This window comes from Scomber japonicus, chromosome 9 (genome assembly GCF_027409825.1).
Source record: "Scomber japonicus isolate fScoJap1 chromosome 9, fScoJap1.pri, whole genome shotgun sequence".
Taxonomy (NCBI): domain Eukaryota; kingdom Metazoa; phylum Chordata; class Actinopteri; order Scombriformes; family Scombridae; genus Scomber; species Scomber japonicus.
Window position 1 is genome coordinate 11389129 of NC_070586.1, and position 72089 is coordinate 11461217.

Here is a 72089-nt window from a genome sequence, read left to right on the forward strand (position 1 = left end):
TCTTTGCAGCTGCACTGTTTTTAATGAGATTTTTTTTTAAACATTTTTAAAAGAACCACATTACAGGGCCTTCCACTGTCATACCATTGCCAGAAATATCACAAAATATAACGCACAAAGCCATGCATCAAAAAGTAGTCAATTTCCTGCACGGCTAGTTGTTCATTTCCTGCACGTCTGAAGAGCTGTGGACAAAATACCTCACAGAGGATGTTCAGCCTGCTCCAAGTGATGGGCAAAAATGTTTTCTTCTCTCAATGAGTTAAAAAATATAATCATGTAGGGGTGATGTAGAGTTTAAAATCTTTTTTCTTTTTATTCTCTTGCAGCGTCATTGTTTTTTAGCAACAAACAAATCAATTTTTTGGACAGCGTGAGTTTCATTTTAAGGTGAAATTGCCATTTGGATACCTAAGGTTTGATTGAATAGTGAACACCCGTGGGACAGCTGCCATACTCTTTAATGACAAACAAAACAAAGGAGGGAGAATTCAGTGATCAGTTTGGCAGGCAACAGATTGTATTATTAAACCGTGTCAGTTGCTCATGAGTGTTTTGGTATGTGTGCTGAATAACGATCCAGTTTCAGTAGATTGTCACCAGTTTGATCTTTATATGGTGGATCTGTGGCTGCTTAAACATCTTAAAGCAAGATTCTGATTTCCTGCCTGCTGTGGGACGGTTCACTGCCCTTTAACATCTCTACTGGAATATATACAGTATGACCACTCTGTTATTTAGACAATCCTAATTTTATGATGTTCCTGTTGAAGTTTTTGCCACCAAAGATTAATTTTTTTTTTTTTTTTTTTTTAAGTATATTTTTAGGGCTTTTTGCCTTCATTGTACAGGTTAGTAGAGAGAGACAGGAAATGGGAGGCAGAGAGGGGGGCAATGATATTCGAACCAGGGTTGCCTGCAGTGAGGACTGTAGCCTCAACACATGGGGCGGGTGCTCTACCAACTGAGCTACACACCGCCACAAAGATTCATTTATTTAATCAGAAATGTACTCTCATATCTTCTATTAAACTTTATAAAATAGAGTGTCTGTGCATGGCAGTGTCCTTCGCCATCCTTCTTTAATGTAACTGTGCATGTTTGTGTCTGCTTTCCATACAGTGTCATAACATCGAGGTTTGTCTGAGGTTGTGTCATAAACAAAACATATGTAAGAAACATGCTGATCTGGAGTATTGCTGATGTGTTTCAAACATGCATTTGAGGAGAATAAAGCTTACAATACTCTTCATATTTGGCTCCAGATGTTCATTATTATTATTAGTATTATTATTATTATTATTCACATCTGAATTCTGGTGTGAAAGGTAGTTCAGAGCTACAGATACAGGCAAAACTCAAATGAGATGAAGCATCTTAAATGCATTTAAATGTCTTTGGTTTTTGAGTAACTGAAAGAAAAGTTAATGAGGATATCACCTTGGGCTCTGGGAAATTATAGAGGACATTTCTCACTATTATCTGACACTTTAAAGACTAAACTATCAATTGACAAACATTAATTAACAATAAAACTAGATGAGGTAGTTGCTGCCCTAATATTGCCTTCTGTCTTTTGCTCTGTGCCAACCTTTCAAGGGCGTGTTGTCGCACTAAAGTTTTCTTCCTCGATCACGTCTCTCTCTCCTCTCTGCTGCTCCTCAGGTTGGTGGTGAAACTCAACTGATTGCGTACATTGGCAACACCTGTCGCACATGTCGCACTCAGCATGAAGATACGAGTAGCCATCAAGGGAGAATAGCTAACGTGTCAATCCTGGGAGCAAATGTGATAGAATTGGTGCTTTTATGGAAAATGAATGTGCTCTAAGATGCTGCTAGTTTGTGTTTTTTTTTGTTTTGTTTTTTACACAAAATAGAAAAGGTGTTCTCTGATACAAATAAGCAACTATATCATATGATTAGGTGTATGTGCGTGTGTCATAATCTGCTGACCATGACACCACTTATGTTACGTGAAATGCTGATTGAGTGAACATCATTGAACATTGAGTGAACATCATGTATGTTATAATCTACTGACTAATCATTGTCCTGATTGTACACACATTATGACGTGACTATTGTGTTTACATTGTTCTGATGGTAGAACAAGGTCATCCTTTCACAAGATAATGTATTGTATATAATCTGACTATTTCCTCTGCTCTGGGCTCGCTGTGCCATCTCACGCTTGAGACAGCAAGGAGTCCGTCTGCAGACGACTGAATAAACTAGAGAAAGACAAGGAACGACTTTGTGTTTCTTGATAATAAATATTGCCAGAACAGGTGACATGACATTTTTATAGCTCCAGTTAAATAGCAAAATTTCAAGTTACAGTTTAGCTCCGTTTGGAAATAGTCCCAGACAGTACCCCCCCCCCCAAAAAAAAACAACTAACCAGATAGTCACTCTTGTCTTGTAAAAAAGAAAAGACATTTTATAACATAAAATAAACTACAATACACTTCTGATATACTGCATTGGTTTTGTCTAGTTATCCTAATAACTTGGCAAGTGTAGTCCTTTTTCTCAGTTTTGGTGATTGAGCTGTGAATTATTAATACAACCTTGATGCGGATGTATATAAATGACTAGTGTGAAATCAAGTCTTTTCATGTCAGATCTAAATAACAATCACATGTTGCTTGAAAGGGCATGCAAATCAAGCGTCTGACCACTCAAATCACATCACAAGTGTTTTTGTATACCTCCATCACTCCCCTGCAACATGGACTTGATGGCACACTATGTAACAAGGACAGGAGCGAACAAGTGTGGAAAGGAGTCAGCAGGAGTTTAAAGGTTTTATGATTCTTATCATGAATACGCTGTTAAATTTTGCACTGTAAAATCTGATATAAAAATAGTCATGAAAATAATTTGGTTCCAGACTTCTGAATTGAAACCTTTTTTTTTTCTTCAGTGATGCAGTCAGGTCTGATGTTGTGCTTATTAATGGCTGTTTTGTCAGCTGGAAACATGACATGTATCAGAGCATTCTGGGTCAGTTTAAGACTGTGAATGTCATCTTTCTGTGGAAACTCTTAAATCAACATATTTCCTCAGTCAACTTAAAAGACTTGGAGAGACCAATGCAGGAGATTACATGTGGAGTATAAATTACATATGCAGGACAATATCTTACTCTCTACTAGTGGCCAGTGTGGTCAACTTTCTGGATTGATTGATGATTGATTTTAAGACCCTCAAGTGACTTAAAAACATTAAACAACAGTTGCCAAGTTACCAATATTTCAGTATTTCATATCATCAGTGATTGTACTGTTGCAGAAAAAACCTCCAGCTTGGCCAGTAGAGACCTAGAGTTCTTCTCAACATGTAATTTCAATTAAAAACAAGAAAAACTTCAGGAGTCAAAGAGAAACTGAGTCATGCAGAGTTCAAAGTGATATTAGATTTACTGTGCATCAAAGAGTGTGATACAAAGCAAACCCAGACTGCCCATGGAACAGACACTGAATTGCATCACATGCATCCTCTCATTATATACCTGTCTGAGCTTCATCAAAGGTGGAGTTCTTTCCTTTGTCCCTCCTTTCTTTCACATGTTCGGGGATTTTACACAGTTATTTCCTGGCGCTTGTCCATGTGTCTATTTCCCATACAGCTGAAGCAGATTTCATTAATTCATTTAATTCACAATATATTGTTTCTATTCTGTAAACAGGTATCCTTCTCTTTATTACAGATTGACTCACTTGTAAAATACTGTATTGTAATATTTGATGACGTCTTGCACTCTGATATAGAAAGTCAAACACAAGTCACACAAAATGTTTTCAACAGTGCGCTTATGTGGTTGTGGTTCTCTGGACTGACTGTAATCAGTAGGTGGAACAAAGCAGCAGCACCTTCAGTCGACCAATTATCAGCCAGACAAACATCAATGAGCTGTTAATCTGCATACCTAATGACCGATCACTAATCCACAAAGTTTGATCGGCGAAGTCCTTCTCCTTTGTTTTTATTATGAAAGAAAATTTATGTTTGACTTTGTTGTTTCAAAGTAGAGAGAGTTTACAAGAGTGAGTTTATTCCAGTGTATCATCTCTTTATTCATGATACTTGTCAATGTCACTTAAAATCACTTTTTTTTATATATCTATATTAAAGGTAGATTTAAAAAGCATATTAAAGTAATAGCTGCTTGAAAAAAAACGTATCAAAAAGCCAAAAGTCCAAAGAAATTAATTAGAGCTAGATTCTCCTTCAAATTCTTTACTTTTGAGTTTTTGTTTTAATCTTGTATGTAATTGCATTATGATTACGCAATTTCAAAACAGCTAGTTACTTCCCACTGGTAATAGTTGTCAACCCTGCGAGGAAGCTACTATAGCACATTAACTGACTTCAGAGCATAAACTGCTCCCCAAAAGATAAATGTTTTGTAGATATTTATGACAAAGTGATATGTCTTATGAATAAACTGTGTGATTCTTGTGCCACTGTCTTGGCAACAGAGCTAATTAGCGTGCTAAGTAGCTATTTTTTCCCACTTTTAAATAACAAAAAAACGCACAAGAGAGCTTTGTGACTGACTGAAATGCTAGCATACTCCTTGCTGACTAGTGTGTTAGCAAGACTGCTCCCCGTAAGATAAATGCTTTGTAGATATTTATGACAAAGTGCTATGTCTAATGAATAAACTGTGTTTGCACTTGTTAGCAACAGAGCTAACAAGCGTGCTAAGTAGCTATTTTTTTACTTTTAACTTACAAAAAAAGGCACAAGAGAGCTTTGTGACTGACAAATGCTAGCATGCTCCTTGCTGACTAGTGTGTTAGCAAGACTGCTCCCCAAAAGATAAATGCTTTATGACAAAGTGATATGTCTTATGAATAAACTGTGTTTGCACTTGTTAGCAACAGAGCTAACAAGCGTGCTAAGTAGCTATTTTTTTCCACTTTTAACTAACAAAAAAGGCACAAGAGAGCTTTGTGACTGACTGAAATGCTAGCATTCTTCTTGCTGACTACTGTGTTAGCAAGAGGGCTTACCAATTAGCCCTTCTAAGCAGTCACTACATCACCAGGCTTAACAAAAGGATACATTTGACTGTTACTTTATGTTGTGACCAGGCAGTAAAATTCAGATGAGAAATAGCAGGGTGCTCACTAAGTCAGGAATCACAGTGACAGAAAACATATTAATTTACAAGGTTCCAGCAGACCACATGGATAACGGTAGGTAATATTTACAGATTTAGTGACTCAACTGTCCTCCTCCACAGCTTGATGACAGCAGCAGTGCAGATCATCTCAAACGCTGCCCAAGATCTAAAATAAAAATAGTTGGTGACAAAATGAATAAACTGTGCACAGCTTCAGAGGGGAAACAGGTCTCCTATTTCTAATCGTTGGCAATAGCTTTTCACACAAAGTAAGTGGTCTGTTGTGAGTGTAAAACAGCAACTCACTCACTTTACCACATTAGAGCTCCATTTACACCTGCTGCAGCTCCTCACCTGCTATCAGGCTCCCCGAGTTTCCCTGTGACATGACACAGCCATTAGAGGTGTGAGAGGTGAGGGTGAGGAAAATGTCTGACAAAAACATTTAAGTGACAGCTACATATTGAATTTATTGTATTTTATTAACTTATTTGTTTAACGTTAGCTCCATAAAATGCAGAGAGTGAAAGAAAGTTGATGTAAAAAGAAACCACACCCACAGTCTTATTGGCTACAGCAAAGAAAACTCCATATATATTCACACATATGGTATATTTTTTTATTTTAATATATATTTTCTTATGTGTTCCCTTGATAATAAAGAGTCAGGAGCTAAAACAGACAATTTCAGATAGATAGGTTTTTTTAAACTGTAAATCATGAAAATATATTCCAATAGAGCCCCAGAGAATGAATATAGACCTGATAACACCCTTTTAATAAAGAATTGTTTATAATTGTTGTTGCTGCCATTTGCTCCCCAGTGAGATTAAAAACCTCTTTAGTTCATAAAGAAACAAAGGACGTCCCACTCATCCTGTAATGAGAAAACAAATCAAAGCCAACTGATACTGATATGGTTGACATGTCAGGAAGCATGCAAACATGCATTGGGCTGCGACTGCTGATAAAAGTTTGAAACGGGGTAGTGGGGGGAACTTCAAAAATAGAAATGTGACGTGTTTGCCCCTGAAGGTAAAGTGATTATGCCTTTGCATGGATGCTGCTTCTTAATTTAGTAAAAAGAGAGACAGAGAGAGAAGAAAAACAGAGTTTTATCCCATCTGAATCTTTCCACCTGTTTGGGAATGACACGCTCTAAACTTAACTTGAAACCACACCACTCAGCAGTTATAACAGGATTTATGCTCTGTGGTTTCACATTGTCATTTTATAAGACTTTATCAGAGACTACTTTTAGGTTCCTGCAAAGCCAGCATCCATGTCATTTATGCCAGGTGAAAGCTACTCTAAGTAGTTTTGAAGATTGAAGGTTTGACGAAGAGTGAAAACTTGAAAAAACGACTGCAGCCAATACACATTTGGAGGGCAGTAAAATGGAGGTGGTCTAGCATCAAACAAAAAGAGCCCACACAGAGAATAAGTGCTGTGAAATAAAATGCCACTGAAATGAAAGCAAACAATTTTCATGTAACAATGCAAGAAGCAATTCTTAACTAATATTTTGTCGTTCTATGGTTTTCAATTTTGATGGAGGCCATGATATCGGTGTTGGTTCAATGTTAACGTGTTTTCTGGTGCATTAAAACCTACAGAAAAAAACTGAAAACAAAAGTTGATACATTTTCTTTTCATGCACATCAGTGTCTAGTCTTTGTGGACTAGGCAAGGGACCAAAATATTTAAATAAAATATAGAAAATACGATTCAGGTTAGAAATCACTTCTGCCAAAGACAAGAACCAGTCGGACAAAGAAGACCTTGCCAAAGGATTAAACTTTGCCATCATACCACATCATTTTACCAATAGTTGACTTCATCACAGCAACAAAAATCAGTCAAAAGAGAAAACTAAATTGTATACATCTAGCACACATTTGCAGCATATCAGCAGCTTCAGGAGAAATCTCTTTAGACAGAGGTAAAGCTACATAAAATCTTGTGACCAGGCAGAGGTAGATTTACTTCTATGGATTGTACCCTAAGAATTCTGGGTTGCAATATTGACATTCCTCTCAAAGTTTTTTAAAGTCCAAATAAGACCAGAGCCACATTTGGGTGCATCCAAAAACATACACAGTACACAGCATCATCTCCTGGTCTATGGTCTCCTTTGTGCAAAGAAACACTTGTTCTGGAAAAAGAAAGATGTGCTGACTTTAAAATCCTGGATAACAACACTGTCTGATACCCTTCACCTGGAGAGAATCCGATACATCCTTAATGACAGACTGGAGGAATTCGAAAGGATCTGGAGACCTATCTCCTATCTCCATTATGGGAGGGACGGACAGTTAAGATGCACTGCACAAGCAGTCATGTTTATCACTCCTAGGTGTCACTGTTCATGGATGGGAAGGCTGGGTGGTTGGGTGTATATTACAGCAGACAAGTTACGTGATCTGTGTGCTCCATGGTGTCCTATTAATGGTTGGTTTTTTTGTTTGTTTTTTGGGTTGCTTTGTAGTTTTGCCATTTTTATTCCCTTGTGTTGTTTGTCTTTTGTCATTAAATATATGAAATGAGGCATGATATTCTCTCCACAGATGTGTGTGTTACTGCTGCATATATGCTTCAAAAAAAAAAATGAAAGCATAAAATGGAGCTCTGCTTTAGTGGAAGATATTTGTTATAATACAGTAACCATTTTTTTCAGAAAAAAACTGAATAATGCTAGCCTTGTCATTTAAAGGATATGGCTGGTACATTTCTCATCCTGCTTACAAGTATTGTGTGTGTATCCAATTACAGTACATTGTGTTCCTCTCTGCTGTAGACCTTTATTGTTGTCCATAAAAAATTAAAAACACATGAATGACTCACACTGTTGCAATGAGGGACATCTTCCTTTATTACACAGAGTTTGGGCATGGTAGGTTGGATAGAAACAATTTCAAAAATAATAAAAATGATCATGTTTTTAGTCTCCAGAGAGTAGTTCAGTGTAAGGCAGACACCATTGCGTATGCACAGGAACCCGGTTCTGTTTACAGAGCGTCACTAGCTTGTTGTGCTACATATCACAACCTCTTGACTTTGAACTTCATTATACATTTTCAAAGAACGTCAGTGCAAAGCCAAGAGGTTGTGACGTGTAGTGCAACAAACTAGTGCAGTGGTGTCTGCCGTACACAGAACTACTCTCTGGAGACTGAAAATGCAATAGCTGTTGGAGCCGTTTCCAAGCAAACTACTGTAAACTCTTTGTGGTGAGGGAACATGTCATCCAGTGCAACAGCATGGCTCTCTGATGATCAACAGGCCTTGGATATACACACAATACTTGTGGATCGATTCATTGTTGGTTTGTTTCTGCACATCTGACATTTGTTGTCAATAAGGGAAATATAGAAAATAGCTCACTTCATCCTATAACTGTCACTGGATGAGATGAGAGGGCCACTGCATCATATGTGGAGGACAACATCTATTTTTGCCTTGCCTCTGCATTGTAGAGCAGCTGAGAAGAGGCAGAGCGGTGTGTCAAGCAGGACAGGAGAAGAAATGCAGTGCGGTGCAAGCAGTATGCCACGGGATAAATGATGAGCCCTGCTGATCCCAGTCAGTGATCAGTTCATCCTGCTGCATGAGCAAATCAATGATCCTTTCAGAGGCCAGCTCAAGTAATGAAGCTTCAGGTGGATACTTTACTGGCTAAATCCTGTCCTAGTTTCCCACTTTAAGAGAAATCCTCTGTAAGCCCGTCTGTGTTTTATAATTGACAGCATCTAAAGCAGCATTAGCCGTAGCGAGCTGAGATTCTGGAAATTGTTTTGTTGTGTACAATATGTTCCTCTGTTTTTTGTACCATGCCTCCCCCTCTACGGTCTACAATGAGTGATGCCCAAACCTCTGATGTAAACTATAAATTACTATGTATTTACACTTATATTGCTTGTATATGCTTATGTAACATTTCTGAATCATAGTGTTGTATTAGTTTATTGTATTGCTAAGTTTCCAATTAATAGAAATAGTACTCAAAGCTGCTTCATGCACTTAAACAACAATGAGCTTTTATTGTAAATAGTCTGTAGGTGTATATTGTTACATGCATTTCCTACCTGATGAAACCTCTTGAAAAACTTTTTTCTTGTTTGCAAGGTTTTTATCTTATTCTCTGATATTGGTGAATTACATAATGTAGCCTATTATCACCACAAACAGATGATATATGGAATGTGTGAACCCAAAGTCGCACAGCTGTTCTCATTCGTCTCATGTGACTTGGATACATGAGGCAGGTTGATGTGCAGATGTAAAATTTTAGATTCTTCTTTCCTTCATTCTTTCTCTCTTCTTTAAGAAACATGATTTTCTTGCTTTCTCCATTTGATATGTTTCTTGTGTTTTTCTTGTTTCTAGTTCTCTTCTTCTTTTTCTTTCATGGTAGGTTACACCTTTACACATTTACATTAGACTTACAGAATAACAGTACATATCTCTACAATGCCACTTATGATCAAAAAACCTCCACAAGGTCATTTTAACTGATATCTTTAATTGGCTGATGTTTCAGACTGAAAACAGCCCTGTGTCAAACAAATAAGGTGCTGCACTGGTAATGGGGGTGCTGTTTCAGGTACCAACGAAATGATGAAATAGAATCCATGAATTTTACTTGGGTAATATATTAGATGCCAAAAAAACTCCACAGCAGTTCATGTATATTATGAGAAAAGATGTTACTGCCTTGGAAAGTTGTCATGGTGGCACTAATTTTATCTTCCAAAAAATAGAAATACCACATTCATATTGCAGTGTGAAGTACCACCTCTGTCTTTTGTAAGCGCCCGCTGTGGTGACTTGGTTAACAAGACAGTATGTGCATTTCATGAGGGTTGGATCCATGCTCATTACCATGCAATAATAACTACATGTGTTAATTTACTCCAAACTCATTATGAATACAAATCATCTGATGGATAACCTGAGGACAACGATGGTAATGGCAGAGGAATTAGCTCAAAGCAATGGCTGGCAATGAAATTATTATGGGGGAACGTATCTGCAGTGTACAGCAGAGCACTGTGTCATCATTACTGCAAGATGTTAAACAGATTTGTAATACAAGTAGGTTCAAATGTATGCAAACTCTGTGTGTGGAAGGATGGTGGAATGAGTCATTGTCAGCATATGTTTTATAATAAGCCGACTGTTTCATTTATTTATGAAAGTCTAACCTGTTAATAAAACGAATACAACAGAAAAGGAAGACATAGACAAACACCTTATTCTTCATGCACTGCTCCTATCTTGTGATGAGTTAAAAAAAAAAAAAAAACGTAATTGAAGAGAAGATAGAGTGACTGAGGGCAGGATCCTTTTATGCACATAGATCTCTTAAAAGAAAATGAGATGCTGTAGCTATTGATGAGTACTGATTTGCACCTCAAACACGTTTCAAGGCTTTCGCACAACATCTGGTGCTGTGAAGTTGAACTGCTGTTCTGTAGAGGAGTTGGAGAAATGGAAGTAGCCGGGCACTTATGAAAGCAGGGTGAAAAATACAAAGTAGAAATGCCTTACACAAGAGCCTCCTGAGACCAAACCCTTGTCACTGTCCAAGGTGGTGCAATTACTTTGAGAGGTTCAGCTTGAGAGAAGAGAATCTTTCCTCCGCCTGGAGTTGAGGTGCTCAGCGAGATGCACAGCGCGTACTTTACAAAACTATTGTTTATAAGGTCACAAAGTAGGTTGGACACTTTTTCAAGGCAGATAAGCCACCAACTCCAAGCTCAGTTCAGCTGCTTTTCCTGACTTGATTCAATATGAGATAAGCTTATAAAATATAGCATCCAAAATATCTACACAGTGAAAAACAACCTTAGTTTGATTGGGTAACACTGCATTTTGATAATATCTGAAGAATTTTACGTAATTGTCTGTAGACATTTAATCCTTTAACTGTTCTTAAAGCTGAGATAGATTTTTTTTTATCCAATAGACTGGAAATCATACAACTTATATTGACTTTTATTTCATTACTTCACATTTTGGAGTATCTTCATCTATATAATTCACGAGAAGCCATTCTGCATATGGAGTACTTCTGACTTGAATACTTGAGCAAGTTTTTACTTTCACTTAAGTAAAAGTTAAAATGCGGATTTTTCCTTTTTTTCCCATTGTAGTACTTAACGGTACCACACTTCCCAGAAATCATACATATGTAACAAATCATGTTCAGTCAGGTCTTTCCTGTTTCATATGAGATATTGAATTTGAGTTTGAACAAATTAGCTGAGCTGACGTATTGGCCAATATTAGCTCCTTGTAGCCTTGGCATGAATTGAAGTATATATACATGGTAAGGATATCAAGGTTTTATAGTTTATGACTACAGTTTTTTGTTTAGTGGTTTTGCAATAAATGCTTTAAAACACATAAAAATACACATCAGATTGACCATGACCCAGACTCTTTACAACCTGAGCCTGGGAACACATGAAAAAAAAAAGACTGACATTACTCTTATCATCTCTTTACACTACCAACGTTCACTACCAATGATTTTGAAAGAACATTCTAACTTGTTGTTTGCTTTAAGTTTAGTGTTCAAGGATCTTTGGTGTTATATTTGCATTCCTTATCAAAGACAGCTGTTTAATTCTCATACAGCAGTTCAGTGACCTGTTTTACGTGGATATAAAGACGGAACTGAATGAGTGGTGTCAGACTGCATCTTGCTGTCTCAAGAGGTGATATTTCACAATGAGGCGTGCTGCAGCTTTTCTGGTGTTGCTGCTCTGTCTGTACTGTACGAGGGCTCATGGTGAGAGTGGAGGGGTGACAGGGAATGATATCACTGAGACGGAGGTTCAGTCTGACATCTGGGCTGAGCTGAAGGAGCTGAGAGACATGGCCATCAAACACAGTGTGGAGCTGTGGAAGCTGGATCAGGAGAATACAGGTTCATTAACATAGTGATCAACAAATTCATGTAATGTTCACATGAACATTACTTTTAGGAGTAATTTACTGCTTTTATTCCAGCCATACAGGCCAGACTGACAGCCAGTGAAAGCAACAATGCAGGTAGATACTTATATTTTATCAAAGATGTAATTAATTTTGTTTCTGATTACTTTCCTGTCAAACTCATATAAGATAAATATAACCATTTTTTGAAGAAGTTTACTGATATTAATATCTAAGATTCAAAATAAAGCTTTTAGTGATAAACTTTACATGTGTTGACAGTGTTGGAGTGGAAAATGAACACCAGTCAAAAAGAAGTGGAGGAACTCAAGAGAGAGAACACAGGTAAGATACAACAATAAATGAGGTCAGCCTCCATAGTGATCATATTAACAATTTGAAACCTGCTGACCATAAAAATACTTCACTATAATATTAATGTTAAATGTGTTGACAGTGTTGGAGACCAGAATGAACACCAGTAAAAACGAGGTGGAGGAGCTGAAGAGACAGAATGAAGGTAAACTGATTATATCATTATTAAAAACAGCAGTAAACTGCAAAATACACAGCTGCTAGTTTATTATTAGGTACACATACAGATATTTCAAGTTCCAGTTATGTAGATTATCTCCTTTAAAATAAAAATGTTGAATGTGTTCACAGTTTTGAAGGCCAGAATGAAAACCAGTGAAAATGTGATGGAGGAGCTCAAGAGAGAGAACACAGGTAAACTACAACAATCAATAAAATGTAAAAACTGCCTGTTGATCAATTATTAATCTGATTATTAATTTTGCCTTCTATTGCAGATCTTCAATCCAGAGTAACAGCGAGTGAAGATAAGAGCACAGGTCAGCCTCCATAGTGATCATGTTAAAAATTTGAAACCTGCTGACCATAAACATACTTCACAATAATATTAATGTTAAATGTGTTGACAGTGTTGGAGACCAGAATGAACACCATTGAAAACGAGGTGGAGGAGCTCAAGATAGAGAATGAAGGTAAACTGCTTATATCATTATTAAGAACAGTAGTAAGCAGCAAAATTCACAGCTGCTAGTTTATTAGGTACATATACAAATATTTCAAGTTCCAGTTATGTAGATTATCTCCTTAAAACTAAAAATGTTAAATGTGTTCATAGTTTTTAAAGCCAGATTGAACACCAGTGAAAATGTGATGGAGGAGCTCAAGAAGGAGAACACAGGTAAACTACAATAATCAATAAAATGTAAAAACTGCTGCCTGCTGATCAATTATTAATCTGATTATTAACTTTGCCTTCTATTTCAGATCTTCAATCCAGAGTAACAGCGAGTGAAGATAAGAGCACAGGTCAGCCTCCATAGTGATCATGTTAACAATTTGAAACCTGCTGACCATAAACATACTTCACTATAATATTAATGTTAAATGTGTTGACAGTGTTGGAGGCCAGAATGAACACCAGTGAAAATGTGATGGAGGAGTTCAAGATAGAGAATGAAGGTAAACTGATTATATCATTATTAAAAACAGCAGTAAGCTGCAAAATACACAGCTGCTAGTTTATTAGGTACACATACAGATATTTCAAGTTCCAGTTATGTAGATTATCTCCTTAAAAATAAAAATGTGAAATGTGTTCACAGTTTTGACGGCCAGATTGAACACCAGCGAAAATGTGATGGAGGAGCTCAAGAAGGAGAACACAGGTAAACTACAATAATAAATTAGATGCAAAACCTTTTCTTTTTTATTGTATTCTAGCAATGAGAATACATTTCTTTGATGTTAAGGTGTGGTTCAGGATGAAGAGTTGCCTTTTTTAATTCCCAAAACGAAGAGAAGTCAAAAGATGTTTATTTAGCAGAGTCAAGTTCAATATGATATATTTAATCTGACTGTTCATCAATTATTAATCTTATTACTAATTTTTCCTTCTATTGCAGATCTTCAGTCCAGAGTAACAGCGAGTGAAGATAAGAGCACAGGTCAGCCTCCATAGTGATCATGTTAACAATTTGAAACCTGCTGACCATAAACATACTTCACAATAATATTAATGTTAAATGTGTTGACAGTGTTGGAGACCAGAATGAACACCAGTGAAAACGAGGTGGAGGAGCTGAAGAGACAGAATGCAGGTAAACTGCTTATATCATTATTAAAGAGTAACTTCATCCAGTAATCAGCCTGCTTGTACTGCCGTCTCACAGAAGCTCCATGCTCCTTTCAAAAAGTCCAAATGCAACAGGATCAGAGTAACATCAGTTTCTATGAATACTATTCACCAAAAGAGACACAATACAATTTGTTAATCAACTGTATATAAGTGGAGCTATTTTTTTCCTCTATGTGAATCTTCTCACATTCACACAGACCAACCAAAGGTGGCGTTCTCACTTGGTCTCACTAATGATGGACAAGTTGGACCCTTCAATACTGACACCAGACTCGAGTTTAGTAGAGTCAACACCAACGTTGGTCAGGCCTACAGTCCAACTACAGGTACTCATCTCTTTCTGCTACACACACAAATTAACTATTATAATGTAATGAACTCATTATAATTTGTTTGTTAGATGTTTTTAATATGTATTAATTGTTACAGCTTTCACTGCATCTTTTTTCTCCACTATGGCTCCAGCTGCACACAATTGGCTCTTTTGAGATTTCACCAGTTTTACCTTTAACAGTGCATCATAACACTTTTAATGTAGTTTCTCTCTGTCCTCTCAGAGGGCTTGAGCCAGGGCGTTGGTACTTTGCCAACATTGAGTCATGTGTGATTTTGTGTTATGTAATTACATTTCATTTGGTTACTGATAAGGTTCTTATGATGAAGTGAGTTTCTTGTTTATGCAGTTTAGTGAAACTTTTTCAAAACCTTTTCACAGACATTTACAGATTGTTTACAAAACACAAGAGAATGAAATGTTCTGCAAAGACTTTGACAGGATTTTGGTCTGTTTTAAGGTGATCACTTATATCTCTCTGTTATATCACTTTCTATAAACATTATGGGATCCAAACTGACTCACTGAATGTGTAACTGAGAGCTCTCAACTTTTACAGACTATACAGTCGCTGGGTAATGTGATGTTAACAAAGCAAGAGCACTGAACAACAATTCCTTCAGATTAGACAAACCCACCTACAGCAGCCTGACCAAAGTATTGAGAAGCAACAGCTTACTGAACTTAGAGAAGAGGTAGTTCAACAGCAGGAAAAAGCCTCACTGATTTTCTCCTCTGATGCAGGTCTCTTCACAGCCCCAGTCAGAGGAGCCTACTACTTCTCATTCTCTGCACTGGATAACCGGAATAACGTAGAGAGTGATATTCAACTCTATCACAATGACAAGCTGGTGTTGTGGAATAATAATTACAATGATGAAACTGGCTTTACCAGACTTTCTAATTCACTGGTTCTTCAGCTGGAAAAGGGGGATGTGGTCTACATGGTTTTACCTGCCCACAGTAGTGTATTTGATAATACAGGTAATCATTCTATCTTAAATGGATTTCTGCTTTTTCCACTGTGAGACTAAAACATGAGAATTTCTTTACCCCTAAATTTTTGGCATAGCCTACAAACAAGTCATACAGTATTCATATGTAAATGAAATGATGCACATTGTTGCTGTGTTGGCTTTGCTCTGTAACAAACTACATGTGAAATAAAAGAATGACTATGAGGTTAAAGTGCTGACTCTGACTTTAATTTGGGGATGTTTAAACCTGTCTGGGAAAACCAACACATACACGCCAAAAGATCAGATGATGAAATCCCATTTATCAACTCATTAGTTCAAATGATGATCTGATGATGATTCAGCATTAAAGGATAGGTTCATTTTTCATGTCTGTTTTAATTAACTAATTTTGGCAGCTGACTTTTGTTTTAGTCAAGTCAATTCAAAGTCTTTATTGTCATTATATTGTGAACAATACAACAAAATTAAGAATGACTTGAAAGATTGTGAACCTGTCCTTAATAATGTTATTTTGTAAGAATGTGAATCATTCTAACTTGTTGTTTGCTTTAAGTTTAGTGTTCAAGGATCTTTGGTGTTATTTTTGCATTCCTTATCAAAGACAGCTGTTTAATTCTCATACAGCAGTTCAGTGACCTGTTTTACGTGGATATAAAGACGGAACTGAAGGAGTGGTGTCAGACTGCATCTTGCTGTCTAAAGAGGTGATATTTCACAATGAGGCGTGCTGCAGCTTTTCTGGTGTTGCTGCTCTGTCTGTACTGGACGATGGCTCAGGGTGAGAGTGGAGGGGTGACAGGGAATGATATCACTCAGACGGAGCTTGAGTCTGAGATCCAGGGTGTCAAAGCAACCAGTGACCAGACCAACATCACCCCTGACATCTGGGCTGAGCTGAAGGAGCTGAGAGACATGGCCATCAAACACAGTGTGGAGCTGAGCAACAGCAAGAGCAAGATGGAGAAGCTGGAGCAGGAGAATACAGGTTCATTCACATAGTGATCAACAAATTCATGCAATGTTCACATAGACATTACTTTTAGGAGTAATTTACTTCTTTTATTCCAGCCATGCAGGCCAGACTGACAGCCAGTGAAAACGAGATGGTGAAACTCAAGATAGAGAATGCAGGTAAACTGCTTATATCATTATTAAGAACAGCAGTAAGCTGCAAAATACACAGCTGCTAGTTTATTAGTTACACATACAGTAATTCAAGTTCCAGACATGTAGATTTTTCTTCTTTAAAATGAAAATGTTGAATGTGTTCACAGTTTTGAAAACCAGTGAAGATGTGATGGATCATACAGTGATCAACATATTCATGTAATGTTCACATAAACATTACTTTTAGGAGTAATTTACTGCTTTTATTCCAGCCATACAGGCCAGACTGACAGTCAGTGAAAGCAACAATGCAGGTAAATATTTATACTTTATAAAACACCATATAATTAATTTATATTTCTGATTTTTTTAACTGTTAACCTCAAGAATTAAATATAACCATTTCTTTAAGATGTTTACTGAGATTAATATCTAAGATTTAAAATAAAGCTTTTAGTGAAAAACTTTACATGTATTCACAGTGTTGGAGTCCAAAATGAATGACAGTGAAAACGAGATGGTGAAGCTCAAGATACAGGATGAAGGTAAACTGCTTATATCATTATTAAGAACAGCAGTAAGCTGCAAAATACACAGCTGCTAGTTTATTAGGTACACATACAGATATTTCAAATTCCAGTTATGTAGATTATCTCCTTTAAAATAAAAATGTTGAATGTGTTCACAGTCTTAAAGGCCAGAATGAAAACCAGTGAAAATGTGATGGAGGAGCTCAAGAAGGAGAACACAGGTAAACTACAATAATCAATAAAATGTAAAAACTGCCTGTTGATCAATTATTAATCTGATTATTAATTTTTCCTTCTATTACAGATCTTCAATCCAGAGTAACAGCGAGTGAAGATAAGAGCACAGGTCAGTCTCCATAGTGATCATGTTAACAATTTGAAACCTGTTGACCATAAACATAGTTCACAATAATATTAATGTTAAATGTGTTGACAGTGTTGGAGACCAGAATGACCGCCAGTGAAAATGAGGTGGAGGAGCTGAAGAGACAGAATGCAGGTAAACTGCTTATATCATTATTAAAGAGTAACTTCATCCAGTAATCAGCCTGCTTGTACTGCCGTCTCACAGAAGCTCCATGCTCCGTTCAAAAAGTCCAAATGCAACAGAATCAGAGTAACATCAGTTTCTATGAATACTATTCACCAAAAGAGACACAATACAATTTGTTCATCAACTGTTTATAAGTGGAGCTATTTTTTTCCTCTATGTGAATCTTCTCACATTCACACAGACCGACCAAAGGTGGCGTTCTCACTTGGTCTCACTGATGATGGACTTATTGGACCCTTCAATACTGACATCACACTTAAGTTCAGTAAAGTCTTCACCAACTTTGGTCAGGCCTACAGTCCAACTACAGGTACTCATCTCTTTCTGCTACACACACAAATTAACTATTATAATGTAATGAACTCATTATAATTTGTTTGTTAGATGTTTTTAATATGTATTAATTGTTACAGCTTTCACTGCATCTTCTGTAATTGCTTTTTTTCTCCACTATGGCTCCAGCTGCACACTTGGTTGTTTGAGGAGGAGAAATTTCTCTTTGAATTGGCTCTTTTGAGATTTCACCAGTTTTACCTTTTACAGTGCATCATAACACTTTTAATGTAATTTCTCTGTCCTCTCAGAGGGCTTGAGCCAGGTCGTTGGTACTTTGCCAACATTGAGTCATGTGTGTAATTTTGTGTTATGTAATTACATTTCATTTGGTGACTGATAAGGTTCTAATGATGAAGTGAGTTTCTCGTTCATGCAGTTTTGTGAAACCTTTTCAAAACCTTTTCACAGACATTTACAGATAGTTTACAAAACACAAGAGAATGAAATGTTCTGCAAAGACTTTGACAGGTTTTTGGTCTGTTTTAAGGTGATCACTTATATCTCTGTGTTATATCACTTTCTATAAACATTATGGGATCCAAACTGACTCACTGAATGTGTAACTGAGAGCTCTCAACTTTTACAGACTATACAGTCGCTGGGTAATGTGATGTTAACAAAGCAAGAGCACTGAACAACAATTCCTTCAGATTAGACAAACCCACCTACAGCAGCCTGACCAAAGTATTGAGAAGCAACAGCTTACTGAACTTAGAGAAGAGGTAGTTCAACAGCAGGAAAAAGCCTCACTGATTTTCTCCTCTGATGCAGGTCTCTTCACAGCCCCAGTCAGAGGAGTCTACTACTTCTCATTCACTACAGTGGATACCCGGACGAACGTATGGGGCGCTGTTACTCTCTATCACAATGACAAGAGATTGTTGTGGAATAATAATGACAATGATGAACATGGCTATACCATACTTTCTAATTCACTGGTTATTCAGCTGGAAAAGGGGGATGTGGTCTACATGGTTTTACCTGTCCACTATAGTGTATACGATGATGTACATGATCGTACTAATTTTAATGGATTTCTGCTTTTTCCACTGTGAGACTAAAACATGAGAATTTCTTTACCCCTACATTTTTGGCATAGTCTACAAACAAGTCATACAGTATTCATATGTAAATGAAAGGATGCACATTGTTGCTGTGTTGGCTTTGCTCTGTAACAAACTACATGTGAAATAAAAGAATGACTATGAGGTTAAAGTGCTGACTCTGACTTTAATTTGGGGATATTTAAACCTGTCTGGGAAAACCAACACATACACGCAAAAAGATCAGATGATGAAATCCCATTTATCAACTCATTAGTTCAAATGATGATCTGATGATGATTCAGTATTAAAAGGATAGGTTCACAATTTTACAATCATTCCTCCAGTTCATGCTGGCTGATAAAATATCTTCTTCAAATGTGCTTTCGATGAAAGTGATGAGGGACCAACATCCACAGTTTGTTCACAGTTATTTTGTGCCAAGGAGCATTTAAAAGTTGATGTGAAGCTTATATGAGGCTTCAGCAGTCTGAGTTAGTCATATAAAGTGGATATCTGCCACTTTTACAGCCTTTTTAGTATCAAATTCACTCTTTGTGTTTCCTTGGGCAGGTTAACTGTTGAGCTTGTTGGAAACATAGTCACAAAAGGAGTAACTTTGTTCATAAAAATACTGTAACACTGAAACAAATCTACTTGGTCTGAATAATTTAGACAGCTGAAGCTTTATATTAGCTTCAGATAAACATTTAAATACATTTTTGCACAGGAGGAGGACTGTGGATTTTAGCCACAATAACTTGTAATGTAAGTGCATTATGAATAAATCCTCTAATGGTCAGTATGAACAGGAGGAATTAACTAATTTTGGCAGCTGACTGTTTTAAAAGTGACTTGAAAGATTATGAACCTGTCCTTTAATGCTGTTATTTTGTAAGAAAGAATCATTCTAACTTGTTGTTTGCTTTAAGTTCAGTGTTCAAGGATCATTGGTGTTATTTTTGCATTCCTTATCAAAGACAGCTGTTTAATTCTCATACAGCAGTTCAGTGACCTGTTTTACGTGGATATAAAGACGGAACTGAAGGAGTGGTGTCAGACTGCATCTTGCTGTCTAAAGAGGTGATATTTCACAATGAGGCGTGCTGCAGCTTTTCTGGTGTTGCTGCTCTGTCTGTACTGGACGAGGGCTCAGGGTGAGAGTGGAGGGGTGACAGGGAATGATATCACTCAGACGGAGGTTCAGTCTGAGATCCTGGGTGTCAAAGCAACCAGTGATCAGACCAACATTACCCCTGACATCTGGGCTGAGCTGAAGGAGCTGAGAGACATGGCCATCAAACACAGTGTGGAGCTGAGCAACAGCAAGAGCAAGATGGAGAAGCTGGAGCAGGAGAATACAGGTTCATTCACATAGTGATCAACAAATTCATGCAATGTTCACATAAACATTACTTTTAGGAGTAATTTACTGCTTTTATTCCAGCCATGCAGGCCAGACTGACAGCTAGTGAAAGCAAGAATGCAGGTAAATATTTATATTTTATTGAATAATATGTAATTAATTTATGTTTGTGATTTTATTTCCTGTTAAACTCAAGAAATAAATATAACCATTCCTTTAAGCTGTTTACTGAGATTAATATCTAAGAGTCAAAATAAAGCTTTTAGTCATGAGCTTTAAATGTGTTCACAGTGTTGGAGACCAGAATGAACGCCAGTGAAAGCGAGGTCAAGGAGCTCCAGAGAGAGAACACAGGTAAACTACAACAATCAATAAAATGTAAAAACTTATATTTTTTATTGTATTCTAGCAATGATGCTGACCATGAACACACTTCACAATAATATTAATGTTAAATGTGTTGACAGTGTTGGAGACCAGAATGGACACCAATGAAAATGAGATGGTGAAGCTCAAGATAGAGAATGCAGGTAAACTGATTATATCATTATTAAAAACAGCAGTAAGCTGCAAAATACACAGCTGCTAGTTTATTAGTTACACATACAGATATTTCAAGTTCCAGTTATGTAGATTATCTCCTTTAAAACAAAAATGTTGAATGTGTTCACAGTTTTGAAGGCCAGAATGAAAACCAGTGAAAATGTGATGGAGGAGCTCAAGAAGGAGAACACAGGTAAACTACAATAATCAATAAAATGTAAAAACTGCTGCTTGCTGAACAATTATTAATCTGATTATTAATTTTGCCTTCTAAATATAAGAGCACAGGTCAGCCTCCATAGTGATCATGTTAACAATTTGAAACCTGTTGACCATAAACATACTTCACAATAATATTAATATTAAATGTGTTGACAGTGTTGGAGACCAGAATGACCGCCAGTGAAAATGAGGTGGAGGAGCTGAAGAGACAGAATGCAGGTAAACTGCTTATATCATTATTAAAGAGTAACTTCATCCAGTAATCAGCCTGCTTGTACTGCCGTCTCACAGAAGCTCCATGCTCCGTTCAAAAAGTCCAAATGCAACAGGATCAGAGTAACATCAGTTTCTATGAATACTATTCACCAAAAGAGCCACAACACAATTTGTTCATCAACTGTTTATAAGTGGAGCTATTTTTTTCCTCTATGTGAATCTTCTCACATTCACACAGACCAACCAAAGGTGGCGTTCTCACTTGGTCTCACTGATGATGGACTTATTGGACCCTTCAATACTGACATCACACTTAAGTTCAGTAAAGTCTTCACCAACTTTGGTCAGGCCTACAGTCCAACTACAGGTACTCATCTCTTTCTGCTACACACACAAATTAACTATTATAATGTAATGAACTCATTATAATTTGTTTGTTAGATGTTTTTAATATGTATTAATTGTTACAGCTTTCATTGCATTTTTTGTAATTGCTTTTTTTCTCCACTATGGCTCCAGCTGCACACTTGGTTGTTTGAGGAGGAGAAATTTCTCTTTGAATTGGCTCTTTTGAGATTCCACCAGTTTTACCTTTAACAGTTCATCATAACACTTTTAATGTAGTTTCTCTGTGTCCTCTCAGAGGGCTTGAGCCAGGTCGTTGGTACTTTGCCAACATTGAGTCATGTATGTGATTTTGTGTTATATAATCACATTTCATTTGGTGACTGATAAGGTTCTCATGATGAAGTGAGTTTCTTGTTAATGCAGTTTAGTGAAACCTTTTCACAGACATTTACAGATAGTTTACAAAACACAAGAGAATGAAATGTTCTGCAAAGACTTTGACAGGATTTTGGTCTGTTTTAAGGTGATCACTTATATCTCTCTGTTATATCACTTTCTATAAACATTATGGGATGCAAACTGACTCACTGAATGTGTAACTGAGAGCTCTCAACTTTTACAGACTATACAGTCGCTGGGTAATGTGATGTTAACAAAGCAAGAGCACTGAACAATTCCTTCAGATTAGACAAACCCACCTACAGCAGTCTGACCAAAGTATTGAGAAGCAACAGCTTACTGAACTTAGAGAAGAGGTAGTTCAACAGCAGGAAAAAGCCTCACTGATTTTCTCCTCTGATGCAGGTCTCTTCACAGCCCCAGTCAGAGGAGCCTACTACTTCTCATTCACTACAGTGGATAACCGGAACAACATATGGAGCGCTGTTACTCTCTATCACAATGACAAGAGAGTGTTGTGGAATGAGAATTACAATGATGAATATGACAATACCATACTTTCTAATTCACTGGTTCTTCAGCTGGAAAAGGGGGATATGGTCTACATGGTTTTACCTGATGGCTATAGTATATACGATAATACATTTGATCTTACTTTCTTTAATGGATTTCTGCTTTTTCCACTGTGAGACTAAAACATGAGAATTTCTTTACCCCTACATTTTTGGCATAGTCTACAAACAAGTCATACAGTATTCATATGTAAATGAAAGGATGCACATTGCTGCTGTGTTGGCTTTGCTCTGTAACAAACTACATGTGAAATAAAAGAATGACTATGAGGTAAAAGTGCTGACTCTGACTTTAATTTGGGGATATTTAAACCTGTCTGGGAAAACCAACACATACACGCAAAAAGATCAGATGATGAAATCCCATTTATCAACTCATTAGTTCAAATGATGATCTGATGATGATTCAGCATTAAAGGATAGGTTCACAATTTTTCAATCATTCCTCCAGTTCATGCTGGCTGATAAAATATCTTCTTCAAATGTGCTTTTGATGAAAGTGATGAGGGACCAACATCCACAGTTTGTTTACACAGTTATTTTGTGCAAATGTACATTTAAAAGTTGATGTGAAGCTTATATGAGTCTTCAGCAGTCTGAGTTAGCCATATAAAGTGGATATCTGCCACTTTTACAGTCTTTTTAGTATCAAATTCACTCTTTGTGTTTCCTTGGGCAGGTTAACTGTTGAGCTTGTTGGAAACATAGTATCAAAAGGAAAGACTTTGTTAATAAAAATACTGTAACACTGAAAGAAATCTACTTGATTTGAATAATTTGGACAGCTGAAGCTTTATATTAGCTTCAGATTTAAATACATTTTTGCACAGGAGGAGGACTGTGGATTTTAGCCACAATAACTTGCAATGTAAGTGCATTATGAAGGAATCCTCTAATGGTCAGTATGAACAGGAGGAATTAACTAATGTTGGCAGCTGACTGTTGTTTTAAAAGTGACTTGAAAGATTATGAACCTGTCCTTTAATGCTGTTATTTTGTAAGAAAGAACATCATTCTAACTTGTTGTTTGCTTTAAGTTTAGTGTTCAAGGATCGTTGGTGTTATTTTTGCATTCCTTATCAAAGACACCTGTTTAATTCTCATACAGCAGTTCAGTGACCTGTTTTACGTGGATATAAAGATGGGAATTGAAGGAGTGGTGTCAGACTGCATTATTATAATTCATGACTACAGTTCTTTGTTGTGTTGGATTTGCAATAAATGCTTTAAAACACAGAAAAATACACATCAGATTGACCATGACCCAGACTCTTTACAAACTGAGTGTGGGAACACATGAAATAAAAGACTGACATTGCTCTTATCATCTCTTTACACTACTAACGTTCACTACCAATGATTTTGAAAGAACGTCATTCTAACTTGTTGTTTGCTTTAAGTTCAGTGTTCAAGGATCGTTGGTGTTATTTTTGCATTCCTTATCAAAGACACCTGTTTAATTCTCATACAGCAGTTCAGTGACCTGTTTTACGTGGATATAAAGACGGAACTGAAGGAGTGGTGTCAGACTGCATCTTGCTGTCTAAAGAGGTGATATTTCACAATGAGGCGTGCTGCAGCTTTTCTGGTGTTGCTGCTCTGTCTGTACTGGACGAGGGCTCAGGGTGAGAGTGGAGGGGTGACAGGGAATGATATCACTCAGACGGAGGTTCAATCTGAGATCCTGGGTGTCAAAGCAACCAGTGATCAGGCCAACATCACCCCTGACATCTGGGCTGAGCTGAAGGAGCTGAGAGACATGGCCATCAAACACAGTGTGGAGCTATGGAAGCTGGAGCAGGAGAATACAGGTTCATTCACATAGTGATCGACAAATTCATGCAATGTTCACATAAACATTACTTTTAGGAGTAATTTACTGCTTTTATTCCAGCCATACAGGCCAGACTGACAGCCAGTGAAAGCAAGAATGCAGGTAGATATTTATATTTTATTGAATAATATATAATTAATTTATGTTTGTGATTTTATTTCCTGTTAAACTCAAGAAATAAATATAACCATCTCTTTAAGATGTTTACTGAGATTAATATCTAAGATTCAAAATAAAGCTTTTAGTCATGAACTTTAAATGTATTCACAGTGTTGGAGGCCAGAATGAACGCCAGTGAAAATGTGGTCAAGGAGCTCCAGAGAGTGAACATAGGTAAATTACAACAATCAATTAAATGTAAAAACTTATATTTTTTACTGTATTCTTTCAATGATGCTGACCATAAACATACTTCACAATAATATTAATGTTAAATGTGTTGACAGTGTTGGAGACCAGAATGAACACCAATGAAAACGAGATGGTGAAGCTCAAGATAGAGAATGCAGGTAAACTGATTATATCATTATTAAGAACAGCAGTAAGCTGCAAAATACACAGCTGCTAGTTTATTAGGTACATATACAGATATTTCAAGTTCCAGATATGTAGATTATCTCCTTTAAAATAAAAATGTTGAATGTGTTCATAGTTTTGAAGGCCAGAATGAACACCAGTGAAAATGTGATGGAGGAGCTCAAGAAGGAGAACACAGGTAAACTACAATAATCAATAAAATGTAAAAACTGCCTGTTGATCAATTATTAATCTGATTATTAATTTTGCCTTCTATTGCAGATCTTCAATCCAGAGTAACAGCATTTGAAGATAAGAGCACAGGTCAGCCTCCATAGTGATCATGTTAACAATTTGAAACCTGCTGACCATAAACATACTTCACTATAATATTAATGTTAAATGTGTTGACAGTGTTGGAGGGCAGAATGAACACCAGTGAAAACGAGGTGGAGGAGCTGAAGAGACAGAATGCAGGTAAACTGCTTATATCATTATTAAAGAGTAACTTCATCCAGTAATCAGCCTGCTTGTACTGCCGTCTCACAGAAGCTCCATGCTCCGTTCAAAAAGTCCAAATGCAACAGGATCAGAGTAACATCAGTTTCTATGAATACTATTCACCAAAAGAGACACAATACAATTTGTTCATCAACTGTTTATAAGTGGAACTATTTTTTTCCTCTATGTGAATCTTCTCACATTCACACAGACCGACCAAAGGTGGCGTTCTCACTTGGTCTCACTGATGATGGACAAGTTGGACCCTTCAATACTGACATCACACTTAAGTTCAGCAAAGTCATCACCAACTTTGGTCAGGCCTACAGTCCAACTACAGGTACTCATCTCTTTCTGCTACACACACAAATTAACTATTATAATGTAATGAACTCATTATAATGTGTTTGTTAGATGTTTTTAATATGTATTAATTGTTACAGCTTTCACTGCATCTTCTGTAATTGCTTTTTTTCTCCACTATGGCTCCAGCTGCACACTTTGAATTGGCTCTTTTGAGATTTCACCAGTTTTACCTTTAACAGTGCATCATAACACTTTTAATGTAGTTTCTCTGTGTCCTCTCAGAGGGCTTGAGCCAGGTCATTGGTACTCTGCCAACATTGAGTCATGTGTGTGATTTTGTGTTATGTAATTACATTTCATTTAGTCACTGATAAGGTTCTCAGGTCTTCAAAACCTTTTCACAGACATTTACAGAGAATGAAACGTTCTGCAAAGACTTTGACAGGATTTTGGTCTGTTTTAAGGTGATCACTTATATCTCTCTGTTATATCACTTTCTATAAACATTATGGGATGCAAACTGACTCACTGAATGTGTAACTGAGAGCTCTCAACTTTTACAGACTATACAGTCGCTGGGTAATGTGATGTTAACAAAGCAAGAGCACTGAACAACAATTCCTTCAGATTAGACAAACCCACCTACAGCAGTCTGACCAAAGTATTGAGAAGCAACAGCTTACTGAACTTAGAGAAGAGGTAGTTCAACAGCAGGAAAAAGCCTCACTGATTTTCTCCTCTGATGCAGGTCTCTTCACAGCCCCAGTCAGAGGAGTCTACTACTTCTCATTCACTACAGCGGATTACCGGACTAACGTAGGGAGTGGTTTTTCTCTCTATCACAATGACAGGATGGTGTTGTGGAATGGTAATTACAATGATGAATATGGCAATAACAGACTTTCTAATTCACTGGTTCTTCAGCTGGAAAAGGGGGATGTGGTCTACATGGTTTTACCTGGCAGCTATAGTGTATTCGATAATACCGATAATCATACTACTTTTAACGGATTTCTGCTTTTTCCACTGTGAGACTAAAACATGAGAATTTCTTTACCCCAAAATTTTTGGCATAGTCTATAAACAAGTCATACAGTATTCATATGTAAATGAAAGGATGCACATTGTTGCTGTGTTGGCTTTGCTCTGTAACAAACTACATGTGAAATAAAAGAATGACTATGAAGTTAAAGTGTTGACTCTGACTTTAATTTGGGGATGTTTAAACCTGTCTGGGAAAACCAACACATACACGCAAAAAGATCAGATGATGAAATCCCATTTATCAACTCATTAGTTCAAATGATGATCTGATGATGATTCAGCATTAAAGGATAGGTTCACAATTTTTCCATGTCTGTTTTAACCCTTAAATAGGAAAAGTGCACCAGGAGACACATTTATATTTACATGTTTATAGCCTACATTAATAAAGGCAACTCATAAAATCCAAAATATATGAAATATGATAAATAATGACTTGTGGAAATGTTTATTTAGGTGCAAATGTGATGCCGAAGTACATAAAAAAGTCAATAAAAAGAATGATCAACATCTTATTTTCTACTCTTGCCTGTTTAAAGGGTTAAAACTGCAGTCAGGTGCTTATATGAAGACTGAAAGAGTTTTTCCTCACTGAAATCATTCCTCCAGTTCATGCTGGCTGATAAAATATCTTCTTCAAATGAGCTTTAGCCAAATGTGCTTTAGTTAGCCATATAAAGTGGATATCTGCCACTTTTACAGTCTTTTGAGTGTCAAATTCCCTCTTTGTGTTTCCTCGGACAGCTTAACTGTTGAGCTTGTTGGAAATATAGTATCAAAAGAAAAGACTTTATTAGTAGAAATACTATAACACTGAAATATATCTACTTGATTTGAATAATTTGGACAGCTGAAGCTTTATATTAGCTTCAGATAAACATTTAAATACATTTTTGCACAGGAGGAGGACTGTGGATTTTAGCCACAATAACTTGCAGTGTAAGTGCATTATGAAGGAATCCTCTAATGGTCAGTATGAACAGGAGGAATGAACTAATTTTGGTAGCTGACTGTTTTAAAAGTGACTTGAATGATTGTGAACCTGTCCTTAATGCTGTTATTCAAAGAAAGAACATCATTCTAACTTGTTGTTTGCTTTAAGTTTAGTGTTCAAGGATCGTTGGTGTTATTTTTGCATTCCTTATCAAAGACACCTGTTTAATTCTCATACAGCAGTTCAGTGACCTGTTTTACGTGGATATAAAGACGGAACTGAAGGAGTGGTGTCAGACTGCATCTTGCTGTCTAAAGAGGTGATATTTCACAATGAGGCGTGCTGCAGCTTTTCTGGTGTTGCTGCTCTGTCTGTACTGGACGAGGGCTCAGGGTGAGAGTGGAGGGGTGACAGGGAATGATATCACTCAGACGGAGGTTCAGTCTGAGATCCTGGGTGTCAAAGCAACCAGTGATCAGACCAACATCACCCCTGACATCTGGGCTGAGCTGAAGGAGCTGAGAGACATGGCCATCAAACACAGTGTGGAGCTGTGGAAGCTGGAGCAGGAGAATACAGGTTCATTCACATAGTGATCAACAAATTCATGCAATGTTCACATAAACATTACTTTTAGGAGTAATTTACTGCTTTTATTCCAGCCATACAGGCCAGACTGACAGCCAGTGAAAGCAAGAATGCAGGTAGGTATTTTTTATTATGATTATAAAACACCATATAATTAATTTATGTTTCTGATTTTTTTAACTGTTAACCTCAAGAGTTAAATATGACCATTTCTTTAAGATGTTTACTGAGATTAATATCTAAGATTCAAAATAAAGCTTTTAGTCATGAGCTTTAAATGTATTCACAGTGTTGGAGTCCAAAATGACCGCCAGTGAAAATGTGGTCAAGGAGCTCCAGAGAGAGAACACAGGTAAACTACAACAATCAATAAAATGTAAAAACTTTTCTTTTTTTACTCTATTCTAGCAATTAGAATACGTTTATTTGATATCAATGTGTGGTTCATGATAAGATGGAGAAGCTGGAGCAGGAGAGTACAGGTTCATTCACATAGTGATCAACCAATTCATGCAATGTTCACATAAACATTACTTTTAGGAGTAATTTACTGCTTTTATTCCAGCCATACAGGCCAGACTGACAGCCAGTGAAAGCAAGAATGCAGGTAGATATTTATATTTTCTGGAATAATATATAATTAATTTATGTTTGTGATGTTATTTTCTGTTAAGGTCAAGAATTAAATATCACCATTCCTTTAAGCTGTTTACTGAGATTAATATCTAAGATTTAAAATAAAGCTTTTAGTCATGAGCTTTAAATGTATTGACAGTGTTGGAGTCCAGAATGAACACCAGTGAAAACGAGGTCAAGGAGCTCCAGAGAGAGAAAACAGGTAAATTACAACAACCAATTAAATGTAAAAACTTATATTTTTTACTGTATTCTAGAAATGATGCTGACCATAAACATACTTCACAATAATATTAATGTTAAATGTGTTGACAGTGTTGGAGACCAGAATGAACACCAACGAAAATGAGATGGTGAAGCTGAAGATAGAGAATGCAGGTAAACTGATTATATCATTATTAAGAACAGCAGTAAGCTGCAAAATACACAGCTGCTAGTTTATTAGGTACATATACAGATATTTCAAGTTGCAGTTATGTAGATTATCTCCTTTAAATTAAAAATGTTGAATGTGTTCATAGTTTTGAAGGCCAGAATGAAAACCAGTGAAAATGTGATGGAGGAGCTCAAGAAGGAGAACACAGGTAAACTACAATAATCAATAAAATGTAAAAACTGCTGCCTGCTGAACAATTATTAATCTGATTATTAATTTTGCCTTCTAAATATAACACCACAGGTCAGCCTCCATAGTGATCATATTAACAATTTGAAACCTGGTGACCATAAACATACTTCACAATAATATTAATGTTAAATGTGTTGACAGTGTTGGAGACCAGACTGAACACCAGTGAAAACGAGGTGGAGGAGCTGAAGAGACAGATTGCAGGTAAACTGCTTATATCATTATTAAAGAGTAAATTCAGTTTCTATAAATACTATTTATTAAAGAGACACAATACAATTTGTTCATCAACTGTTTATAAGTGGAGCTATTTTTTTCCTCTATGTGAATCTTCTCACATTCACACAGACCGACCAAAGGTGGCGTTCTCACTTGGTCTCACTGATGATGGACAAGTTGGACCCTTCAATACTGACATCACACTTAAGTTCAGTAAAGTCATCACCAACTTTGGTCAGGTCTACAGTCCAACTACAGGTACTCATCTATTTCTGCTACACACACAAATTAACTATTATAATGTAATGAACTCATTATAATTTGTTTGTTAGATGTTTTTAATATGTATTAATTGTTACAACTTTCACTGCATCTTTTGTAATTGCTTTTTTCTCCACTATGGCTCCAGCTGCACACTTGGTTGTTTGAGGAGGAGACATTTCTCTTTGAATTGACTCTTTTGAGATTTCACCAGTTTTACCTTTTACAGTGCATCATAACACTTTTAATGTAGTTTCTCTGTGTCCTCTCAGAGGGCTTGAGCCAGGTTGTTGGTACTTTGCCAACATTGAGTCATGTGTGTGATTCTGTGTTATGTAATTACATTTCATTTGGTGACTGATAAGTTTCTAATGATGAAGTGAGTTTCTCATTCATGCAGTTTTGTGAAACCTTTCCACAGACACTTACAGATAGTTTATAAAACACAAGAGAATGAAATGTTCTGCAAAGACTTTGACAGGATTTTGGTCTGTTTTAAGGTGATCACTTATATCTCTCTGTTATATCACTTTCTATAAACATTATGGGATGCAAACTGACTCACTGAATGTGTAACTGAGAGCTCTCAACTTTTACAGACTATACAGTCGCTGGGTAATGTGATGTTAACAAAGCAAGAGCACTGAACAACAATTCCTTCAGATTAGACAAACCCACCTACAGCAGTCTGACCAAAGTATTGAGAAGCAACAGCTTACTGAACTTAGAGAAGAGGTAGTTCAACAGCAGGAAAAAGCCTCACTGATTTTCTCCTCTGATGCAGGTCTCTTCACAGCCCCAGTCAGAGGAGCCTACTACTTCTCATTCAATTCAGTGGATAACCGGACGAACGTATGGAGTGTTGTTACTCTCTATCACAATGACAAGAGATTGTTGTGGATTTCTAATGGCAATGATGAAACTGGCTATAACAGACTTTCTAATTCACTGGTTCTTCAGCTGGAAAAGGGGGATGTGGTCTACATGGTTTTACCTGCCGACAATAGTGTATACGATAGTACCAGTAACCATACAATCTTTAACGGATTTCTGCTTTTTCCACTGTGAGACTAAAACATGAGAATTTCTTTACCCCTAAATTTTTGGCATAGTCTACAAACAAGTCATACAGTATTCATATGTAAATGAAAGGATGCACATTGTTGCTGTGTTGGCTTTGCTCTGTAACAAACTACATGTGAAATAAAAGAATGACTATGAGGTTAAAGTGCTGACTCTGACTTTAATTTGGGGATATTTAAACCTGTCTGGGAAAACTAACACATACACGCAAAAAGATCAGATGATGAAATCCCATTTATCAACTCATTAGTTCAAATGATGATCTGATGATGATTCAGCATTAAAGGATAGGTTCATTTTTCATGCCTGTTTTAACCCTTTAAACAGGCAAGAGTAGAAAATAAGATGTTGATCATTCTTTTATACTTCAGTATCACATTTGCACCTAAATAAACATTTCCATAAGTCATTATTTATCATATTTCATATATTTTGGATTTTATGAGTTGCCTTTATTAATATAGGCTATAAAAATGTAAATATAAATATATCTCCTGGTGCACTTTGCCTGTTTAAGGGTTAAAACAGCAGTCAGGTGTTTATATGAAGATTGAAAGAGTTTTTCCTCACTGAAATCATTCCTCCAGTTCATGCTGGCTGATAAAATATCTTCTTCAAATGTGCCTTCAATGAAAGTGATGAGGGACCAACATCCACAGTTTGTTCACAGTTATTTTGTGCAAATGTGCATTTAAAAGTTGATGTGAAGCTTATATGAGTCTTCAGCAGTCTGAGTTAGCCATATAAAGTGGATATCTGCCACTTTTACAGTCTTTTTAATGTCAAATTCCCTCTTTGTATTTCCTTGGGAAGGTTAACTGTTGAGCTTGTTGGAAACATAGTATCAGTAAAGGAATGACTGTAACACTGAACCAAATCTACTTGATTTGAATAATTTGGACAGCTGAAGCTTTATATTAGCTTCAGATAAACATTTAAATACATTTTTGCACAGGAGGAGGACTGTGGATTTTAGCCACAATAACTTGCAATGTAAGTGCATTATGAAGGAATCCTCTAATGGTCAGTATGAACAGGAGGAATTAACTAATGTTGGCAGCTGACTGTTGTTTTAAAAGTGACTTGAAAGATTGTGAACCTGTCCTTTAATGCTGTTATTCAAAGAAAGAACATCATTCTAACTTGTTGTTTGCTTTAAGTTCAGTGTTCAAGGATCGTTGGTGTTATTTTTGCATTCCTTATCAACGACACCTGTTTAATTCTCATCAGCAGTTCAGTGACCTGTTTTACGTGGATATAAAGACGGAACTGAAGGAGTGGTGTCAGACTGCATCTTGCTGTCTAAAGAGGTGATATTTCACAATGAGGCGTGCTGCAGCTTTTCTGGTGTTGCTGCTCTGTCTGTACTGGACGAGGGCTCAGGGTGAGAGTGGAGGGGTGACAGGGAATGATATCACTGAGACGGAGGTTCAGTCTGAGATCCTGGGTGTCAAAGCAACCAGTGATCAGACCAACATCACCCCTGACATCTGGGCTGAGCTGAAGGAGCTGAGAGACATGGCCATCAAACACAGTGTGGAGCTGAGCAACAGCAAGAGCAAGATGGAGAAGCTGGAGCAGGAGAATACAGGTTCATTCACATAGTGATCAACAAATTCATGTAATGTTCACTATGACATTACTTTTAGGAGTAATTTACTTCTTTTATTCCAGCCATGCAGGCCAGACTGACAGCCAGTGAAAACGAGATGGTGATACTCAAGATAGAGAATGAAGGTAAACTGCTTATATCATTATTAAGAACAGCAGTAAGCTGCAAAATACACAGCTGCTAGTTTATTACGTACACATACAGATATGTTAAGTTCCAGATATGTAGATTTTTCTTCTTTAAAATAAAAATGTTGAATGTGTTCACAGTTTTGAAAACCAGTGAAGATGTGATGGATCATACAGTGATCAACAAATTCATGTAATGTTCACATAAACATTACTTTTAGGAGTAATTTACTGCTTTTATTCCAGCCATACAGGCCAGACTGACAGCCAGTGAAAGCAAGAATGCAGGTAGATATTTATATTTTATAAAACACCATATAATTAATTTATGTTTCAGATTTGTTTAACTGTTAACCTCAAGAATTAAATATAACCATTTATTTAGGATGTTTACTGAGATTAATATCTAAGATGTAAAATAAAGCTTTTAGTGATGAGCTTTAAATGTATTGACAGTGTTGGAGTCCAGAATGAACGCCAGTGAAAGCGAGGTCAAGGAGCTCCAGAGAGAGAACACAGGTAAATTACAACAATCAATTAAATGTAAAAAATTATATTTTTTACTGTATTATAGCAATGATGCTGACCATAAACATATTTCACAATAATATTAATGTTAAATGTGTTGACAGTGTTGGAGGCCAGAATGAACACCAATGAAAACGAGGTGGTGAAGCTCAAGATAGAGAATGCAGGTAAACTGCTTATATCATTATTAAGAACAGCAGTAAGCTTCAAAATACACAGCTGCTAGTTTATTAGGTACACATACAGATATTTCAAGTTCCAGTTATGTAGATTATCTCCTTAAAAATAAAAAATGTTGAATGTGTTCACAGTCTTAAAGGCCAGAATGAAAACCAGTGAAAGTGTGATGGAGGAGCTCAAGGAGGAGAACACAGGTAAACTACAATAATCAATAAAATGTAAAAACTGCCTGCTGAACAATTATTAATCTGATTATTAATTTTTCCTTCTATTGCAGATCTTCAATCCAGAGTAACAGCGAGTGAAGATAAGAGCACAGGTCAGCCTCCATAGTGATCATGTTAACAATGTGAAACCTGTTGACCATAAACATACTTCACAATAATATTAATGTTAAATGTGTTGACAGTGTTGGAGACCAGAATGAACACCAGTGAAAACGAGGTGGAGGAGCTGAAGAGACAGAATGCAGGTAAACTGCTTATATCATTATTAAAGAGTAACTTCAGTTTCTATGAATGCTATTCACCAAAAGAGACACAATACAATTTGTTCATCAACTGTTTATAAGTGGAGCTATTTTTTTCCTCTATGTGAATCTTCTCACATTCACACAGACCGACCAAAGGTGGCGTTCTCACTTGGTCTCACTGATGATGGACAAGTTGGACCCTTCAATACTGACATCACACTTAAGTTCAGTAAAGTCATCACCAACTTTGGTCAGGCCTACAGTCCAACTACAGGTACTCATCTCTTTCTGCTACACACACAAATTAACTATTATAATGTAATGAACTCATTATAATTAGTTTGTTAGATGTTTTTAATATGTATTAATTGTTACAGCTTTCACTGCATCTTTTGTAATTGTTTTTTTTTCTCCACTATGGCTCCAGCTGCACACTTGGTTGTTTGAGGAGGAGAAATTTATCTTTGAATTGGCTCTTTTGAGATTTCACCAGTTTTACCTTTAACAGTGCATCATAACACTTTTAATGTAGTTTCTCTGTGTCCTCTCAGAGGGCTTGAGCCAGGTCGTTGGTACTTTGCCAACATTGAGTCATGTTTGTGATTTTGTGTTATGTAATTACATTTAATTTGGTGACTGATAAGTTTCTAATGATGAAGTGAGTTTCTCGTTTATGAAGTTTTGTGAAACCTTTTCAAAACCTTTTCACAGACATTTACAGATAGTTTACAAAACACAAGAGAATGAAATGTTCTGCAAAGACTTTGACAGGATTTTGGTCTGTTTTAAGGTGATCACTTATATCACTCTGTTATATCACTTTCTATAAACATTATGGGATGCAAACTGACTCACTGAATGTGTAACTGAGAGCTCTCAACTTTTACAGACTATACAGTCGCTGGGTAATGTGATGTTAACAAAGCAAGAGCACTGAACAACAATTCCTTCAGATTAGACAAACCCACCTACAGCAGCCTGACCAAAGTATTGAGAAGCAACAGCTTACTGAACTTAGAGAAGAGGTAGTTCAACAGCAGGAAAAAGCCTCACTGATTTTCTCCTCTGATGCAGGTCTCTTCACAGCCCCAGTCAGAGGAGTCTACTACTTTTCATTCACTACAGCGGATCTCCGGACTAATGTATGGAGTGGTTTTTATCTCTATCACAATGACCAGAGTGTGTTGTGGAATGGTAATGACAATGATGGACATGGCTATACCAGACTTTCTAGTTCACTGGTTCTTCAGCTGGAAAAGGGGGATGTGGTCTACATGGTTTTACCTGCCAACTATAGTATATACGATAGTACCAGTAATCATACTACCTTTAAGGGATTTCTGCTTTTTCCACTGTGAGACTAAAACAGCAGAATTTCTTTACCCGTAAATTTTTGGCATAGTCTACAAACAAGTCATACAGTATTCATATGTATATGAAAGGATGCACATTGTTGCTGTGTTGGCTTTGCTCTGTAACAAACTACATGTGAAATAAAAGAATGACTATGAGGTTAAAGTGCTGACTCTGACTTTAATTTGGGGATGTTTAAACCTGTCTGGGAAATCCAACACATACACGCAAAAAGATCAGATGATGAAATCCCATTTATCAACTCATTAGTTCAAATGATGATCTGATGATGATTCAGCATTAAAGGATAGGTTCACAATTTTTCATGTCTGTTTTTTAGCTTTAATTTTTTAACTTTAAGCCACACTCACTTGCAATGTAAGTGCATTATGAAGGAATCCTCTAATGGTCAGTATGAACAGGAGGAATTAACTAATTTTGGCAGCTGACTGTTGTTTTAGTCAAGTCAAGTCAAAGTGTTTATTGTCATTATATTGTGAACAATACGAAAAAATTAACAGACACTTGAAAGATTGTGAACCTGTCCTTAATGCTGTTATTTTTTAAGAATGAGAATCATTCTAACTTGTTGTTTGCTTTAAGTTCAGTGTTCAAGGATCGTTGGTGTTATTTTTGGATTCCTTATCAAAGACACCTGTTTAATTCTCATACAGCAGTTCAGTGACCTGTTTTACGTGGATATAAAGACAGAACTGAAGGAGTGGTGTCAGACTGCATCTTGCTGTCTAAAGAGGTGATATTTCACAATGAGGCGTGCTGCAGCTTTTCTGGTGTTGCTGCTCTGTCTGTACTGGACGAGGGCTCAGGGTGAGAGTGGAGGGGTGACAGGGAATGATATCACTCAGACGGAGGTTCAGTCTGACATCCTGGGTGTCATAGCAACCAGTGATCAGACCAACATCACCCCTGACATCTGGGCTGAGCTGAAGGAGCTGAGAGACATGGCCATCAAACACAGTGTGGAGCTGAGCAACAGCAAGAGCAAGATGGAGAAGCTGGAGCAGGAGAATACAGGTTCATTCACATAGTGATCAACAAATTCATGTAATGTTCACATAAACATTACTTTTAGGAGTAACTTATTGCTTTTATTCCAGCCATACAGGCCAGACTGACAACCAGTGAAAGCAAGAATGCAGGTAGATATTTATATTTTATAAAATAATATATAATTAATTTAAGATTTTTTTTTCCTTTTTAACTCAAGAATTCAATTAAAATTAAATAAACCCTTAAAATGTATTCACAGTGTTGGAGACCAAAATGACCGCCAGTGAAAATGTGGTCAAGGAGCTCCAGAGAGAGAACACAGGTAAACTACAACAATCAATAAAATGTAAAAAAAAAAATAATCTTTTTTTACTCTATTCTAGCAATTAGAATATGTTTATTTGATATCAAGGTGTGGTTCATGATAAGATGGAGAAGCTGGAGCAGGAGAATACAGGTTCATTCACATAGTGATCAACCAATTCATGCAATGTTCACATAAACATTACTTTTAGGAGTAATTTACTGCTTTTATTCCAGCCATGCAGGCCAGACTGACAGCCAGTGAAAACAAGAATGCAGGTAGATATTTATATTTTAATGAATAATATGTAATTAATTTATGTTTGTGATTTTATTTCCTGTTAAAGTCAAGAAATAAATATAACCATTCCTTTAAGCGGTTTACTGAGATTAATATCTAAGAGTCAAAATAAAGCTTTTAGTCATGAGTTTTGAATGTATTCACAGTGTTGGAGGCCAGAATGAACGCCAGTGAAAATGAGGTCAAGGAGCTCCAGAGAGAGAACACAGGTAAATTACAACAATCAATTAAATGTAAAAACGTATATTTTTTACTGTATTCTAGAAATGATGCTGACCATAAACATACTTCACAATAATATTAATGTTAAATGTGTTGACAGTGTTGGAGGCCAGAATGAACACCAATGAAAACGAGATGGTGAAGCTCAAGATAGAGAATGCAGGTAAACTGATTATATCATTATTAAGAACAGCAGTAAGCTGCAAAATACACAGCTGCTAGTTTATTAGGTACACATACAGATATTTCAAGTTCCAGTTATGTAGATTATCTCCTTTAAAATAAAAATGTTGAATGTGTTCATAGTTTTGAAGGCCAGAATGAAAACCAGTGAAAATGTGATGGAGGAGCTCAAGAAGGAGAACACAGGTAAACTACAATAATCAATAAAATGTAAAAACTGCCTGTTGATCAATTATTAATCTGATTATTCATTTTGGCTTCTATTACAGATCTTCAATCCAGAGTACTACATACTTCACAATAATATTAATGTTAAATGTGTTGACAGTGTTGGAGACCAGAATGAACACCAGTGAAAACGAGGTGGAGGAGCTGAAGAGACAGAATGCAGGTAAACTGCTTATATCATTATTAAAGAGTAACTTCATCCAGTAATCAGCCTGCTTGTACTGCCGTCTCACAGAAGCTCCATGCTCCGTTCAAAAAGTCCAAATGCAACAGGATCAGAGTAACATCAGTTTCTATGAACACTATTCACCAAAAGAGACACAATACAAATTGTTCATCAACTGTTTATAAGTGGAGCTATTTTTTTCCTCTATGTGAATCTTCTCACATTCACACAGACCGACCAAAGGTGGCGTTCTCACTTGGTCTCACTGATGATGGACTTATTGGACCCTTCAATACTGACATCACACTTAAGTTCAGTAAAGTCTTCACCAACCTTGGTCAGGCCTACAGTCCAACTACAGGTACTCATCTCTTTCTGCTGCACACTCAAATTAACTATTATAATGTAATGAACTCATTATAATTTGTTTATTAGATGTTTTTAATATGTATTAATTGTTACAGCTTTCACTGCATCTTTTGTAATTGCTTTTTTCTCCACTATGGCTCCAGCTGCACACTTGGTTGTTTGAGGAGGAGAAATTTCTCTTTGAATTGGCTCTTTTGAGATTTCACCAGTTTTACCTTTAACAGTTCATCATAACACTTTTAATGTAGTTTCTCTGTGTCCTCTCAGAGGGCTTGAGCCAGGTTGTTGGTACTTTGCCAACATTGAGTCATGTGTGATTTTATGTTATGTAATTACATTTCATTTGGTGACTGATAAGGTTCTCATGATGAAGTGAGTTTCTTGTTAATGAAGTTTTGTGAAACCTTTTCAAAACCTTTTCACAGACATTTACAGATAGTTTACAAAGCACAAGAAAATTAAATGTTCTGCTTTGACAGGATTTTGGTCTGTTTTAAGGTGATCACTTATATCTCTCTGTTATATCACTTTCTATAAACATTATGGGATCCAAAATGACTCACTGAATGTGTAACTGAGAGCTCTCAACTTTTACAGACTATACAGTCGCTGGGTAATGTGATGTTAACAAAGCAAGAGCACTGAACAACAATTCCTTCAGATTAGACAAACCCACCTACAGCAGTCTGACCAAAGTATTGAGAAGCAACAGCTTACTGAACTTAGAGAAGAGGTAGTTCAACAGCAGGAAAAAGCCTCACTGATTTTCTCCTCTGATGCAGGTCTCTTCACAGCCCCAGTCAGAGGAGTCTACTACTTCTCATTCACTACACTGGATCTCCGGACTAATGTATGGAGTGTTGTTACTCTCTATCACAATGACAAGAGATTGTTGTGGAATTCTAATGACAATGATGAACATGGCTTTAACAGACTTTCTAATGCACTGGTTCTTCAGCTGGAAAAGGGGGATGTGGTCTACATGGTTTTACCTGCCAGCTATAGTGTATACGATAGTACCAGTAACCATACAATCTTTAACGGCTTTCTGCTTTTTCCACTGTGAGACTAAAACATGAGAATGTCTTTACCCCCAAATTTTTGGCATAGTCTCCAAACAAGTCATACAGTATTCATATGTAAATGAAAGGATGCACATTGTTGCTGTGTTGGCTTTGCTCTGTAACAAACTACATGTGAAATAAAAGAATGACTATGAGGTTAAAGTGCTGACTCTGACTTTAATTTGGGGATATTTAAACCTGTCTGGGAAAACCAACACATACACGCAAAAAGATCAGATGATGAAATCCCATTTATCAACTCATTAGTTCAAATGATGATCTGATGATGATTCAGCATTAAAGGATAGGTTCACAATTTTTCAATCATTCCTCCAGTTCATGCTGGCTGATAAAATATCTTCTTCAAATGTGCTTTTGATGAAAGTGATGAGGGACCAACATCCACAGTTTGTTCACAGTTATTTTGTGCAAAGGTGCATTTAAAAGTTGATGTGGAGCTTATATGAGTCTTCAGCAGTCTGAGTTAGTCATATAAAGTGGATATCTGCCACATTTACAGCCTTTTTAGTATGAAATTCACTCTTTGTGTTTCCTTGGGCAGATTAACTGTTGAGCTTGTTGGAAATATAGTCACAAAAGGAAAGACTTTGTTAATATAAATACTGTAACACTGAAAGAAATCTACTTGATTTGAATAATTTAGACAGCTGAAGCTTTATATTAGCTTCAGATAAACATTTAAATACATTTTTGCACAGGAGGAGGACTGTGGATTTTGACCACAATAACTTGCAGTGTAAGTGCATTATGAAGGAATCCTCTAATGGTCAGTATGAACAGGAGGAATTAACTAATTTGGGCAGCTGACTGTTGTTTTAAAAGTGACTTAAAAGACTGTGAACCTGTGCTTTAATGCTGTTATTCGAAGAAAGAACATCATTCTAACTTGTTGTTTGCTTTAAGTTTAGTGTTCAAGGATCGTTGGTGTTATTTTTGCATTCCTTATCAAAGACACCTGTTTAATTCTCATACAGCAGTTCAGTGACCTGTTTTACGTGGATATAAAGACAGAACTGAAGGAGTGGTGTCAGACTGCATCTTGCTGTCTCAAGAGGTGATATTTCACAATGAGGCGTGCTGCAGCTTTTCTGGTGTTGCTGCTCTGTCTGTACTGGACGAGGGCTCAGGGTGAGAGTGGAGGGGTGACAGGGAATGACATCACTCAGACGGAGGTTCAGTCTGAGATCCTGGGTGTCAAAGCCACCAGTGATCAGACCAACATCACCCCTGACATCTGGGCTGAGCTGAAGGAGCTGAGAGACATGGCCATCAAACACAGTGTGGAGCTGAGCAACAGCAAGAGCAAGATGGAGAAGCTGGAGCAGGAGAATACAGGTTCATTCACATAGTGATCAATAAATTCATGTAATGTTCACATAGACATTACTTTTAGGAGTAATTTACTGCTTTTATTCCAGCCATTTCCATTTTTCCTGTTAAACTCAAGAAATAAATATAACCATTCATTTAAGCTGTTTACTGAGATTAATATCTAAGATTCAAAATAAATCTTTTAGTCATGAGCTTTAAATGTATTCACAGTGTTGGAGACCAAAATGAACGCCAGTGAAAATGAGGTCAAGGAGCTCCAGAGAGTGAACACAGGTAAATTACAACAATCAATTCAATGTAAAAACTTATATTTTTTACTGTATTCTAGAAATGATGCTGACCATAAACATACTTCACTATAATATTAATGTTAAATGTGTTGACAGTGTTGGAGGCCAGAATGGACACCAATGAAAATGAGATGGTGAAGTTGAAGATAGAGAATGCAGGTAAACTGATTATATCATCGTTAAGAACAGCAGTAAGCTGCAAAATACACAGCTGCTAGTTTATTAGCTACACATACAGATATTACAAGTTCCAGTTATGTAGATTATCTCTTTTAAAATAAAAATGTTAAATGTGTTCACAGTTTTGAAGGCCAGAATGAAAACCAGTGAAAATGTGATGGAGGAGCTCAAGAAGGAGAACACAGGTAAACTACAACAATCAATAAAATGTAAAAACTGCTGACTGCTGATCAATTATTAATCTGATTATTAACTTTGCCTTCTAAATATAAGAGCACAGGTCAGCCTCCATAGTGATAATGTTAACAATTTGAAACCAGTTGACCATAAACATACTTCACAATAATATTAATGTTAAATGTGTTGACAGTGTTGGAGACCAGAATGACCACCAGTGAAAACGAGGTGGAGGAGCTGAAGAGACAGAATGCAGGTAAACAACAACAATCAATCAAATGTAAAAACTTATATTTTTTACTGTATTCTAGAAATGATGCTGACCATAAACATACTTCACAATAATATTAATGGTAAATGTGTTGACAGCATTGGAGACCAGAATGGACACCAATGAAAATGTGATGGAGGAGCTCAAGATAGAGAATGCAGGTAAACTGATTATATCATTATTAAGAACAGTAGTAAGCTGCAAAATACACAGCTGCTAGTTTATTAGGTACACATACAGATATTTCAAGTTGCAGTTATGTAGATTATCTCATTTAAATTAAAAATGTTGAATGTGTTCACAGTCTTAAAGGCCAGAATGAAAACCAGTGAAAATGTGATGGAGGAGCTCAAGAAGGAGAACACAGGTAAACTACAATAATTAATAAAATGTAAAAACTGCTGCCTGCTGATCAATTATTAATCTGATTATTAATTTTTCCTTCTATTGCAGATCTTCAATCCAGAGTAACAGCGAGTGAAGATAAGAGCACAGGTCAGCCTCCATAGTGATCATGTTAACAATTTGAAACCTGCTGACCATAAACATACTTCACAATAATATTAATGTTGAATGTGTTGACAGTGTTGGAGACCAGAATGAACACCAGTGAAAACGAGGTGGAGGAGCTGAAGAGACAGAATGCAGGTAAACTGCTTATATCATTATTAAAGAGTAACTTCATCCAGTAATCAGCTTGCTTGTACTTCCGTCTCACAGAAGCTCCATGCTCCGTTCAAAAAGTTCAAATGCAACAGGATCAGAGTAACATCAGTTTCTATGAATACTATTCACCAAAAGAGACACAATACAATTTGTTGATCAACTGTTTATAAGTGGAGCTATTTTTTTCCTCTCTGTGAATCTTCTCACATTCACACAGACCGACCAAAGGTGGCGTTCTCACTTGGTCTCACTGATGATGGACTTATTGGACCCTTCAATACTGACATCACACTTAAGTTCAGTAGAATCATCACCAACTTTGGTCAGGCCTACAGTCCAACTACAGGTACTCATCTCTTTCTGCTACACACACAAATTAACTATTATAATGTAATGAACTCATTATAATTAGTTTGTTAGATGTTTTTAATATGTATTAATTGTTACAGCTTTCACTGCATCTTTTGTAATTGCTTTTTTCTCCACTATGGCTCCAGCTGCACACTTGGTTGTTTGAGGAGGAGAAATTTCTCTTTGAATTGGCTCTTTTGAGATTTCATCCATTTTACCTTTAACAGTGCATCATAACACTTTTAATGTAGTTTCTCTGTGTCCTCTCAGAGGGCTTGAACCAGGTTGTTGGTACTTTGCCAACATTGAGTCATGTGTGTGATTCTGTGTTATGTAATTACATTTAATTTGGTTACTGATAAGGTTCTCATGATGAAGTGAGTTTCTCGTTTATGCAGTTTTGTGAAACAGATAGTTTATAAAACTCAAGAGAATGAAATGTTCTGCTATGACAGGATTTTGGTCTGTTTTAAGGTGATCACTTATATCTCTCTGTTATATCACTTTCTATAAACATAATGGGATGCAAACTGACTCACTGAATGTGTAACTGAGAGCTCTCAACTTTTACAGACTATACAGTCGCTGGGTAATGTGATGTTAACAAAGCAAGAGCACTGAACAACAATTCCTTCAGATTAGACAAACCCACCTACAGCAGTCTGACCAAAGTATTGAGAAGCAACAGCTGACTGAACTTAGAGAAGAGGTAGTTCAACAGCAGGAAAAAGCCTCACTGATTTTCTCCTCTGATGCAGGTGTCTTCACAGCCCCAGTCAGAGGAGTCTACTACTTCTCAGTCAATACACTGGATCTCCGGACTAATGTATGGAGCATTGTTTATCTCTATCACAATGACAAGAGAATGTTGTGGATTGATAATTACAATGATGAACATGGCTATACCAGACTTTCTAATTCACTGGTTCTTCAGCTGGAAAAGGGGGATGTGGTCTACATGGTTTTACCTGGCGGCTATAGTGTATTCGATAATACCGATAATCATACTATCTTTAATGGATTTCTGCTTTTTCCACTCTGAGACTAAAACATGAGAATTTCTTTACCCCAAAATTGTTGGCATAGTCTACAAACAAGTCATACAGAAGTCATATGTAAATGAAATGATGCACATTGTTGCTGTGTAGGCTTTGCTCTGTAACAAACTACATGTGAAATAAAAGAATGACTATGAAGTTAAAGTGCTGACTCTGACTTTAATTTGGGGATATTTAAACCTGTCTGGGAAAACCAACACATACACACAAAAAGATCAGATGATGGAATCCCACTTATAAACTCATTAGTTCAAATGATGATCTGATGATGATTCAGCATTAAAGGATAGGTTCACAATTTTTCATGTCTGTTTTAACCCTTAAACAGGTAAAGTGCACCAGGAGATATATTTATATTTACATTTTTATAGCCTACATTAATAAAGGCAACTCATAAAATCCAAAATATATGAAATATGATAAATAATGACTTGTGGAAATGTTTATTTAGGTGCAAATGTGATGCCGAAGTACATAAAAAAGTAAATAAAAAGAATGATCAACATCTTATTTTCTACTCTTGCCTGTTTAAAGGGTTCAAACAGCAGTCAGGTGCTTATATGAAGACTGAAAGAGTTTTTTCACTGAAATAATTCCTCCAGTTCATGCTGGCTGATAAAATATCTTCTTCAAATGTCCTTTAGCCATATAAAGTGGATATCTGCCACTTTTACAGTCTTTTGAGTGTCAAATTCCCTCTTTGTGTTTACTCGGACAGCTTAACTGTTGAGCTTGTTGGAAACATAGTACCAAAAGAAAAGACTTTATTAGTAGAAATACTATAACACTGAAATATATCTACTTGATTTGAATAATTTGGACAGTTGAAGCTTTATATTAGCTTCAGATAAACATTTAAATACATTTTTGCACAGGAGGAGGACTGTGGATTTTAGCCACAATAACTTGCAATGTAAGTGCATTATGAAGGAATCCTCTAATGGTCAGTATGAACAGGAGGAATTAACTAATTTTGGCAGCTGACTTTTGTTTTAGTCAAGTCAATTCAAAGTCTTTATTGTCATTATATTGTGAACAATACAACAAAATTAAGAATGACTTGAAAGATTGTGAACCTGTCCTTTAATGCTGTTATTTTGTAAGAATGAGAACCATTCTAACTTGTTTGCTTTAAGTTCAGTGTTCAAGGATCGTTGGTGTTATTTTTGCATTCCTTATCAAAGACAGCTGTTTAATTCTCATACAGCAGTTCAGTGACCTGTTTTACGTGTAAATAAAGTAGGGAACTGAAGGAGGGGTGTCTAAAGAGGTGATATTTCACAATGAGGCGTGCTGCAGCTTTTCTGGTGTTGCTGCTCTGTCTGTACTGGACGAGGGCTCAGGGTGAGAGTGGAGGGGTGACAGGGAATGATATCACTCAGACGGAGGTTCAGTCTGAGATCCTGGGTGTCAAAGCAACCAGTGATCAGACCAACATCACCCCTGTATATTTCTATGCTACAGTTAGTAGAAACAACACATTTAATGTTTATTTATGTTATGATGTGTGTAAAGGACATGAATATTGGCCAAAAATATCATATATAGATATTTTAAAATCCCAGTACCAATATTGGTTACTGCCTCAAATCCTCAATCTTGTGTCACTTAGTTTGAATCAGACTCTTTACATTCAGTCTATGGTTTAAATGAATATGTAGATAATGTTCTTTTCTTTGTTTGTCTGTTTGTTCCAAAAATAATGTTGCCAGAAATATAAAGTGCACCATTTACTGTGCAACAATAGTGTGTTTACAGCAGCAGATGGAAAAGAAAGCTTTCATGAATTGAAAATGTCCCAAATTATAGTTTTAGAACAACTGAGAGGGGTTTCAGGGTGAAAGGACAAATACAAAAACTGCAGAATATTCATATTTTTTTTACTGCATGATAGCTGGAGTGAACGGTACTGGCATAATACTAAACCCAGCATATATCCTTATCTTTATGACTCATTCTGACTTGACTCTGACTCATGCTGCCAGATTTAAGACCCAAACTTGATGCAAATACAACCTGACCGAACATTATATTTTAGTCAGAAGTACCGGACTAAACTTGACAGTGCAGAACAGAACTGTGCAGGTACACTTGCCTGGGTCCAGACCTTTGAATCTATCCACTCCCCCAAGTGGAGTTGGCATACAGACGTAATATGAAGAATTAAGAGTGATTTCTATTAAACCTGAAACCAGAAGAACCTGAATCTGACCAGAACTTGAAGCTGTACAAGACAAAACTCTAATATTCCTTATAAGCACACCAAGCTAAAGCCAGTAGTGTTTCCTGCCATCAATCAAATTAAATAAGAGAGCCATGAGAAAAGACTGGGTCACATTTCTTCCAGAAAATATGAAGCAGCAGATTTTCACAAAGATCAGTTTTCAGCACACACAGAGACAAGACAGGGCTAATCTGATTTATCACATAATGTATTCCTGAAGTATTCATTCCCTCTGGGCTGCATAGTAGGTGGGCTCCGGAGTGCTAATTGCCCTTATCAAACATGAAAAGTTATTTGCTCTAATCATGTAACTCATAATGGCATAATTTCAGTAGAATTACCATATGCAATAAATGTCATGATTGACTTGTAGATATTTTTGTCTGTGTGTCCATAAAAGCATATTTTCAAAGTGGATAATGTATGCAGATACTTCTCTGGATCATTATGAATTTGTATTTTAAATATCTGATCATCAGACAATGTTTTTGATCTATATACCCTAACAGACCTATCAGATGAACTCAAGTGCATGTAAGAGTCAAAAGAATTAACTTTATTATATGCATGTTAATACACACAGCTGAGTATTGAATTATTGCTATAATTGTCTTTTGTGTTATTATCCTTATTTGGTGATTGGATAGTGGGTTATTGTTTTAGAAAATGTAAATATTGAGACTTACAGTATTTAGACTAAGTGAATCCTTAACACCACAGAGAGTTGCACAGTAAAATCTAAAAAAAATTAAAAGAGAAATGGAAGCTGCCAAAAGAAAAATTACAAAAGCACATAAAAAGATTAGGGGTGGGGGAGGGGGGGTCTGAGGAGCAAAAGGCAAAATCTACAACTGAAGGGAACAGATCAAGGATTGCAAAGAAATTGGGCACCCAGAGAAAAGAGAGATTTGCTGACTTCCTCTGACAAGATGAGAACAGTCGCTTGATGGCAGGGAGAAAGGGTACAGTCACAAAAAACAAAAGCAAATAACAGAGGCGTGTGTTAGTTATACCCTTGACTGAACTCCATCTGCAGTATAATTCTGAAATGCAAAAGTCCCACAGGCTGTGTCACAGACAATTTGTTCAATATTGTCCTGTCTTTGTAACACAGCCAAAAGTGTTAGACGGGCACACTGAAAAACTGCAGCACAAAGGTCTTCTCAAAACCCCTAGCATTTCTCAGATCTTGTCCTCTTGTGTGCAGTCCAGACAACAAGTCATGCATGTGTCAAGTCTGTGCAAAGTGCTACTACAATGAGGTAGAGGATGCAATACCCCAGGTAGAAGAGAATGTGACCTGGCAACCTCTACATTCATTTTTTGTCAAAGAAGCAAAAACTGAAATATGTGCTGAACTGTTTAACCTTTTCAATCAGAAGCTCAGCAGCATAGGCAAAACCACTATACAACTGGTTGCACCAAGGCAAGGAGCACAGGGCTGTAAGAGAAAGCCTAAGAGAATATAAAATAGTCCTCCATGTGGATTTTTCATAGAACTTCTCCTGCAAACTTAATAGTAAAGTGCAATCTTTCATTTTGGAGGGAGCTGGAAGCAGGCCACAGACCACACATGTGTGGTTTATACAACAACTGGCTCACAGTCCTATGCTACCATCCCTGCATCCCTTCAGCATGATGAGAGAGCCCACTTGGGCCCACTTGGAGCCAGTGCTGAGGGATGTGATGGGAATTGCAATCCATTTCCTACAATTTTACATGTGATGAGTGACGGTCTAGTCACTCAGTACTTTAATAAAAATAATTTATATTGCTCAGCATCGTCCCCTTCCTATCAGGCTTCCAGCAGGTGATCGAAAACTTTTCTGAGAAGTCTCACGAAAAATCCCCCCCAGTGGAGTTAATGGTGCAGTCAAGTGTACTGCTGACTCTTCAGAAGGGTGCAGATGTCCAGATCCCAGAAGATTTTCACAGCCTCCAAACAGAGACAAAATCTGACATCAAGTTCTTCAGGCTGAGTAAGGAAGACATCAAAAGATTTGATGAAGTGGTCCCCGAGGTTGTGCCCCCTGTAAAGGGAACTTTTGGCGATGCACCAGCTCATCTCCACTGAACCAGGGCAAATCATGCACAGGGAGTTCTCCTGCTGCTGCAGCAGCCCGCGTATCTGCCAATGCCACAGTGGTCAACTTGCAAACAGCCAATACCCAGGCCAGTGCCCAAGACGATAATGATCTGAGTGGAAAGGTCGTCTTAGTGAAATATGAAGGTTGGCCGTTCATTGGACAGGTTCTTCATGTAATTGGTGATGAGATTGAGGTGAGCTGCATGGAGTAGTTGGGAAGAAAATATAAGTTAACTTGGCCCCATCCTGCTGATTTTTTTTTTTTTACTACACAACTGATGTGCTGAAGGTAATCTCAGAGCCAGAGCCTCTTAATTCACGACACACACAGGTAACTCTTGCAGATGTGGACTGCTTTAGCACACATTGCTAATGAGATATTGGCCCTCTACAAATGATTAACTAACAGTTCAAAATGTTTTGAAATATTTTGTCAAACATGACTTCATTGACATTAAATCACAACTCATTTTTATTTAATATGTAGTTGTTAGTAGTTGTAATTGTAATGTAGTGTGGCTAGTAGTAGTTTTGAATTCCAGTTGCTATGAATTAATTGTTTAAAAATGTTGCAATACTTTGGTTGAATGTATTTGGATGTTTGAGATTACATTTTTCAATGGACTTAATGTTTCTGTACCAAACTTAAAAAAAGACCAAAAACACCTAAAGAAGAGGGATTATTGTATTTACATTCACCAGGTGGACAGAAACACAACTCCAAATGGTGTTATAATTGTAACTGCTGGATGAGTTAAGAAGCAAGTTCACCATATAAACCTAATAGGCAATCATGTGTGTGTATTTGTGTTCAACTTGTTTCCACTGCCCCCAAGTGGCCAAAAATCAGTGAATGCAAGTTTAAGCTAATTCAACTGTTTAGCTAACTGGTTCAACCAATAACAATGTATCACTTTTAGCTATTTCCATGCATCCTTTACTTATGTTATACTTGTAATGTATATTTTAAACATTTGTCCATAACTATTTAACTAACAACAATTATCTAACAACTTCTTGTCCACTAGTCTACGTTTAAGGTAACTGTTTGGAGTAAGTAGATTCACATAACCTGCCATCTCAAAATAGCCTTGTTAATAAAACATTGTACAAAGTTATGCTGCTAAATAATAATAATATAAAATCCTTAGCTCTGCAAGCCTGGTTAAAAGGAAAACGCTAATGGTGCTGACAAAGGATTTTCTTTTCACAGATAGGTGAGAAATGGTCCAATAATGCAGCAGCTGTGATTAGCAAGACCTTTGTAGAGGCTCGGCAATGCCATCAGTCCTGCTAAAGCCAAGACAAGGATCCAATAATGTACTCACACGGGACTTCTGGAGAAAGAAAACACAACACTGAGGTTTTATAAGGTTTGAGAGATGTGGATGTGTTTGTGTGTATTTTTTTTTCTTGTATACACAACCTTGTCAGGACCCATAGTCCTCATGGGGACCAAAGCATAGTCCTAATGAGGCAAAACGTCATTTCTGAGGAACCGTGGGTGTGTGTGTGTGTGTGTTTTGTGCTTATGCATTATATTGTACACATATTGGTGTGTATTTGTTGGCAACTTGTTTATAGTGGGTGGAGTTTATATACCTTGCTGTCCAATAACATATAACCCTCTGATATTCACCTTTATACAGTAGAATGGCTGCTCATAGTGACTTTCCTGACGTTTGTGCATCTTGTTTTTCACAGATTTTGCTTTTTAAAAGGTCTCCGAGGCTATGTGACATACAGTATATAAAACACACAAAAACACAAGGTCTGCCTTTCAGTTAGTGTCCACATTAAAGGGAAAAGTTCCAGAGTTAAATTAAAATCATTGCAATTTAAGCACAATTTTTCGTGATTTTGGAATGATGTTTATCAATCTATAATCTATGATCTGCAATGTCAAAACAGTACCATTACCCCTATATAGGAGGCAGTTAAATTAAAAGGTCAATATCTAAAATCTTTTAGGATCTTCAACTGCCAAACTACTGGTGCAATTGTAGGGATGATTTCTGTTGTTAATTGGCCTTAACAGCTGTTTGCATCATTCATGGAGGGATGACATGTTTACTGCTGCCTCGTTTATATTTTTATTGGCTATGATGAGTTTACAGTCAGGTCTATGAACCTAATTACAGGGATGAATCTCACTGCCTTGTGTGGAAAGGGGCTCTGTTCGCTTTCCTCGAGAAATTCATATTTTCATATTGGTATCTTCATAGGTTGAAAGCCAGTTGCTTTCATGCAGTTTTCATGAGGGTGCTGGGAAAAGCTGTATTGGTTGGTTTACAGTATGAGCTACAGCTAATGCATTACAACTAGACTTGGTCTTGATTTGCATCCTGTCCCCAATCGCTGCTGAAATCCATCCCATTAGGCGGCTTTTCAACTTTTGAATTAATATACCCTCCGCAAGCCTCCTCAGGTTCAAATTCTCAGAACCTTTGCATAGATTTTTTTTTCAGGAAATTAGTTTAATAGACAGCATTTTTATTGTTGAGACAAAGGCAAATATAAAGTTGCATCCTAATGTTGAGACAAAAATCAAAGAGGATACCTTTAGGAGAGAAAGCAATAGCCCTTGTGCATGGTTCTCCAGTCAAGAAAAAGCAGTAAATTGCAAGCAGCATTCTGTTCCTCTGAAGTAATACATGAAAACGGGTCATGGGTGAAAAAGGTGAGAAGGATACGACCCCTCTAGGGAGGTTAGGGCTTGAAATCATCAATCTGATGCATTTTGAGAGGAAATTCAAGCAGAACTACAACCCGACCCCGTATAAGCAGCAGAAGACGGACGGAGGACAGTACAGTTTGATGAAAGTGCAAAGATTAAAAGAAACATGTTCAATGTAAATTTCTGCTTGAAAACCACATCTTTATCCCATTTATATGGAAATGGTTAAATACACACACAAACACACACACACACACACACACACACACACACACCAATACAACAGACAACTAGTTTACTAGTGCACAAGTGTGGATGTAGTAGTTGTTGGAAACTCCTGTACTTGCACAGGATTCACACTGACTGATAAATTCAACACCAGACTCTCAGCACATGCAGTGAATGTGTGTGTGTGTGTGTGTGTGTGTGTGTGTGTGTGTGTGTGTGTGTGTGTGTGTGTGTGTGTGTGTGTGTGTATTATCAAAACAGTCTACACTCAGATATGCAGAAACACTTCAAAGAATAGCAAACAACCTGTTTTTAGAATCTCCACAATATCAAACATCCCAACAACAAATGTTTTCAGAGTCATAAAAAAACACAATGCACATTAACAACACACACACACATACACACACACACACACACACACACATTGGAGTAGTTCCCTTATGCAATGACCTTTCTCCTAGCAAACTCCTCCACAACATCTCTAAAGTCCAGCAGGTCTCTGACAGGTTCAGACTATTTCCAGTAATGATAAAAGGACTTCAGGCTCATTTTTGATTCTCCCCAAATGAGAAAATGAGCGCTCCCCCTCACAGTTTGTCACCGGCAACGTGAGGAACATCCTCAAAGCCACATAAACATTAGGGAAGACTAACTGCACTGGCCAAACTTCAATCTGGTTTTCAGCATGTTTGAGGGAGACTTGTCTGTTTTCAGCCAACATGAAGGATCGGAACTGCAGACACGTAAAACACGCTGTTCCGCCTTCGGGACGGACCGGAAGTTGGGAGGTAGCCACAAGTTCTTCTGAATGTTTTAAACACCAACCCTTAAACATATATATTCATGCCATACATTGTTGGAAAGCTTAGATTGTCCTGATTCATTCAAGACCACTCACGACTTCTATGGTTGCTCACAGCCGTAATAGTATTAGCGGTTAGCTCGGCTAGCCACTTAGCTAAAGTAAGAAAAGCTATAATGCTACATACCTTCAAAGTCTTCCCTTTATCCACAACGATCATCTTATGACTCAGGACTTTCTGTACAGCTCGCCAAGTATCCATTCTTGTGAAATATGAAATCCGTTTCCATAAAACCGGAATACTTTCCTCAATATGTCCATGTATTTAGTCCAACACGTAACGTAATAACACACATAACAAACATATATACGGTCCGTTTACGTCATTTCCTGACTCCTGCGTGCATCTGTGGGACACGTGACTGTTTCATACAACACCACACACACCAGCCAATCAGTGCTTAGGATGAGGCAGCACATGTCTCCAAAGCCAATAAGGACATGTGACCGGCGACAAAATGGGTGACAATAGGTGCGTGTATGTATTAATCGTCTATCTATGGTATTAATGAGGTCTACTCACATAAAAAAAAACACCAAGTGACGGAGGCCACTTGACACCCCCCCCCCCCCCCCCCCAAAAAAAAAAAAAAAAAAACAAACAAATTCTCATCGGATCTGCATGATTCACGTAGGACATCTATTTTGGTTTCAAAACGGCGAATTTCGCTGAAAGGTGAGTGATTTTCATGTCTGAATACCTGCAAATTAGTATAGACCTCTCTGTATCAGACTTACAGACTAAGCAGTAAACTCAGCTTATGTTGGCTTATTTGTGAGACATCTTTATTGTATTTATTGTAAGTGACTGCCAAAGTAGAGTTGATCAGATTCACTATTTCCCACACTGTTGCCCTTTTCTGCCCATATGTGAGTACCCCAAGTCAGTCCTCACCTATATTTTTGCATTAACATAAAAGATACTGCATCAGTTATAGATGCCAGCTATCTTGACATCATCACAATCAGCATGTAAAGTCAACTTTAACTTTCTGGTCTTTTTATAAACTGTAATTCAGAGTGTGCATGTATATGTTATTTGAATAATTTTCATGTGAGCCAGGTTAACTAGCCACTTAGCCTTGTGTGACAGGAAATATTCATATGTAAAATCACTAAATAGAAATTGCACTCCTGTTGTGAATTTATAATGTAGGCTTTGAACAGTCTTTACCAGGCAATGTCAAAATGTGACCGTTGTCATCTTCATCTTGATTCATCTCTCATCTCCTCACAGATGCAACATAAATAAAAGGCATTTCAGCTTTATTATTCGATGTTTTGAAGAAACTGCATCGCAATGGGCAAATCTTGGTGTGACAAGTGGCACTTAATACCATCAATCAACAAAACAGATCCAGAAATTTGATCTACATTTCCAAAGGCTGCTTTTACATGTTTTAGATTGAATTCTTCCTTCAAAGACTTTCCACAAATGTATCTTTGTTATGTTCTGTCTTTCACAGCGGACAAACTGTGGAGGAGAGAAACATCCCTGATATTTCATGCCATAAACATAAGGTAAGTGCCTCCGCCGCATATAAATAGCATCATTTCATGCCAGCCATCATTACACACCAGCATCATTAAACATTGCCTCAGTCAATCAGACCTCCACAGAGAGCCTCTGGCCCAGGTTCACAATGTCAGTTAAACTCTCAAGCCTGCAGCTGTCTAGGGTCCAGTGGTGGATATTTTTGTCCTTGCATGGCTGTAATATAGTTTTATCGATATTATATACAGAGACACCTGGACAATGTTTATTTTGTCCTACAAAATAACTGGCCCATCATAACAATGTTCAGAGGTTATAACTACAGTTTAACAGCATTTGGATCCAGCTTACAAAATTATTCATTTTAAAAGTTAAGCGTGCATCACTGTATCTTCTTGCATCACTGTATCTTCTTATTTGTGAATAAAAATCAGAAAGCAGTTTCTCTCGAATGGGAAGTGTTTTTGTGGGGACAATCTGGCCTCATAGAGTGAACACTGCAGTTGAGTGAGCTTTATCAGTTTATGCTTTCATTCTCCATGTCTGCACGTCTCAATAATTCTGTATGGGGGATATTTTCACATGAGAAAGTTTCAGACTATATGCCCAGAAACACAAAAAAACCTCAAAGAAAAAACCTGTCAATGCAGAGATAAGAAAGAGATAAGTGCTACACCTGAAGCACCTAGCATCAATGCAAAGTCTGGTCCCATGGAGCAAAGTATTATTCAAGCTTTCAGCTGAATTATAATCACTGAACTAAGGTTATTGACACCAAAGTTGAAACTATTCTGGAAACCATTAAGGAACAGACCTTGCAATTGCTGATGTGGAGGCTGTGGCTATGTCCTCTGAAGCTAGGTTAGCATTTCTTGAGAAACAAATGCAAGACATGTTGGAACACATAGATGATTTCACCCATCCCTAATCAATGTCCAAGATTGCTAAAAATGAAGATCCATAATTTCACAGATAAGTAGCATGTAACAGAGGCAGGCCATTGGTTCTGACCCCACTGTGCTAACCAGCACACAAGAGGCCCAGGATCTCCTTAAACAACCTTTCGGTGGATGTGGTCTGGTAGATGACATAAAGGCAAGACTGAGGAAAATGATAATGGGCCGTGCACTACTGTAACAGCCAACTTTAATGGTGGCTGTGGATGGGACACAGACAAGATTTTACACTTTTGAAAGAAGTCACTTTGTTTGTCTGTTCACTGGAGCAGGGACATGGAGGCACTTCTGCGTAGTAACATGTCAAGGAACATTAGCTGAACTAAATAATGCACATGTTGAGTGAGTAATAGGCCCGTTTATGTTCTGATTTTGAACTGATATATTTATATTTACATATACTTTGCCAGTGCAGTGAGTTATGGCCACCGTGAACAAGTTGTTTTTGTTGCTAAATTTGAGTGCCAGGGAAGAACAGGATGCAGCCTTATTAATTTTTTATTGACTTATCTCTTTTGTTTTGGATATGAGGCTGGTGTGCAGAGACTTTGAAAACTTACAGCCTCGGTATAGAAGAGGTTTGAAATCCCCCGCAGGTTAGGTAGCAGAGACAACCCTCTGAACATTAGGTTTTTATGTTTTTTTATGTTGTTTTGTTTGCTTGCTTTTTGTATAATAGTTTTTATTCTCACTTGCTATTTTTTCAACTCAATGACTGTATTGTGTCATGAGGTTTAAAATTAATGCTTCCAGTAAGCTATGCATCTATACATAGTGCTTTGAGTTTGACAGTTTGACAAGTAATAAGCAACATGGTATACATGGTGTGTACATGATATATAAGAGGGGTTCATAATGCTATTAAAAGGCAAAGAATACTTACATTTCTGAAAAAAGAATGGACTAACATTGCACAAGAAACCCAGCTTAAATTACAACGGGGGGTGCCAACCTGCTCATCAGGGGGAATTTAACCATTCATTCACATTCATACACCGTTGGTGCAGCAACGGGTTAAGTGTCTTGCCCAAGGACACATCGACATGGAGCTGGACTGGAGGAGCCGGGAATCAAACCCCCAATCTTCCAACTGGAGAATGACCACTCCACCTCCTGAGCCACAGCCACCCCTCATACACCCCAAGAAGCTGTGCAGAAGCTGTGGGCTATGCTTGTGTTTCCCTACTTCCATTATTTCTTGGGGGGTTTTCTATATAAACGTGAGACCACTGAATATTAAGAAATAAGTTTATTTCTATATAAGAAGGTATAGATTTTACAAAATTTGTAAAGTATATTAAAAGATTGTCTGCAAATAAGTTACATGTATATTGTTGTTTTAAGTTTCTCAAATTACATGTTTTTCTGTTTTATGTAAAGCACATTGAATTGCCATTGTGTATGAAATGCGCTATATAAATAAAACTGCCTTGCCTTGCCTTACCCATACTGACATCTGTAACTTTTGGATCTGATTTTCTTTTGTCTATTGCTAGGGCAAAAATAAGTGGGGAGAGTGGGCAACCCTGTATAGTACTGTTACCTGCAGATAAGGCATTAAATAATCCACAGCACAATGTTAATTGACAATCCTGAATGATCTCCTGTTTGAGAAATTGTTATTTCTAACTGCTGTAAACATGTCTGTCACTTAGTTTTATGAAGCCATGCGATGCACACCCTCTGTCACTGTACAGGGGGTTAAGGGCACATGGGAGAAAGAGCCATCTGTAGCAATTGATGACAAACAGTGGAAAGATATCTTTAGAATCAGTTTCAGTTTGTAATCATGTCAAAGCAACACAGATTATACAAAGAATGCATATATCCTCCAATTGTAGACATCATCTCTCACACCCATGTGCCTTAAATGCCAGACAGATATTGGCACTCTGACTCACTGTCTTTGGTCATGGTCTGTAAACTGCAAAGGTAGTTGTCTAATGTGTTATCTGAAATAGAAAAAAAATATTAGCTTTGGAACTGGAGATGGAGGCAGTGTCGCTCATCCAAGCAGATATGTAACATCAGAAAACATTAAGAGACTGTACTGTATTCTTCCCTATGTTGTGAGGAAAAACACTTTATTGCAGTGGATTAATGAAAAAGCACAAATTGTGAACGGTCATTATAATACATTGCATTAAAGATCTCTTCTATAAAATTTGGGAACCTTATCTGGGGTTGGTGTCTCTACCATCAAGCAGCAGGACTTTTTTGATTGCTCTTATTGCACTCTTACTTATGAAGTTGTGCATATTAAACTGTTTTTGGTTTGTATGGTTGTTGTTATTATTTAGATCCTGTGGATTTCATAATGCATCTGTCTTTTATTTGTTATAAAAGTGAAAATCAATAAACAACCAAAAAAGTATAAAAGTGTTTTGCAATGACAAGCTTTGTATGTCCAAGCTATATCACTACATGGCAGGAAAGCTGCTTGTTTGAGTGATATTTGAGCAACTCTTAGGCCTGAGCTCTTAAACACACAGTGATATGTTGTGTAAAGCTTAGATACACAACTGTAAACTCCTCAAACAGAGAACTTGAGGCTGTTTGAGTCTCTGTGTTGCAATCCTCAGAAACATCTTAGATTAAGTGCTGCAGCTTGATGTGCTTCCACTGTGAGAGGTTATGTGATTGCATTTCACTCTCCAATGAATTGGACATTTTCCTTTGCCATTACTCAAACCGTGGCAGATGGGAAGTGAAGTCATCAGCATGCGACGCCTATAACGTCTGAACTCAGTTGATGTATTCTGAGGCGGGGTGGTGCTATAATCAGACCTAATGGAAACAGATGTTGTGTTCCATGAGACATGGCATCTCTAGCACAGTGTGCTGGCTGCCAGGCGCTTAGTTCAGGAGAGACATCTTGCTGCTTTTCATCTCCACACTCACTTCACATCAGAAATAATCTTCAGGGAACGATGTCGTAAATAACACCCTTAGTAACTCAGGCAATGTGTGAAAACAAGAAAGGATCCTCAAATGCATCACATGTACACACACACACACACACACACACACATACACACATATGCGCCATGTTTTTCCCATTTCTCTATACACGGAAGAACATAGAAAGAAACAAACAAATTGCCTTCCTCAATAGCCCAGGCATAACTGCACACAAAATTACCTCTGAAAGGCCAGGGGAGAGGCAAAACAATTTCCTGACAAGTGCAAAGCTGTGGGTGCAAAAGCGGGGGTTGAGAGACAAAGAATATTATTATGCATAGCCACTATGTTGTCTAGGAAACTCTAATTGGAAGTAATTTTGCACTCAGTTCTAATAAAGCTAATGGGAGCAGAGGTATCATATCATGGTTTGGCACATTCCTCTTTTTATTGGCGTGGATTTCTGGAAGCAGGAGCAGGGTGTGTCTGTGCTGTCAGTAAATGTGCAGCTCTGAAAAGGCTCCTTTAGCTGCAGCAGTTGAAGTCAGGATAGAGGAAAAGAGTCTCAACTGACCGACAACAGTGCCATCAAACTGATGACATCCCGACTCTGTCACGAGCCATAAAGAAGGCAGGAACAGCAAGATGGAATCCATTATCCCCTCCTCTCCACTCCAAATGTGGCATCGGCAGGCACTCAGAGCTCTCCTCAATGCCTTGTGAAGACATCTTACAATCAATGGGCTTTAATTACGTCCATTTTCCCTCTTTTTTCCCCTCAATAAAGAGGAGAAAATGTCTAAAGCTCAATCGAGGCTAATAACATTGGAAAGGAGCATGATGTTCATGTGGGTGGACAGGCAGCATTTGGGGAACAGTAAAAGAGGTAAAGGGTCATAAGTTCATCATACTGCAATTATCCACTATTCTTGCCATCAGAATAGGGTCTGTATAAGCCAGCTGCACTCACTGTACATTTAAGCTAGAAACATGAATTGAATTATTTAGTCATTTGATGGAAGAAGAAGAGCTCCACAAATATCTGATAACAGCACATTTTTTTATCATATGGTTGGTGCTAGACTGGATTGGCAAATCTCTCACGGTATTTGTACAATAACCTTAACCCAACCTTAACCTTAACCCTAACCCTAGACTGTAAAGAAATAATAGGCATAGCCTCTGTGATGACACCCATTGGCTTGTGGACTCCTGTTTTGAAGCGTCAAGTTTGCATTTTGACTGTCACCATGTTGTTTTTTTGGAGCCAGAAGGTGGAGCTGACTCTAGTTCTAGCTACTAGCATAGTTGGCATGGTGCATTTACAGTCTATGGTTAACTGTGATCATACTGTTAATTCTCACTAGTGAAAACAGGCTGAAAACCATTAAAACTAAATGTACTTACTGGAAAAAACGGTACAGACCAACATCAAACGATACTGGATTTTTGAGGCAAAAACTGACATCAATATTTCAGAGTTATATAAATGTATGACCTAAACATTTTTTTTCAAAATCAGGCTAACTCTATAGCTTCATCGTCAGTGTGGATTCGTATCGGTCTTCTCATTTAACTCTCAGCAAGCATCTTACTGTTAAAAACTGAACTTTGTAAACAGAGGAAGTAATGGCGACACTCTAATTCACCTCAAACAATTATTTGGCATTTCTGTTCTTCATACTTATCTTCTGACATGACCGAGAAAAACAATTCTGTCATAAACTGAAATTGGCTTTTAATGTCAGCAGTAATGTGCCATAAAACCAGATAAGAATCAGAGATGAGCATCAGAGCTATTCAACTCATTGTCTATATTAAAAAAAATACTGGTAAGTGGAGCTTTAAAAAAATACAGTATTGGTTAACACTACATCAGGTGTCAAAAGTAGCTGTCTTCATTTCATTAACACTGCCTTCTCATTGTCCACTGAGTGGCTCGTTATCGACCAGGGATCATGAATATGTAATGCAGTGTGCAGTTCATTTGATGTTGGCATCTAAGTCTCCAACGGGTAGACGATGGGTGTATATGAGAGAATATTGATCTGTTGCAATGGTACCATTCTTCCCCATGACAATAACAGCAAGAGAAAGACAGAATAAAAGAGAGTGAGTACATTATAGAAAGCATCAACCCTCTGTCTAAGCCTTAAAATAATCAGGATCATGCTCATTTTCAGAATGGCATGCTGCTGAGTCTCAATCCTCACTGATGTTATTCATTAAATCACCTACGTCTTATTCATTTTTAATCTGCTCTCCTCAGTTGCCAGGGCTGCAGTTGATTAGTATTCACTTATGAATTCAAAAAAATGAAGATGTGTCCTCCTCAGTTTGTCTGGCTTGTTGGACTAGCAATGGAAGTATATTCACATCAACTGGCATAGTTTAGTTTATTTTAACCCTGGAGCCTTTACGTTTGTATTTCTGTTCTCTACTGTGCAATTATTGGGTTGGTATGTGATGAGTGAAACTGTAATCTAGGAAACAAGCTCAACTTTCAAGGTTTTTTTGGGTAGAAGGGACAGATGTCAGCATCCGACTGCCACAATCTTAAGAGTCTGATAAAAACTTACCAAGGGCAGAGAGTCAAGCTGTAGTCTTGACTGATGCTTTGAGTCACTGATGTCTGCTTGTGTGTCTGTGTTCATCAAAGTCAGATTTTGTGTCTAAGATATCACTTTTGATGGACGGATGCACTTCCTGACCGCCCCATTCAGATTCACGTGAAGGACAAATTTCACTTTTTCCACTTTAGTTCAGTAGTTTTTAAGAAGTGTAGGTATGAAATCATTATACTACCCCCATCTGATGAAGCTTAGAGATGGGAAAAGCTGTATTAAGTCCCTCTAAGGTTGCTGCACCAAACATCTGATGAAGGAGAGATGAATTACATCTTGGCAGCATCTTCCATATGCTTGCCTGCCTCCCACTAGGCAAGATGCAATCTGTCTTTTCAAGGTGGGACCTCTCCTGTGGTGATGGAGTACCTTGAGGAGCCCTGTGGATGCAGAAATTGCATGACAAGCCTATTCTGAACAGCTACTTACAGACGACTGGTCCATCTTTCATTTCATGAATGACTTTTCCCATGTTGCTCTTTATCTCCAGCCCTTCTGAATAAAATATGCAGAAAGCTGAGAGGCCTTTCGATAGGTTACAGAGGAAGCAAAGTTTTGATTCCTTTGGGGACCCTGTGTGTAGAGACTGAGATGGCTCACTAGATATCTGACTCTTATCAGAGAAAATCTTATCAGCAGAGGAGTGATCTCACTTTTCCAACTGGACGCCAAAGTCAGTGTGAAGGTTGTTGCTTTGAGCTGTGAGCCATGAGAGGATTTTGGTAGTTATGTGCTCTCTGTTGAAATTACAAAATCACAATAGAGTCCATTCACAGTTTTCAGAGGTTGTTGTATGATAAGAAAATAGAAGAAATGGTGTCAGGGGTTTTAAAAAATGAATTCAGATCTACACAATAGATTTAATAAGTGAAAGAAATCTCCAAACATGCACTGACCTTGAAACAACAAAAAGCCAAGGTCACCTTGGACTGTGTGCTTGTAAGATCTTGTTGTTGTCGAGAGTGTGTCTCTTCCAGAATGGCAATTTTAAAAATGACACAAAATGCGACAAGCATTAGTGCGGATGGTATTCATACAAACAGAATACACACACACACACATATATATCACACTTACAGTTTCAAGTTGCTCTCCTGATGCTCTTGCCTTTGATTCCTAAATCCTTTGTTACCCTCTCTCCTGTTAAATTATTCATGTCAAGATGATGGTGTGACTCTTTCCATAACCAAATGTGCCAGAGTCTATCTCGTCTCTTGTCACTTTGTTGGGTAATTATAGCAAAGGAAGCTGATTGGTCAAAGACATGCTGATAATTCCAGTAAACTAAAGCATGTCTACAGGAACTGGAATCGGTTGCTATGCCGAATCTAAAAGTATCATGGGAGCTATTTTCAATCATTCTTGCCTTCTTACCTTTCACACTACACATGGGTTAGTCCCTGAAGTAGAAAAAAAAGAATGCTCAAGAGGGTATTCTTCAAAGTGATTATGTCCACTTTTGCACTCGTCGCCACCTTGTAGCCAGTAGTACTAGTGCCAATAATGACAGTGAAGAACTCTCTCTCGGGGGCTTCTGCTTTGAAATTGCCTGCCAGTCTTTGTACAAATACGTTAATGACATAGTCATACTGGGTTTAGCTACTGTCATGTCCTGTAGTCATCCAAGACTGGATGAGTATGTATAGGACAAAACAGTTGAGTAGGACATGACAGGACATGATTGTAGTCATCCGTGATGGCTATATGAAGGCAGCGTATGTAAGACAGAATATAATACAAGAGCTACACCTATGACTTTTAAATATTGGTGAGTTTTCCAGTGTGAGAAGAGATCCTCATAAATAAAAGTAACAATCAGAATTAGTTAGATGGAATTTAATATAATATAATCTAAAATAAAGGTACTGCAGAAAAATGGCTCCTGTAAGTACGATATGTTATATTTGGATATTGGATTATTATATTGGATAAACCTTGATTTGATGATTCCTGAAGTGCTTTATATAATGTTGAACAGTTTCATCTCTAACAATACCTCAAATTTTTAACTATGATTTTCGTGTACATAACATATCATCCTGAAAAACAAACTAGCAACTAAAACTATTAAATACACTTTCTGAAATAAAAACAACAACTCTTCAAGACTGAGCTTAAAAGAGCTGAGTCAGCATACAACACTTTATATCTAATAACTAAATTAACTGCAAATCGTTTTTTAACTGAATGTGATTTTAATAAATGTGCCATTTTGTCTTTTTGTGTGCACCTATGTTATTGTATTGTATCTCTCAGTGAGTTATGCACCAGCAAAACACTATTTCTATGTTTGCTTGAATTAATGGACAATAAAGATTTCTTGACTCTTGCTTCTCTTAATACTTAAATACAGTAATTGCAGTGGAGTAGAAGTATAAAGTAAAATATTCAAGTATACATATAAAAGTACATATGTAAGTATATATAAAGTACTTACGCACAATATTTGAGTAACTTCATCACAGATAGTCAGACCCTTAAAACAAAAGTAATATCTCAATGTAAAATACTCCATTAAAAGTAAAGTACATATTTATTTTTCAAAACAGGGTATTTTTATATATGTCTTAAAAATATATCTGAAAAGAGTTCTTTAAAAAGTGACTCTCTTCACCATGAGCATCTAAATTTACAATTTTCATATATTGTTAGGCATGGCTGGAATACCGACTGAGCAAACCCAGCAGCTGACCCAGGGACCCCAAAAAGACCATGTTTTAATATGTGGCAGTTTTTTTTTATGTGGCAAATTTATCAGTAATTTTTTTGGGGATTACTAAAATCAGGGCCATCACATAACATTCTGCCTTCTCTCCTGATCTTGATGCATGCATGTATTAAAGATGTCAACATGTAGCTTTAAATGAAATTTTAAGAACTACAGTGTTCGCCCCCTCGAGTAATTGCTCTAATGATGCTCATTGGTGATAAAATGAACAACAGTCAGTAAATTGCACTGTTTGTCTGAAAATATGGAGGTCTTATGAGCTTTCAGCCTTTCAGATGTAAAAGCCAGCTGTGAAAACACTGCAACCCTTAAATATGTGGGAGAGGCTGCAAGACATGCTTCAAGTGCTGAGAGTGCTAAACATAGGCGTTGTTAAAAGGAGACCATCATCATTAGGCAATTCTCTTTGAATTAGCAGAGGAGTTGAAAGGGAAAAAACACACACAGAGAGAAGCAGGGGAAATGTACTTCTTCCAAATAGTAGTTTTAATGGGACTATATTCCTGTTGCAAAAAGCAAAAATGAGATAAGTGGTGTTACGCATTTTAGAGTTTTTGTTCCTGGGAAATAACTGTTATTTTCTAATTGCTTATGCCTAAAAAGTATAGAAAATGGTTATTATTCTCTTCAAACTTTGCTTTTGTTACCCAGGTGGTAACATTTTAAAATTTACCCATTTTAATTCACATAAAGTCAGTCCTATGACTCAAAATTAAGACGTATATTTATACTGAAGTTACACAAAATTACCTCAAAAGATTTATAGGTTTTGAGATTCACAATTATACTGTAAATCACTTTGATGAATCAGCCTCCAAATATAGTCATCTATCATCATATCTGGTGATTCACATGTTTTTTTTTCCTGACTTCATTTGAATAAAATGTGCAAATTGGCCCACTTTCTCGTTGGAAATAGGTAAGGTAGGTGATAATATATCACTTTCCTGGTCACAAAAGCAAAGTTTGAAGGGAATAATTGTTACAAGTGCAGAGAACAGCAGGCACAGGGACTGAAATATATCTTTATTTCACCAAATGTGCAAGCAAAACTGGCAGCTTGGAACAGGACAGGACTAACAGAACAAAACAAGACAGAACAATGCAGCACAAAGGATTCACAACAAACACTGAACTGAAAACCAGAACTTAATAAGTAACTGAACCAACGAGGGGATGAGGTGCAGGTGGGGAGATGAGTGGAGAAGCTCAGGAAAAGGGGGAGTGAGGTAATGAAATAGGAGAACAGACAAGGAGGCTTTTGGCTTGGGGGGGAAACAAGGGGAGCAGAGCAGAGCTGACGAGGCTAGATGCAGGGCAGGTGTGTGAATGAACAATGAAGGAAAATTATTATTAGATTAGATTATTAGATATGTTAAATATTATTATGATTATTAATTAGGAAGGATATGATCATATGAATGAGCAAAACCATATGATCAAAAAGATAGGACAACAAAAGCGTAACCCAGGAAACCAAAAGAACAAAAACACTAATAATCCAAAAACCATGACAATCAGTAAGTAATTAGGAAATGACATTTACTATCCAGGAATATAAAATCAAATGAAAAATTGTTATACAGTGTTATTTACTTTGGTTTTGTTTGGGAGTAAATAAACTATAAAAGCAGAGAGGAGTATCTGGTATCTGTGGACAGGATTTTTTTTTCTAGCACAAATAAAATAATCTTTCTGTACACAAAGAAGTTATTTGAAATATAGTAAATCCACTTCTGAAGCTCACACACTGACCTCAGAGATGAATTATTTATTTAACTTTGTTCTGCTTCATGCTGTCTTGTCTGTAACATCAAAAGAGCAGCTAAACAGAACAGTGCAGAGCGTATAAATAACCGATACAATGACCCGATTTTGTAATGAGCAGTAGAGCTACTTAACAACATGAATGTTTGGAATGATCCGTATATATCCAAATAGTCCAGTGAGGCTGCAGCTCTATTTCATAACCTGGGGTCAAATATCAAGAGTTAAATGAGGAGCTTGTACTGTAAATGAATTCATCTCCCAGTGCAGACCTGCTGGAGAGTGATAAACTGGAGGAACAGGAGCACACACACACACACACACACACACACACACACACACACACACACACACACACACACACACACACACACACACACACACACACACACACACACCACACACACACACACACACACACACACACACACACAAAGACTAGTAGGGTTGTCAAGCACCTACCATCCTCTCCTCGGAGCACCAGAGGCAAATCTAAGTCTGCCTGGATCCCACTCGGTTCCCACCAGATAGCGCAAAGCGAGATGCTGCTCCCTGCTCTGAGCCATGCATCGAAGAGTCTAACATGCAGTGGAGCGAATGCTCAATTTAGGGAGAAGAGGATGAAAGAGAGAATTCGGTGCTGAAACCGGGACTGGTAGGGGGATTTTTATTGATGCCCTGGGTGATTTTTTTATGCACACAAGCAGTAACCACCAAAGAGTAGAACAGCTCCAGTGAAACTTACCAACAAACCCCGTAATGACTTGTAGTCATGGAAGGCTGGAGCGCTTCCTTTTGTTTTGTGCATGATGTCAGCAGGTGTTTTACACACTCTGGTGAATAGACATGGTGCATGGGGAAAAATTGATTCATCACCAGAGAACTGTCTACATGCCGAAGTGCTCCTAGTCGTTCCCTTGCTTATTCAGCGTATTGATTTAAGAAAGTATAAACAGCCACCTGCTGTAGTTCAGTATCAAAGAGCAAGAAGTAGATCTTTTTTAAAGGCAGTGCTATGTGCTGCTTGGTTTAGTGTCAAGATTATAAAGCAGTGGAATGGGACGTCGACACACCACTTAAGTGTGTGTAATCTATATGTAAGAAAGACAGATTGAAGTCAACTGGGAGCACTCTGAAAAGGTGAGGAAAAAACATTAATGTACACTTGGAGCAATCAGTATCAGCTCACATTTCCTCCTATTTAATGGTGATACATTGAGGGAGGAAACCCTCATGATGAGCTATTGATTCCAGATCAATTAAAATGGCCTGACTGTGAGGAAACTCAGTGGTTAAATATGAGATTGATACCATAAACTTACAGTAAATCCATACGGTGTAGATCTCACATTAAGTGCATCAGTGTATGTTATTCTGGCTGCAAACAAAAGCCAGATATGGTACATAATAAAAGGAGCAGTCGGGCATCACGTTCACTATCAGCTTATTTCATGCCTTGGCAATAGACTGAGCAATCACACCTGACGGCTCCTGGACAACAGGCCTTTTGAGATGAGCCTTGCATTTTGTGCAGCATGGCAAAACAAATTGCCCTCTTTGTCAGGCTGTGTCATTAAGTCAGGCAAAGCGAAACATGCCATCCGGTTAAAGTGATAGGACACACAAGAGGGAGGAGGCAGGGTGCTCGGTCGGTGGAGACCAGCGCTGAATGCCAAATAATTCAGCTGTTTACAGAGTGCAAGGACGGCTGATAGCAGCTGTGTGAGGGGTGACTTGGTCAGGCTGATTGTATGGAGATGCTGGCAAATCAATGTTTCCCTACAGATGACACGGAGATGGAAAAATAGCAATTTAAATTCTTACCTTTGCTGTCCCATTAACCTTGTTGATCAGTTTAAGATATTATTAAACATAATGATTCATTCACTGACTATGTTCTATTGCAATATTGTAGCTGCAACAGTTTCTCAACTTTGGGTGTGTGCACTCCTAGTGGTCTGTGTCAGTACTGCAGGAGTTTCATTTGTTCATTTGTTGTTTATATATATATATATATATATATATATATATGTGTGTGTGTGTTAGTGTTTTCTCATTTAGAATAAGATAATCAGTGTTAGGGAGTAACTAGTTACATGTAACAGCGTTGCATTGTTTAATTACAAAATAAATGTAACTGTGACCCTTTGCCAAAAAAAGTATAATATATATATTTAAATTAGTTACTTATGAAAATGCAGATGATTACAAAGGGGGTTACACTTGAAGTTAAACCTTTAAGATTTTACTGAGGAGGATTTTATCTTCATTTTTTCATATTTATCATGTTATTGAATACATATATTGCTGTTTTTAATTCTTTGAAATCAACATTTAAAAAAAATATTTTGTAAATAAATCAGTACCAATTAAGCCCATGCTAGACTTTTGGCTTTTTTCATAAAATATATTTATTTTATATTCCAAAAATCTACATGAACTAATGAATACATGTTCAAATGAGAGATAAATGTTGCTTTATAAGAAATGATCTCCCTTATAAATCATGTCAGTATCCATGAAAAACACCTGAACTTAGATTTTGGTGCTTAATGGGTTCAGTTACCAACTTACTAACAGCTGAAAACACTCATTAGAAAAGTAATCAAATGTAATAAGTTACATTACTTTGATTAAGTAATTCAAAATGATACTTTACATATTACATTTTAAATAGGGTCATTAGTCATCTGTAACCTTCCCAACCCTGAAGATAACACAGACTGAAATCAGTAAGAGAAGCCTGATGTTGAGCCCACACCACATGATGAAAGCAGCATGACGACTACAGCTGTAGCTGGCTGTAATGTGTGACTGAACAATGACTCTTAGTGCTGTCGGTGTGGACACTTGCATCAATGTGTATTTTTTCTGGCGCAGACTAGAAGTTCATCTTTCCAAATGTTTCAGTGTGCACTGCAGGCATTTCAAAAGCAAATTCTCAATCGCCACGTACCTTGGCATCAAAAGTTTGTGGTATTTTGTTCAAGGGGGTGAAAAAAAAATCCTCTTTCATCTCTGACCATTTGGCTTCACCTACAAGAAAAAAAGTGAAGAACCACACCTGGCGAACTGTTTAGTCTGTATTAAAGATTCAACAGGCTGTGTACTTTTCATGGCACAGGTGGAATCACAGATGTGCAGCTGGAGATGTCATAAGTTTTCCTTAGGGAAGGGTCCTTCAACTCTTTACCTACAATACCTCACACAAGAAAAAGGGACATTATTTAGATTAGTGAATGAGTATCTAATCTAGCTAAGAGGCTCACAGGAAGAGTAGGATGTGCCAACTTTACACTCATCAAATACAATGTTTAACCTCTAAAAGGGATGTATTAGTATCATATACAGTAAGGGCCAAACTCTGAATTCATAACAATGTCTCATAAATGTTGTAAATGTGACATCCTCAATACTTTTTAGGATTACCAAGGCTAATGTAAAGCCAGAAACCAATTTGTGCATTTGTGAACCATTAAAAAGAGCAAAACACTTTCATCAAATTAATAAAAGGCAGAAAACATTTTAATAAATGGAGCACAGTAGGCTACAAATCAACAGCCCACATGCAAAATACAGTCCAACTAATCCAGATTGTTCACATACGGAGAGAGATCACAATAAATGACCAAAAAAAAAAAAAAAAAAAGAAGTGTAACAAAAACCTCAAAATGTTTTTTTTTTTCCTCTTTTCAATGTACAGATTTAATACATAGGACTCTTTAACATTTTATTAAGAAAAAACCATTCGCATAGCAAGCAGCCTCCGTTTCTTGATGACAGTGCAAAAGGCGTATTCTTTTGAGAATGGCATGATTCCTGGTGCACGGAAATCTGCAAGTTTTTCAGTCGGTGGATGGGGTGGGTGGTGGTGGGGTGGGTGGGGGGGTATAACAATACTCAGCCAAAACCTGAACAAATCCCTCATCTCGGCAGGTGCAATTACATCAGACGGGTCCACAGGCGTTAATCAGTGAAATTTGTGGAAATAATACCACAAATGCGATCAGCGGGGGGGGGGGGGGGGGGGGTTTCCAGTGCTTTCTTTGTTACGTGTCACCAGTGAGACAGTTTGAAAGGATTGGAGACAAGTTATTATGGGTCAACATGAGAAAAAAAACAACAATAACTTAATGATGAAGCTAAATAGGACTGTGTGGTGTAGAAAAAAGGGTGTATGATGAGAGAAATCGAAGTAGGCTCCACTAACCGGCTTCACACACATGCCACATAGTGACAAATAATGCTTGGGGGGGGGGGGGGGGGGAAACACAGTCATTTCAATACCACCACTCACTTTTTCTTTACAGGAATCGAGCTTATTTTGTGAGAACGGATAACGATCAGATATCCTTGGCCACTGGAGACTGTAGGTGTTTGTGTGCGATGAGAGGAGGAAGGGGCGTAGCGAGTATGATGATGGTGAGGAATAAAGAGGCCACGTTGTCAAACTCAATAGAGATGCACCAAAATAGGGAGAAATGGTGGATGCGCCGGTCAGGTAGGATGGATGGATGGATGGATAAATGAACAGAAGGCGGTTGTGTGGAGAGGAGGGGCAGGGCGGGGTAATGTTTCACGCAGCCGACCGTCGCCGGATGACAAACGCTCCCCTCTGCAGCTGTCCCAGGTAGATCCTCATCTTCGTACTGTCGCTTGTCTTTCTCACCCAAATCTGGAGAACAAAAGACAAGAGAGAGAGAGAAAATCCCTCAATAAAGTCGTTTGGAACTAAATGTTCTGAAGTAGCTGTCACAGGCGAGACGACTTGATATATAAAGCGCCATTTATCTACAAGCGGCCGGTTTGTGAGAAGACAGTAAAAATGCATTCCATGATTCCCTCGTGTGTAACTATAAATCAAAAAGGTGCTGCAGGGGAGAAATTCACATTATTTCATTTCAAAATGCTCACTGAAAAAAAAATAGGAAATTTATAAATTAGCACTACCAGTCAAACAATTAAATTCTGTTAAAAAAACTTCACTTCATATCCAAAATGAAAAAAAGGATAAGGCTGGACATATTCTTTTATTTTCCTGGCAAATATACAGAAAAATAAATAAAATAAAACCAACAATGGATTAAATTTATCTCTCAATACTTGACTTCCCTACTTTACTCTTTTATCTGTAGCACTCAGCCCCCCAAGCCCATTCATTCCTACTGAATACATTAACATGTGTATAGTTCATTTTAAAAAAAACAGCCAATTTACTTCTTCAATCAGTCGGGCTCTGCAGCTTTTAGCAAACATTACTTAAACAGGAGATTTAAAAAAAAAAAAAAAAAAATCTTTTATGCATTTTTTTTCTTAAAAAAAAAAAAAAAATCCAAGTCGAGGCACATCCTTTCATGTGTGACGGCATTCATCATTCATTGCACTTTATTCAGTTAGGACTATTTAATACTACATGTACTTCACTGTCTTTGTATCTGTCACTATTGTATACACCACAACCCTGAAGAAGGACAATTTCATTCCTCTCTATACTGACTACTGCATATGCTGAATGTGGAGTGAATAACAATAAATTCTTTCAAAATAAAACTACATTTCCCATGTCTGTGTAATAATGAAAACGGATCACTAGAGTGAGGCTCATTAATGTGTTTTAATAGTTTTTGGCAGTAAAAAAAAAAAGATAAAAAAGATAAAAGATGACTATCCTTTGAGTTGGAAACCCAGATCAGTATGACAGGAGCTGGATGAGAGCTAAAAAACCCACCTCGTTGGTCCCCACTGAGCTGATGACACAGCTAATCTTTGTGTTGTCCTTTGACTCTAGGTAGATGGCCTGGCTCTTGTGGTACCTGTCAACACACAAACACACACGCACACACACACACGCACACACACGCACACACACGCACACACACGCACACACATGCACACACGCACACACAAAGCATTAATTCAGCTTTCACAGTGAGGGATGAGGGATAGGCAGACAGGGGGTTCATTATACATAATTTTTCCCAGCTGAATAAGTACCATTCCTCTTGAGATGGCACTAAATAGATAATTGGACCGGAAAGTCAAAACAAAAAGTCTGTTTTTTTTTTTTAAACGGCTTCAAACTGTCAGAGGACACCACCAACCCAGGGGAAGAGACTGACAACCAAAGCATTTGATCATTAAGGCCCAACTGAAGAATAATGACGCATGTGTCTCCCTGCGGCTCTTTGAGAATGCTTTCCAATGCTACTGTCTGTTCTTTAGCAAATGAATAAATGAGGCTTTGCCTTGAAAGAAGAAGTGCAAAAACTTCCCTTGCTCGCTCCTCACAACTTCTGACTGTATCAGCAGCTAACAAGACCCGAATTCTCTCACATTTACAACTCTTCAAATGACTGACACGTCTGATGCCGAGTTCTGCTTTCAAAGAGAAGGTGCATGAGAGCTGTGGCTGGTCAAGGACTTTAATTCTCTTCGTATTCTCTCTACATTTTTTATGGTGGCTTCAAACACCACCTCTTATTCAGTGGTTCCTAAGTAATCGTATCTGTCTCTGAAGGCCAGACAAAAAGAGACTGCCATCAAAGTGGTGCTAAGAGCTAGCAAACACCAAAACCTTCAAACCAACAGAAGAGATACAATATATTTCTGTGGCAATGTCGCCATCTAGTGGTGACATGAGCTGCATCAGCCTGAGTGAGGAAAAATCACAATGCCTCTTTGGGTGGGTGGAAAATAAAAAACGCACCATCTTTTGTCGTAGTAGAGCTTCCCTTCCTCGATGCGGGCTTCGTAGCGCTGGGATGGGTTCTCCATGGGAGCGGTGGGCACGTGCTCTGGAGACGAGGGGGATACTAAAAACAGGAGATGATGCATTAAAAACACCTGGATAGAGTCGCAACAGTTAATTACTCAACTGACCATTTTGATAAATCGATTAAGGTATTTTTAAAGGAATAATGCCAAAATAATCTGACTCCATTAATCAACATTTTAATTGATTAATTGAGAAAATAATCAGATTAATTATTAAATGCACCTTGGATAGCAGTGTGCAAAACCACATAGCAATAATTACAATAATCTATTTAACCTACAGCATAAATACTGGAGTTTAAAAGGGACTCAGTGTGCCTGACAAATGTGAATAAAGTGCAAAAGGTGAGTGCTGACATACCTGGCCTCTTTGGTGACTTAAGCTGGAAAGAGAAAATGTAGACATGTTTATCAAAATCATTTTAAAAATAAGGCTCAGCAGAGACATTCATGATTTTAAAATGTCATTCAAAATTACCTTATTCAATGTTCGTAGATCTTCCATAATCTGTTCATCTGTTAGCAAATAATTTAGCTGAGGTTTGGAGAGTAAAGGAAGGCATTTTTTTTTTTCACCACTGTTAGCACTGGACAGCAGCAGAGCAGTTTACTGGACTGACACTGACCTTAGACCTGAAGTAAAATAGACATAAAATCACTTTCTGACATGAAAGTCACACTGACCTCCCGCTGGCTGAAGAAAAAAACGCATTTTCGCTTTGAAAAATCAATAAAGTAGTTTGAGAAAGAAGCAGAAATGTAGTTCATCCAACATCCAACACATCTATGGGAAGAAAACTGAGACTGTAAGTTTATGTGAAGGATATCTGGTGCTGGTTTTCTTCGTTTGTCGGGTATGGGGACTGGATCATTAGGCCGTCTCCTCAGCTTCCGAGTCATGATGGGTTTTACCTCCATAGAGTCTGTGAACGACAGAAATAATGATCAAAT

General features: G+C 37.4%; 3 protein-coding genes and 1 long non-coding RNA gene across 5 annotated transcripts in view; 3 read left to right on the top strand and 1 right to left on the bottom strand.

Moving 5' to 3' along the window:
* The first annotated feature begins 12018 nt into the window (after positions 1–12018).
* On the top strand, positions 12019–14855 carry LOC128364861 (uncharacterized). The gene is made up of 11 exons (XM_053325484.1): positions 12019–12070; positions 12154–12195; positions 12361–12423; positions 12745–12807; positions 12891–12932; positions 13023–13085; positions 13229–13291; positions 13378–13419; positions 13510–13572; positions 14446–14574; positions 14806–14855. Exons 1-11 carry the CDS (start codon positions 12019–12021, stop codon positions 14853–14855), a joined length of 672 nt encoding a protein of 223 aa, XP_053181459.1.
* A 1475-nt stretch (positions 14856–16330) lies between these two features.
* LOC128364862 (uncharacterized) lies at positions 16331–43805 on the top strand. Its single transcript, XM_053325485.1, has 17 exons — positions 16331–16547; positions 16942–16983; positions 17152–17214; positions 17358–17420; positions 17504–17545; positions 20965–21027; positions 21171–21233; positions 25430–25471; positions 25562–25624; positions 29678–29740; positions 34073–34114; positions 37558–37620; positions 41413–41475; positions 42192–42233; positions 42324–42386; positions 42622–42750; positions 43514–43805. Exons 1-17 carry the CDS (start codon positions 16331–16333, stop codon positions 43795–43797), a joined length of 1407 nt encoding a protein of 468 aa, XP_053181460.1. The 3' UTR covers positions 43798–43805.
* LOC128364140 (uncharacterized) lies at positions 17705–19303 on the top strand. The gene is made up of 2 exons (XR_008321754.1): positions 17705–18062; positions 18860–19303. It is a non-coding gene; the product is annotated as an uncharacterized LOC128364140 (long non-coding RNA).
* Positions 43806–68002: 24197 nt separating the features above from the next.
* Positions 68003–72089, bottom strand: part of suds3 (SDS3 homolog, SIN3A corepressor complex component) — an 8939-nt gene continuing 4852 nt past the window's right edge. For both annotated transcript variants that reach the window (XM_053324653.1, XM_053324654.1), the window contains exons 7-12: positions 71966–72061; positions 71617–71678; positions 71500–71521; positions 71071–71176; positions 70093–70177; positions 68003–69039 (exon numbers count right to left, since the gene is read on the bottom strand). In XM_053324653.1, the coding sequence (XP_053180628.1) occupies positions 68941–69039; positions 70093–70177; positions 71071–71176; positions 71500–71521; positions 71617–71678; positions 71966–72061 (470 nt within the window). In that variant the 3' untranslated portion in view covers positions 68003–68940. The remainder of the gene's footprint in view (positions 69040–70092; positions 70178–71070; positions 71177–71499; positions 71522–71616; positions 71679–71965; positions 72062–72089) is intronic.

What these genes read in the sequence shown, in the direction of transcription:
- LOC128364861 (XM_053325484.1), top strand. Translation starts at nt 12,019, where the DNA reads ATGGCCATCAAACACAGTGTGGAGCTGTGGAAGCTGGATCAGGAGAAT. An exon ending in GCTCAAGAGAGAGAACACAG is followed by an intron (nt 12,808 to 12,890) that starts GTAAACTACAAC and finishes CTTCTATTGCAG; the next exon opens with ATCTTCAATCCAGAGTAACA. An exon ending in GAGTGAAGATAAGAGCACAG is followed by an intron (nt 13,420 to 13,509) that starts GTCAGCCTCCAT and finishes ATGTGTTGACAG; the next exon opens with TGTTGGAGGCCAGAATGAAC.
- LOC128364862 (XM_053325485.1), top strand. Translation starts at nt 16,331, where the DNA reads ATGGCTCAGGGTGAGAGTGGAGGGGTGACAGGGAATGATATCACTCAG. An exon ending in CAGTGAAAGCAACAATGCAG is followed by an intron (nt 16,984 to 17,151) that starts GTAAATATTTAT and finishes ATGTATTCACAG; the next exon opens with TGTTGGAGTCCAAAATGAAT. An exon ending in GAGTGAAGATAAGAGCACAG is followed by an intron (nt 17,546 to 20,964) that starts GTCAGTCTCCAT and finishes ATGTGTTGACAG; the next exon opens with TGTTGGAGACCAGAATGGAC.